This window comes from Aethalodelphis obliquidens, unplaced genomic scaffold (genome assembly GCF_003676395.1).
Source record: "Aethalodelphis obliquidens isolate GAN/ISIS:26980383/991018 unplaced genomic scaffold, ASM367639v1 scaffold1, whole genome shotgun sequence".
NCBI lineage: Eukaryota > Metazoa > Chordata > Mammalia > Artiodactyla > Delphinidae > Aethalodelphis > Aethalodelphis obliquidens.
In genome coordinates, this window is record NW_020837945.1 from 11,770,389 (window position 1) to 11,841,491 (window position 71,103).

The 71,103-nt window shown below is 45.5% G+C and overlaps 2 protein-coding genes and 1 pseudogene across 4 annotated transcripts; 1 reads left to right on the forward strand and 2 right to left on the reverse strand.

The window, feature by feature from the left end:
* Positions 1-2,564: 2,564 nt before the first annotated feature.
* Positions 2,565-24,879, reverse strand: IL10RB (interleukin 10 receptor subunit beta). 2 transcript variants are annotated; one of them, XM_027101249.1, is made up of 7 exons: positions 24,747-24,879; positions 23,357-23,480; positions 20,051-20,208; positions 18,640-18,740; positions 14,695-14,842; positions 9,914-10,071; positions 2,565-3,395 (listed from the first exon to the last, which is right to left on the reverse strand). In XM_027101249.1, the coding sequence occupies exons 1-7, from the start codon at positions 24,793-24,795 to the stop codon at positions 3,114-3,116; spliced, it is 1,020 nt and encodes a 339-aa protein (XP_026957050.1). In that variant the 5' UTR covers positions 24,796-24,879; the 3' UTR covers positions 2,565-3,113. The 2 variants fall into 2 exon arrangements, with proteins under 2 accessions (XP_026957050.1, XP_026957048.1); XM_027101247.1 differs by having other exon boundaries at positions 18,640-18,806.
* Positions 24,880-25,696: 817 nt separating this feature from the next.
* Positions 25,697-51,682, reverse strand: IFNAR2 (interferon alpha and beta receptor subunit 2). Of its 2 annotated transcripts, XM_027101240.1 has the most exons (9): positions 51,457-51,682; positions 45,355-45,446; positions 43,794-43,835; positions 42,270-42,393; positions 40,743-40,915; positions 38,575-38,735; positions 37,007-37,175; positions 31,506-31,636; positions 25,697-27,136 (listed from the first exon to the last, which is right to left on the reverse strand). In XM_027101240.1, exons 2-9 carry the CDS (start codon positions 45,407-45,409, stop codon positions 26,429-26,431), a joined length of 1,563 nt encoding a protein of 520 aa, XP_026957041.1. In that variant the 5' UTR covers positions 45,410-45,446; positions 51,457-51,682; the 3' UTR covers positions 25,697-26,428. The 2 variants fall into 2 exon arrangements, with proteins under 2 accessions (XP_026957041.1, XP_026957043.1); XM_027101242.1 differs by lacking the exon at positions 31,506-31,636 and having other exon boundaries at positions 27,020-27,136; positions 51,457-51,562.
* Positions 51,683-53,996: 2,314 nt separating this feature from the next.
* Positions 53,997-55,322, forward strand: LOC113617661 (mortality factor 4-like protein 1 pseudogene; annotated as a pseudogene).
* Positions 55,323-71,103: the final 15,781 nt, after the last annotated feature.

Genomic DNA, 71,103 nt, shown 5'->3' on the forward strand with positions numbered 1-71,103 from the left:
AGGAACAGGTTGTCCCCTAGAAACTCTGAAGACTTTTTCGACACATTAAATTCAGCCTAATGATACTGATTTTGGACTTCTGAAGTCCAGAACTGTGAGAGAATAAGTTTCTGTTGCTTTAAGTCACAAATTTTGTGACACGTTATTATGGCAGCCACAGGAAACTGATATAAGGGTGGGATGGGATTCACTTATTCCTGGTTCACCTTCTACAGGGTAGCGGACGCTCGTTGGGATTTCAGATTTATGGGGAGGCCTCCTTTACGCCCCACCTTGAGTGAGCCCAGAGCTTCGTCTTCCGTCTCCTGAGTCCTTGTGAGGGGCTGACATCTACAGGGTTTGTCAAATGCCCTCAAGGTGAAAGGTGGTACTTGACAAACTTCTCTAGGTTTCGGCCTCTGAATATTCCTTCCTTCCTTGCTAGGAAACATCTGAAGTGTTGTTTTTTTAAACATAACATCCAGCATTTTAGTTGACTTCATCTGAGGGTCAGGGAAATTGCCATCCTGCGGGACAGGGAAGTCTAGATGTAGTTCCCTAAGACTGCTGACATCGTGGGGGCCAAATGGTAGACATGTCTCCTTCTTATTCATCGTGCAGAGACATGAGCAGATTTCATCATTAAAGAGGCGATCAAGAGACACACGGAGTCATGAGGAGGATGGAATACGAGGGAGACCTCAGCAAACATCCACCAGTGGTGGGAGTTGGGGATGTATGCCGCGGGAGCAGGGGAGGCACTCAGACAGTGGACAGTGCATCTCTCAGTGTGGCTAGAGACCCTGGTGGCTGAGATGCCTCTGATTCCACTCCCACAACACAAAATATGGGGCGGGCCAGGGCAGCACCTCGGGTCAGCTCCCGGCCCTGGAGGGCCTGTGCCTTTCCTCGCCTCCGTCCTAGCCGCACCGTGTCTCCCACTCTTGGTAGGAGGTTGTTACACCTGCAGTCTCCAGCTAGTCATTCTCAGGCTTCAGCTGGTCCCCCGAAGGCCTCCAGGATCTCCCAGCCCTGGGGGACAGGTGTTGCTAAAAATCCCTCTGCTGGGGAATCATGCAGAGATGTGATGACTCACTCCTGTCTTACTCCTGTGCCCGCCTGGGTGGGCTTTTAGGACTGGGAGATCCACATCCACTCTGTTTTGCTTTTGGAGGCCTGCTCGGGGTTTTAGTTTGCAACCACTGGAAACTGACTCTGGCTGATAGAAGCAGGAAGCGAGTGTCTCAACCTGATCTTGGGGAGCTCACAGCATCTCAGGAAGGGTTGGAGGAAGAGCCTCGGGAGGACGCAGGCAGGAACAATGTCCAAATCAGACCTAGTCTGTGGCTGATGCTAGTTCCCCCTGGCTACTGGATGCTTCTACCAGAACCCCTGCCTCTACTGCTGCCCTGCACCCACCTCCCCATCTTCCAACTGAAAGCTGGGCTGGAGCCCCGGTTGCGTGCCTATAGTCCAGCAGCAAGGGGGCTGGAAAAGAGCAGGTGGCATTTTGAGCCCTTAAAAAGGGCTGGGGGGGCTTCCCGGCTGGCACAGTGGTTGGGAGTCCGCCTGCCGATGCAGGGGACGCGGGTTCGTGCCCCGGTCTGGGAGGATCCCACATGCCGTGGAGTGGCTGGGCCTGTGAGCCGTGGCCGCTGGGCCTGCGCGTCCGGAGCCTGTGCTCTGCAATGGGAGAGGTCGCAGCAGTGAGAGGCCCGCGTACCGCAAAAAAAAAAAAAAAAAGGCTGGAAATGAGCAGGTGGCATTTTGAGTCCCTTCACACTTGCCAAGATGGAGATTCCTCAAACATATGAAGAGGGGTTCAGGCAGGGACTGGATGAATAATGGGGTATCTCCTTTCCTTCTCTCCCAAGTCAAGTCCATCTACACGTGTACAACTTGACAGCCCTCCCGTCACACCTCCTTCAGGGAGGAAGAGCTGAACTGCGGAAGAGAATTAATTTCTCCCTTGTCATAAGACTAGCCCCAGATTACAATCAGGGGCGCCAAGAACCCAAAACATGGTGATCTCTCCTTCACATTATTGAAAGAAATTTAAAAATACTGAACGGGTCAACAAACTTCTGACCTTTTCCCCCATGTTGTCTCTTTTAAAAAATGTCAAATTATTTCAAATAGCGGTTTTTCTATTCTGGGGACTTTTGATGAATCTGCTTTATTTGTCTGCTAGGACATTTGTTGCTGACCGAGGTTTGTGAAGTCAGTCACACCCATGAGATTATGTAGCTGGTAAGGCCAGCTACCGTTTATTGAGTGACTGCTATGTGCTGGCACTGGGGTGGGCATTTTTCACCAAGTGTCACTAATCCTTACATCCCCAGGTACAGATGAGGAAACTGAGAGGTTACAGGCGTGTCCCAGGTAGAATTCAAAGCCCAGGGCCTTCTATTCTCTGAAGCTTCCCAGATGCTGTCGGGCCCCTGCGCCTGGCACAGTCCCTGGCTGACAGCAGGCAGGGACTGAGGAACATCCGCTGAATCAATGAACATTAAAGATGGCACACGAGAGCCTGGTTGAATCTGACAATCACACAGATGTAGTGTCATTAAACGAACGCACACGGATTAAACGGAGAATAAGACTTTAATTGAGCACGAGCATTATATACATAAAATGTGTCCGCATAGAAAAATAAATCCAGTCGAAGTGTCCCTGAGAATCCACAAAGTCTGTGCTCTGTACATGTACAGTGTTTGCTGACGGTTACTTTTGAGTCGAGGCCATTTTTCACATCAGTCTATTGGCACTCTGGTCAGGTTTTACAGCATCTTGGTTTTTATTCCTCATTTTAAATATTTTTGTTTAAAAACTTGTTTTTCGTTTTGCTTGTTGGGCCGTGTGGCTTGTGGGACCTTAGTTCCCCGACCAGGGATTGAACCCAGGCCCCAGCAGTGAGAGTATTGAATCCTAACTACTGGACCACCAGGGAATTCCCTGGAACTTTTTTATATTGAGTGAGCACATGAGGCTGAAAATCACACCTTCAGTGGCTATTTTTTCAAATCATTAAGGCCTTTATAAGGTGGCTAGTTCCCAAGATGGAGTATTTGTGCCAAGCTCCTTGGTGGTGTGGACGTTGTCCCAGCGTCTGAGGTTCTCAATCCGGGGGTTACTCAGCTGGTCTCAGCCCTTGTTTGTCGGTTGCTCTGATCACCCTCAGAGGCAGGCGTGAGAAGGAGGGGGTTGCTGTGCCCGGCTGAGTGTGTGTCCTCCTTGGAGGTCAGCTCAGAGGACCCCTGCCCAGACAAGGTCCTAAGGCTGCAGCCCGCCCCAAGGTTCGGCTTGTGGCTTTCACACACTTCTGTGATGACGCTCAGTTTGTCAAAAACTTCATTCTCATCAGACAGTGGGAAGGAGAATAAGAGAAGTGTGCTGTGATGAGGGTGGTTCAGAAACTGCAAGAGAAAAAAAAGAGTTACTTATCAAATTTCCCCATTTCTTTTTCCGGGCTCACAGTTCTATACAGAACTCCTGGCTGGAAAACGCTGTTTTAAAAAAATGGGACAATAACAGTACGACACTTCCTCAAAACACTAAAAATAGAATTACCATATGATCCAGCAATTCCACTTCTGGGTATACACCCATAAGAACTGAAAGCAGGGCCTCAGCTCTCTCTCTCTCTCTCTCTCTCTCTCTCTCTCTCTCTCTCTATATATATATATATATACCCGTCTTCAGAGCAACATTATTCACAATAGACAAAGATGGAAGCGGTCCAAGGGCCCATCCATGGAGGACTGGATAAACAGAACGTGGTCTAGCCATACAACAGAATATTTTCTGCCTCAAAATGTAATGAAGCTGATACGTTACAACATGGGTGAACCTTACGCTAAGTGAAATATGCCAGACAGAAAAGGACAAATGGTGCGTGATTCCACTTACACGCGGTACCTAGACTAGGCAAATTCACAGACAGAAAGTGATGGTGGTGGCCGGGGCCAGGGGCAGAAGGGAGATGGGGAGGTTTTTCTATCGGATACAGTTTCTGCCTTGAAGATGAAAGGAGTCCTGTGACTGGAAGGTGGTGATGGTTGCACAACAATGTTAATGTACTTAATACCACTGAACTGGACGCTTAAAAGTGGGTAAGGTGGTAAATTTTATGTTATGTGTATTTTACCACAATTTAAAAAATGCGACAGTAAACCCGCATCTCATTTGCTGAGTGATCACAGGTCCCCCTCTGAGAGTTCCTCTTGTAAACCCAGAGGGAGACAGGATGGTCCCAGAGCTGTGGGGCTGATGCCGCCTGGGCATCCTTGCCTCTAGGAAGCTGGGATGCTGTGAGCACGGGGTAGATGTGTCTTGGAATAACAGCTAGTCTCCTGTGCGTCCTCAGGCTGAGCTGGGGGCCCTCTTTGGTGCTCCCCAGCAGCCTGTGTGTCCCTCTGTTCCAGCCAGCTCCGTGGCGTCCGGTGTGGCAGCCACCAGCCACTTGAAACCTGGCCGGTCTGGATCTACGTGTGCTGGAGGTGTAAAACACATACCTGATTTTGAAGACTTCGTATGAAAAAGAGAATGTAAATATTTCAACAATTGAAAAAAATAATTGAGTGCATGCTGAAATGATATTTGGGATATATTGGGTTGCATAAAATGTATTATTAATATTAATTTCCTCTGTTCCTTTTTACTTTAAAAATAACTGTGGCTACTAGCAAATTTAAAATCTATGTGCTTTGTTTCCATCTAGCCCGTTTTACGAACGATGACTCATGGCGTGTCCCTTCCAGCAGATGGGCTAGTTACAGACGGGAACCAGAGTCTAATCGTCCTTGTCACTCCAACACTTCAACCATGAAGATGCCCATGTACGTTTCCTGAAATATCTGCCAAGTGCACATTCTCCGCTTTTCATCCTTGTAGGTTCACCGAGGCTCTTAAATCTTCAGGACGAGGTGCAGAAACGTTCCTTAAAGCGTGGCATTCATTTTTAACTTCTTCCCCTCAGTTGGTTCCACCTTTAAGGGATCAGTTAAGCCTTCTGAAAGTAACTTCCATAGCTCAGCCCTGGGAGATGACTTAACCTACATTCTACCCTCCCCCACCCCCACCAGCCAACCGAAGGGAAAGGCAGGGGTCAGGAATTTCGCCCAGGTCCGTTGTGCAAAGGCGGTAGCTGCGGAGAGGAGGGACCTCCCCAAAGGCTCGGGTCCAGTGGAGCCACGGGAACAGACCGAAAGCTACCTTGACTCTCCTGGGAGACAGGAGAGGAGAGGACAAAGCAAGACGCGCTAAATGTCAAGAAAGCGAAGAGCAGGCTGGTGGCAGGCTCAGAGTATCCGCGGTGGGTAAACCTCCCTATGGCTTTTTCAGCTAAACGTCTCCATCCCCAGCAAATCTCCCTCAACTCAAAATTAGCCTCTGGGCCAGGGTTAATGAATTCTCTGCATTTTGAGTCAAACTGGAGAATTTCATGATCTGAGGACCCTGATCTGCTCGTGGGTTCCTGGTGCCTCCTTCGCCCTCACTCCGCTGGCCCCTCTCCAGCCTCCCCCGCCCACCCATATTTCTCACTGGCCCACAGTCAAGCCTGCCAAGTCTTCTAGCCTGGGAGGCCAGAGCTCCTGCCATCTGACCCCTTAATTAAACTCGCCTCTGGCTTCGGTTTGCCTGGTCCCACACTGTCCCATCCGTCCTTTCCTGTCTGATGAGCCCCTCTGATGGTGAAGCCAGAAGCAAAAAGCAGGTACACAGTTTGGCTTCCTCTCGGCTCCCCACTTACAGAACACCTCCTACGCTGAGCGAACGGCCCGCCCGTGTGTCCTTCCTGCTGCGAACAGGCTTCTCAGAAGTGCACCTCTCGAAGACGCGCGTCTCATCCTGCTGCTGCCGCAGTCTCGCTGGCACTCTCGTTAGAAGGTTCTGGCCGCTCTGAGTCTCTTGCCTACAGTCACGCGGTCCACGTTCTATCCATGGCAGGAGCTGTGCTGCCCACACTTGTTCACTGGAGCTGAAACAGCTCCCAGCCAAGTCCCTGTCCAGGAACTGCCCTCCGCAGAAGGGAGCTGCCTTGTATGAGTCCTTCCCAGGGGCAGCCCGGACAATGGACTGGCTGGTGTGGGAACAAAGGCCCGACGTCAGCTACCACGACAACACATTAACAGGCCCAGGAAAGCAAGAAGTGGCAAGGCCTCCCTAAGAGACGCACTTCAGAGGGTGGGGGAGTCACCCTGTGAAGAGTCAGGGACCTGTCACATCAGTTTTAGGGATCCCACGGAATAGGGAATGCCAGGACATCCTCTCCAAAGGAAGGGACCATTATTGTGTCTTACCCGCCACCCCTGCCAGGGAAGCACGATGCGAGGTGGGTCTCTGGGTTCTGGGGGGGCAGCACATTCCACACCAGGAATATGGCTCCTGGTGTGAGTGATACAGAAGGCTGCCGGCTCTGAGGGGGGCCTGGAGCAGGAAAGGGCCCCCAAGAGGGTACGGGCTTTGGAGCAAGCCGTCCTAGCCACACCTCACGCCGGCTGATGCTGGGGTACGGAGGCCCGGCCTCACCTCCCAATGACATCTCAGCTGAACCCAGTGAACATGAAGAGGCCGTGAGACCCGGCAGATCCTTGGAGGGTCTGCGGTGGGAAAAGAGGCTGAGTGGAGTTTATGGCAAATCCCAAGAGGAGCGTCACTGCGTGGCCACTACAGTTCTGAGGCCAGGCTGGCCACCTGCAGCCGAGAATTATACGCTGTTTGAAAACAGCTCTGGGAGTATTGGCCATGGGGACTTGGGAGAGACAGAGCCTTGGGCCACAGGACACCAGGTGACCGTGCCACCTAGAAGTGACCCTCACGAGGCCTGTCAGACCCACCAGGTCCTGAGGTGGGGTCAGAGGGCACGCGTGCAGGCAGCCCGGCCTCCCCTGCATCTACCCCTGCTGCACCAGCACATCTGCCTCTGTTCACACCATGACCGCGCCGGGGGACGGGTCCTCATGACCAGGAGAAGCGGGAAGAGGCCAAACGTGGCTCACAGGGAGGTCAGCGTGGCACACGGGCACAAACCAAAGATGGACCACAGCTGCACTGGAGCCCCAACTGGGGGCCCTGATGGCAGTGGGGGCGAAGCTCCCAACGGGCAGAGCTCCGGGCCGTGCATCTGGTCATCCCCTTTGTGTGGAAAGAAAAGTGGTCCAAGATCAGGTACTCATGGAATCCGAGGCAGGGGCCGACGGCGAGGCTGGTGGTCAGGGGCCAGAGGAAGGGAGACTGGAAGGCCAGCACAAGGGAGTCCGGAAAGAGGCGCGTGGATGGACTGTGGGAGCAGCTCCAGGTGGGGAGGTCTCTGGACCACATATGAACTCCGAGACCCAGAGCGGGGCCCTCTGCCAGTGGAGCTCTGTCAGGCCTCAGCAGTGCCAGCCACGGCCCTGCAGGATAGGGACAGCCGATCATTCCCGAAACAGGTGTCAACTCCAGTCAGAGTACACTGGTGCCCCTTCCAGAGTCCATGCCTCAGAATGTGACTTTATTCGGAGATAGGTCTTTACAGAGGTACTCAAGTTAAAGGAGCTCATTAGGGTGGGCCCTGATCTGATCTGAGGAGATTTGGACACAGATGGGAGAACGCCACGTGACGATGAAGGTGAGATGGGGGGACGCTTCTACAAACTAAGGAACCAAAGGTTGCCAGCAGCCACCAGCAGCCTGGGGAACGACCGGGAACGGCTTTTCCCTCACAGCCCTTGAAAGGAACTGACCCTGCTGACACCTGCATCTTGGGCTTCCAGCTTCCAGGAACTTGAGACAATACGTGTCTGCGGTTTAAGCCGCCTAGCGTGTGGTAATTCTGTTATGGTGGCCCGTGCTGACTGACACAGACCTCACATTACATCATGTCAGGCCATGGGACCCCATGACAGCAGAGGAGGCCAGGAGTGCAATACCCTGATGGTAACGCATGCGGGGCCACCCACCCAGCGTCTGCCAGCCTGGAAGGACGATGGCTGGCCCGCTGAAGGTACGGGGGGAGGGGGGGACTGGGAGTGGTACCAGCTTGGAGACGGTGCCCTGTGAGGACCGGCCATCGTCCTCCAGCACTGGGCACGCACTGAGAATCAATGACAGTGTGTGATAGTGTGTCCCCAAGAAGTAGAGTACAGGGGCTCAGGGACCGAGGGGTAGAAGTAGGAGTGGCCCTGCCTGCCATCACTCCCGCTGACCCACTTGGGGAACTGGTATCCACGCAATCTTAGGCTCCGTGAGCTCAGAGCAGGGGTCAGCAGGCTATGGCCCAGGGGCCGAAACCAGGTTTCTTTGTACGGCTCAGGAGGTAGGCACGGTTTTAGAGTTGTAAGTGATGCCATTTAAGTGGTTACGTAAGTATCTACATAATAGCTCAACAGTTACTATCCCAGTGGGGGACGTTTCCACCAGGAGACACAGTAGGGATCCCATCGAACTTTAAGTGATAGCTGCCACCTCGTCATGCCAGGATCCTTGTGCCGAGAAACTAGCCAGCAAGGAAAGGAGTCGCCACACAGGTCATCAGGAGGAGAAAAGGCTGCTGCTACGCGATGGGAGCACCCAGCTGGGTGATGGGGCATCTCATGGTATTGGGACTTCCCCTGCCCAATTCTGACGGCAAGTGGATAAGCACAAGTGCCCAGATCCCTGGTGTCCTGTGACCAGGGGCTCAGTCCTCGCAGAGCGGAGGGTCTGAGTCACCCCATCAGGTCAGTAGCCTATGTCAGCAGCGGCTGGTCAGGGGAGAGGGGCCTCTAGAAGGGAGAGCCGAGCAGCGGGTGTTACTTGTGCCCGTGGGACCAGCTGCAGTGATGGGGCTGGACCCTGTTCCGTTAACCTTCCTCTTGTAACCTTGTAACCTAAGAGATCGACTTAGCTCCTCGAGAAGCTGCGCCCGCGCGTCCCGGTGGTTTATGGGGTGGGCTGGAGTGGACGCTGCAATGCGCCACCCAGATGCCCTTCAGGAAGGAGGAACTTGCTCCCCTGGCTGCTGGGAGTGGGGCTGCCTCCCCACTGAGCGTCTCCCCCAAGGTTCCCGGGGCTGAAGGAGCTGCCACATCTAGTTACACCTCCTTCCTGGGGGCACCCACACCCAGCCCAAGGGTAATGTGGGCCCGTGGGCCCTCTAGCCTCAGCCCTGGACATCTCTACCACAGCCCCTTCAGGACTGGCATCGTATCCCTCATCCCATCCTGCTGCCCTCTCTCCCGCAGAGGTGTTACTCGCAAGGCTAGCTCCACTAAGACTTCTGAATGCAAATCTCCATTTTAGAGTCTGTTTCCTGGGGAATGAGACCAAAGACAGGATCATTTGGGGCTGAGCCTGGCACATTTTCATTTCTAAGTGTGAGAGTATAGGCAGGATGATTTCATTTCTTTAGGTCACTTCCGTCCTACAGTCTCTATCCAGGTACATCCTTTCTTCTTCCCAAACCTTTTGAAAATAGCTTTCTTGAAAAAAAAAAAAATTGCTTTCCTAAAGTCTCGGACACACATCCCGTAATTTCAGTCGCTCTCAGATGTCCCACAGCTGAAATCGCACTTGCCCCTCCTCCCATCCTCTGCCCATGGCTGTTCGCTGGCACTCAGCCTACAGTTTTCCCTCTCTCATCTTTTCTGCTCCGAGCTCTGCTTTATCTCTTCCTGTCCCAGGACCATCACCTTTGCTCCCTGATGACTTGGGGCTCGGGGAAGGGAAGGTCGGAGAAGGAACAACGTCCAGGTTGGAGGACGGGATTCGGAAAACAAACCTTTACCCCCTCCCGTAGGGCTGTTCCATGAGCTCAGACTTCCCTGGAGTGGCACCAGGGATGGGACCAGCGTGCAAGGTGCGTGTCATTCTCCAGGAAACCACGCTGTGCTGAGTTAGGCGGCCCTGACTTAGAAGGACAACTTCTGGTCAGTGTTTCCGAATCCACACCTGGCTCCATCCTGCTACCTACCTCTTTCAGGTGCTGTGGAAGAGAATTCCTCGGGGGGATGGCATGCTTGGCCTTCCTGTAAACGCACCGCAGCAAGACGAAGCAGCCAGTGAGCGTCAGGAGGGCGGTGCACACCGAGGCTCCCAGGACCCCGGCCACGATCCAGGTGGGGGCGATTTCTGCAGGGACAAGGGGCTGGGTCATGTTCTTGTCAGGCACAGATTGGCTGACAGTGACCGTAACACTATTTTCACCATCACAATCCAATGGTAACCCCTGACCGTTGGGGGGACCCACACGTTTGTCTCGGAAGGCGTGAGGAGGAAACCCAGCAGCTGTTCGAGGACCCAGAGGTTTTCAAGTCTCACCCTTTCCTGTCTTCCTCCAAGTTGGGTTTCTGGCATGATTGCTGGTACACACAAAAGCAGCGGCCGCAAGAACTCTGACCCACTTTACCTACTCACAGGGTAGCAATCAGCTCCCTGGTGGGGATAAAGCTCTTCTGCCTTGAAGCAGAAAACACGACTCCCTGGGCCCCAGAGCCCCAGTGAAACACACGCGCTACAGCGTTCTGAACTGAGAACTGCACAGATGACCCCACCTGATCCCCTGCACTCAGAGACCTCCCCCAACAGTGTGGTCGCCAGCAGCCCAAGGCTGAGCTCTGGGACCGCCCAGCACCCCCTTGAGCTCCTCTCTGGAAAAACTCAAGGCTACCAAAGGAATTCACCTTTGTTCTGCCAACTCTTGACCTTCCTTTCTTAGTGCATTTTCACAAAAAGCTCGGGACTGTAAATCTTTCCTCTGTCCCTTTGGGACCTACATGTATCTCCTACAACCAAGGAGCGTCTTTCTCAAGGACCTGAAGGCCATTTCTTTGAAATGTCATCATCGGGAAGGAGCGAGCCCCCGTCTAAGAGTTCCAGTGGGACCTACCCTGGCATGGTTGGTGACACTATGATGAACCCCCGGGGGACAGTGCCTGGGTCTCCTTGGGTCTCCAACCCAGACATTTGAGCATCTTAGACAAGGACATTCCACAGGCACACCTGGTTGATGGTGACAAAATTCAAAGGATGCTTTTGTGACTCACCAAGAGGGGGAAATGGGGAAGGAGAGCAGACCCTGTTTTACACAGGCTGTGAATTGTGGGAGAATCTAGTGATCAACACCCTCTATATAAGGCTCTCTAACTTGTTTCAGTCTGTCTGATCATGCTGTCAGGTGGACTCCCTTTCTGTTTCACAGGGAAATCGTGCCTTTGCTTACCTATGGGATTAATCTGTAGGCAGTGGGCTTAGATATTACTTTCTTCCTGTCATTTACTAGCTGAGCAACTTTCGGCAAGTTACTTCACCTCTCTGGACCTTCATCTTCTGTCTCTGAAAGGGGAGAAGAGCCTTTCAATGCTCTCATTGAAAACTTGTGAGGTTTAAATGAGAGAACTATGTTTAAAAAAACCTAAAATGATGTTTGACAAAAGCAGATTTTCAGTGGGCTATACTTTTCCTTTCCTTTTTTTAAAAAAATTATTTATTTATTTATTTTTGGCTGCGTTGGGTCTTCGTTGCTGCACGAGGGTTTTCTCTAGTTGCGATGAGCGGGGGCTACTCTTCCTTGCGGTGCGCAGGCTTCTCATTGTGGTGGTTTCTCTTGCTGTGGAGCACGGGCTCTAGGCACTTGGGCTTCAGTAGTTGTGGCATGTGGGCTCAGTAGTTGTGGCACATGGGTTCAGTAGTTGTGGCACGCGGGCTCTAGACCACAGGCTCAGTAGTTGTGGCACATGGGCTTAGTTGCTCCGTGGCATGTGAGATCTTCCCGGACCAGGGACCGAACCCGTGTCCCCTGCATTGGCAGGCGGATTCTTAACCACTGAGCCACCAGGGAAGCCCTACTTTTCCTTTTCTTTTAAAAAATGTTTGGTGGCTTCCCTGGTGGCGCAGTGGTTGAGAGTCTGCCTGCCGATGCAGGGGACACAGGTTCGTGCCCTGGTCCGGGAGGATCCCACATGCCACAGAGTGGCTGGGCCCGTGAGCCATGGCCGCTGGGCCTGTGCGTCCGGAGCCTGTGCTCCGCAACGGGAGAGGCCACAACAGTGAGAGGCCCGCGTACCGAAAAGAAAAAAAAAAAAAAAAAAGTTTGGATTTTGTCAGTTAATAGGTGATCACTTAAGAGTCACGAAATATTTGAAATAGTTCTCTTTTCGGTCAAAGTGTGTGCCTCATGCCATGTTCCATGACATAAACCTTAAGGAATATTTAAATGCATGATTTTAATAATGTCCTTATTAATAACGGTAATGACATCGAACCCATATTGCGGGCTCACTCTGTGCCTGGCGCTGTCCTGGGTGACACCCTTTGATTCCCCTCATTTTGCAGACGAGGCGGCCAAGGCACCAGGCAGTTCAGGATGCGCCCCACACCACTCATTATGTTGGAGTTCACGGCAGGGAAGGACGGGACACAGGACAACCGGGCATGTACTCAGGCTTGGGGAAAGCAGTTGGCAGGTGTTTAGAGGAAAGAGGGGTGATTCCAAGGTCAGGGATTCTAGGGATTCAAGCTGGGTGAGGATCCCCAAAGCACAGAATTCTGATTCAAGCACAAATGATTCATGAAAGGAATAAAAAGATAAGCTCTTGTTATTTAACGGTGCTGTTGAGAGGCTTAGCCATGGCAGGAGGAATACAGGCAGGTCGACTCAGCCTCAGATAGAGGCGTGGCACTGGACAGGGAACTACAGAAAAAGAAAGGAGACTGACAGAGAATTCCCTCCAGAGAGACAGCAAGACTTTCCATCTTCTACATGGCTCTGCATTCCTGAAAAAATCTGCTTAATATGATTGGAGAACAGCTTCGGATGGCACTGAAAAGATCACATGCCTGGCTGAGGTGAAAGATTCCTAGATTCAGGCAAGTAATTTGTGCATTTACAAAACGAAGGAAAAAAACCCAACAACAAGATTCAGGAAACTCCAGGCTGGAAAGCTGGATGTGATATCCAGAAAAAAATACAGACATTCTGGAATGGATGGTTAAGTGGCTAATTACAAATACTTAAGAAAGATAAGGACAATCACAAAAAATAATAACACGAGGCCACCGAGAAGAAATTGGCTCCAAGTGGCTGCCTTTCCTGTTTTGGATAGGGTTACTTGTTGGTAAATTACGGCACATTATGGGCTGGTTTTTCCCAAGCTGTTTTCCTTGGAATGCTCATCCTCAAAAATCATGTTGAAAGATCAAATATGCTAAAAATGCTAATATATGGGGTGACTTTTCTGAGAGAGAAATGCGGCGTACCATCATTTCCAAGCACATCCGACTACCGGGCTCTTGTTTTGAGAAATATCCCATAACCACTCATGGGACACGGTTGTGACAGTGCGGCACTTGGCACTGGGTGTCAATTTCAGGTCATATTTGCCAAAGTTTTACATGGTGACTTTGTGGACAGTAAAACCAAACAGCTCACATAATAGTCCACTAGATTCAGATGGATTGGTGACCAGTAAGCAACTAGCTAGGCGGTCTAGAGGGAGGTACATCCTAGACACACCAACAGTTTAAACAACGAACTGGTAAGGATCCTGAACCTCCTACCAGCAAATCAGTTGATGAGACAAAGCAAAACAGGGAGAGAAATATGTTCAATGACAAAACCCAACATTCACGAAGAACCTGATAAGCTGAAATGATGAATCACTGTGACGGCAGCACTGCAGTTGCCTCAGAATGGCAGTGACACAGAAGGTGAAAAGTTTTACTCTCTCTCTGGAGGGAATTCTTCATTACGCTCCTTTGTATTTCTGTAGCCCCCAGATCAGCACCTTGCTTCCAGGAGGGCCTCCGTAAATGAAAATGGTCAGGAGCAGACCTGCGTGTATGCATCCTTTTGTGGTCTGAGCTGGCGGAACCTCTGGACATCTTTAAGTGACAAAAAGGCCCCAAAGGGCCTGACGTTTGTACACAGACATCTAGGCCACAAGTTTTTATCATTCTGTACGCCAATGCAATGCATCCGTACAAAATTACTCAGTGTCTAGGCCAACTGGTACCCTCCCCCTCCCTCTTTTCCTCCTTCCCTTCCTCCTTCCCCATGTTTTTTTCTTTAAGAAACACCAAGCGTGGAGGCACTCTGCTAGACACTGTGGTACACATCATATGTGGGGGACTGTGTTGAGGTCCTGAATTCACGAGGAACCCTAAAACCAGCTTGCTGAGGACAGTGAAGGGGTTTCCAAACTCTTCCCATCACGTGCCTGAAGGAACTGGAGATGCGCAGCCTCATAAGGAAAGGCTTCTGGCGGGGGTTGTCAGGGCTCGACCTTGGCTGGGTGGGCTTGGGAGGACTGAGACTTGCTTCAGGGAGCCCAAGAGGACAGAACGAGCACACTGGAGGCGGACGCGTGGAGGGAGACCTCAGCTCCCCGGACGGAAGGATCTCCCATCCATCCCTTTGGTCTAGGAGTGAACGAGCTGCCTCAGAAGGTTGGGGTCTCCTTCCCAGCATGAGGCGGTCAGTCGCGGCTGAACTGGGTGGGAGTTTGAGCTGGATGATGATCTCTAAGGAGCCTTCTGGCCCTCACACTCCCGGGGAGTCTCTAAAGCTACTTAAGATGCTCAGAGGAGGGACTTCCCTGGAGGTCCAGGGGTTAGGACTCCGTGCTTCCACTTTAGGGGGCGTGGGTTTGATCCCTGGTCGGGGGACTAATATCCCACAAGCTGCATGGTGCCCTCCCTTCAGGAAAAAGATGCTCAGAGGAGACAGAACTGTAGACAGTGCATCTCGAGACTCACCGTCAGCAGTTGTTTGCTCACAGACAGGCTCACTCCACTCCCCAGTTTTGTTCCGATCAGGAAGAAACCCTCGAACTTGAACACAGTAAGTTGTGTGTGACTCAAGATTTCGGAGGACCTCGAAGTCATACTGACCAGTAACTGGAAACTAGTAACAGAGACAAAAATAAGAATATGCCTCAGCAGTGAAGGGGTATCATCTATTCTCCCCCGCCTCCCCGCCCCACTTACTCGTTATAATCTTTCCTTCAGGCTCAAAATAGGAGGATGAAGGAAGCAGGCGCTCCTCCTGGGTCGTCTCAGGGGCCCCGGAGACCATTCTGAGGTCGGGGTGGGCAGGGCAAGGACTGACCACAGTCCTGCCAAACCACCTCATGCCCTGAATTCTCCAGTTTAAATGACACACAAGCCATCCCACTTCCTTTTTTTAAAAAAATAAACCAGTTGTATGGGTTGAATTTCGCCCCTCCCAAATTCGATGTTGAAGTCCTAACCCCTAGTACCTTCAAAAGTGACTTGGTTGGATAGAGGGTCTTTGCGGATGTAATCAACGTAAATGAGGTCATTAGCATGGGCCCCAATCCAATACGACTGGTGTCCTTATAAGGAGAAAATGTAGACACAGACGTGCACACAGAATGCCACGTAAGGATGAGGCAGGGATTGGGGTGATGCCTCTATATACTAAGGACCCAGAGATTGCCAGCACCCACCAGAAGCTGGGCGAGAGGCCTGGAACAGATCCTTCCTCATGGTCCTTAGAAGGAACCAATCCTGCTGACACTTTGATCTTGGACTTCCAGCCTCTAGAACCTTGAGACAATACATTTCTGTTGTTTCATCCACCCAGTTTACAGTACTTTGTTAAAGCAGCCCTGGCAAATGAACACACCAGTCATCTACAGTAAGACTCAGTGTGATTTTCTAAGTCCAGAGCATGTTCCTGACAAGGCTGCCTGGGGGTCTCCTCTGAATCACTTCTCCATTCACGAACCTGAGCTGCCCGGCCCCAAGCGGCTCGACTCCCCTCGAGGGCACACCCCTCAGCCTAACTCTGGTGGGGGCGTCCCAGACTCATCTTAGTTTAATTTAAATATATCATAATTGATGATGTATTTCTGAATTTGAGAAACCAAAATAGTTTACAGCAAAATCAAGGGAATTCAAAGAGTACATCCTGCCTGTATTTCCAGCATGGTTACAATTTCCTCACAGAAGGGCCTTATGAAAAATCTGTTACGTGAATAGGAGCTACAATAGAAAGTGAGCACAGACTCTGTTTTTACTTTAGTAATTGGTTACTTTTCTTTGGGGGCTGGGCCTGCTGACAGCTTGATTCCTTTATTGTATAAGAAGCTAAGCTCACTGAAGGCGAGAATTGGATTTTACCAATTGAAAACATGAAGAGTACAGTATAACTTCTAATCATTAAAAGCAGAAATAAAAACAAAAAACCCCTGGCTTTCATTTCCAGGAACCCAATATTTCTAAAACCTTACAATGCATTTTTTTTCAAGGCTAAACTCAGAGGTTGACACGTCAGAAGCATACATGGAAGAGGGTGGCACGGATGTGAGGGCTTTTCTAGCCTTTTTTCGCTTCTGGACAACTTCTGATATTTTCTCACTTTCCCCCATCAGGAAGAAAGAATTTCTAAAAGCTTTTAATGCTCTTAGCTTGGCGACCTAATATGGCGCTCTCTCAGAGACACCTGCATTCTAAAAGAGAACCATTTAATCTTATTTCTTTCAGGCTGCTGTAACAATACCAATGACTGGGTGGTTTATCAACATTTACTTCCCACAGTTTTGGAGGCTGGGAAGTCCAAGGTCAAGGCACTGGCAGATCTGGTGTCTGAGGAGGGCCTGCTTCCTGGTCCATAGCTGGGTCTTCTCAGGAGTCCTCACAGGGTGGAAGGGGCAAGGGAGCTCTCTGGGGCCTCCTTTATAAGGACACTAATCCCATTCACGAGGGCTCCACCTTTATGACCTAATCACCTCTCAATGGCTCCAGGTCCTACTACCATCACATTGGGGATTAGGTTTCAAAGTATTAATTTGCAGGGGAGTGTGGGTGGGGTGGGGAGAGGGGGAAGGGAACACAAACGCTGAGTCTACAGCACGTATAAACTGGTAAAGGTGACCCTGCAGGCACAGTGAGGGAGGCACTGGGGAGCAGGCAGCCTTTCCAACACTCCGTGTGTCACACCAAAGTCTTCCACACTGCAGGCAGAGTGAAGGCACAAATATGTAACCATATGCCTGTCCTGCGGGCATATTCTAGGTAAGAAGCTAAAGAGATAAACCGGGTTTTGAATTTCATGCCTGGGGCAGGAGGCACTCAGGCCTGGTAACTGTGGAATCTGATCCTTAATCACAGTAGGCTGCAACCTCCAGGAGTTACCTTCCTACCCCAGACTTTGGCAGGGACACTTGCATTTGATAAGTGACCATAAAACTTTCTGTGTTGCTTCCTAGGCACACAAATCCTGGGGCCTTGACTATAAGCAAAATCATCTATTCTGTGAAGAAGGCAGATACCCTGCGTCAGTTAACGAAGCATTTTTAAAAACTGAAGTATAGTTGATATACAATATCTTATTGGTTTCAGGTGTGCAACATAGTGATCTGACATTTATATACGTTACGAATTGATCACAATAGAGCATTTTTGGGGGAGGGAGATTAACTTGAGATTTTTGGGGGGCTACATAGTATGTAGATATAAATTTAATTACATCATTCTTCAGACAATATGCATGGGTGACCCTTTCTTCCCAAACGCTTGAGAATCAGTGATAAAATCAACATTTAATGCAGAGGAGATAACATACGCATAACTTAACTTACATAAAATATACGTAAGTTAGTTTAGGACCACAGATGGCATTCAGCTCAGAAGCACTAAGTGTAAGAGTTGAACAAAGATGAATGAAAATAGTCTTGACACGTCTACACAAGGGCACGGGAACCTCACGTATTGACCATACCCATTGTTCAGGTAATGGGACAAGCTTACTTTTTTCATTATGTCATTAAATTCCTCAACAATCCTATAAAGTAGGTTATTATCCCCACTTTATTAATGAAGTGGATTATATGCCCATTTTGCAGACCTGAGAAGCTGAGGTCAAGAATGTGACTAGAGTCACACAATGGCAGGGGCAACGTTCCAACAGGATCTTTCCACTCCCAGCCCATGTTGTGAAAGGCACTGTCCCTGGAAGAGGAGGAAAGCAATGGGGAAAAGTGGGGTCAGTCCAGTAAAATGTGACACCCACCATTCATCCAGGGCTGGGGCTGCCCTGGACACGGACTTGACTATTCTGTGGTGTACTGGGGCCTCATGCCATGCAACAGTAGACATTCACTGATCACCTGACTCCGCTGACTCCAAGTTCCACCAGCCAACAGCTGAGTCAGCTCTGCCTTCTTAGGCAACTTCCCTTTGGGGAGAGAAAGGCCTGAGCTCCTGCACCAGCACCCAGGAAGTCTGCTCTGTGCATTGCCCTTGTGGAATGGGAAGCATGACCTGACATACCGGCCATCCCCCACAATGGGAAGCTTCTGGAGCTCAAAGGACCAGGCCTGAGATCCTCTGGACCAGTGGTCCCCAACCTTTTTGGTACCAGGCACCGGTTTCGTGGAAGACAATTTTTCCAAGGACCAGGGGCAGGGGGGTGGTTTCGGGATGATTTATTTATTGTGCAGTTTATTTATTTATTTATTTATTGTGCAGTTCATTTCTATTATTGTGCAGTTTATTTCTATTATTATTACATCAGCTCCACCTCAGATCATCAGGCATTAGATCCTGGGGCTGGTCCCCAACAGACCTCTGCTCTGGACCATAAGGTGCTGCCACCTGGCAAAGCCTCCCTCCGACCAACATTGAGCAAAGGAGAGGGAGCTTACATCTGCAATGCATGTGATTCGCCGTGCTTACCTTTTCGTCTGAGCCATTTTTCCAATATTGCACATGATAAGTCCATGAGTTATAAATATTCCTCATGCTCCATGTTTCAGGTTCATTCTTAATTTTCGGGGCTAAGAAACGCATATGTAAAGAATTAGCAAGTGCTTCTACTTGGATTCTGGGAGGTCCGATAATGGCTAAGTATGAGAACAAAGCAAAATGACAATCAAAATTCACATGTTAAAAACATCAACATTTACTTTTCGTAACTGGGCAGACCAGCTGGGCTACTGAAGTACTCTGCCCTGTGATACACTGCTGAGGTGATGCTGACAGACGTGGCTAAGGAGGATTCTTGGATTTTGTTTCTTAAAAAAAAAAAAATCTATTAATCTTTGCCTTCATTAATCAGGTTTAGTCCATTTATGTTTACTGTGATTTGATATATTTGGAATCATTCCAACTACATTACTTTGTGTTTTCTGTAAAGAGTCCCATTTTTTATTTTTTAATTCCTCTCCTCTTTTTTTCTTTCTGTTGGGTTGAATCTTCTTTATTTCCATTGTTGGGTTGGAAGCAACAGATGGTATTTCTATTTTTAGTGTTGAACCTATATAATTAAACCACTTTCCAGCAAATACATTTTCCAACAAAGTCTGAAACTAGATCTTCCCAGACCAGGGCTTGAACCCATGTCCCCTGCATTGGCAGGCGGATTCTTAACCACTGCGCCACCAGGGAAGTCCTGGGCAATCCTTCTAATGCATCTCTCGATCTGCTCTTTGGAGGGCTGCACTTGAGTTCTGTTCATGAGATTCTTCTCCTTCTTATTCTCTCAATTGCTATCTGGTGGTTTAATTAGTTTTCAATTCCTGATGTTCTAATGATGTTCATTTTATGACCTCTGGTGGGTCCCCATGACCTTCCGGCTCTAACCTGGGAATATTTTTTTCAATGCCGACCAGCCAGCCTGACCCAACCCATCTGCCATCAGCTGTATCCGTCCCTCTGTCCTTCATCCCGGGCCAGCTGGTCTTTCTGTCTCTACACCCGCCTAAAATCAGTCTTTATTTTTCTGCTGATTGCATCACATTTCTTTAAGTCATGATTCCAAACTGACTTCCTCCTCCAAAATTCAACACACAAATCCTTCTAGTTTTTCTCATTAACAGCGCTGGCTCCAACTCGTTTTTACCCTCGAGGCATTAAAGTCATCAAATTTATATTTAATTATCTTATTGCTTTATGCCTACCCTGTCCTATCTCTCCCACAAACTTCTTTAAGGCCACAGCCCTCTTTATTACATTCCCTAAGCTCCTTGTGCAAGGCCATCCACTTGGTGGGCACTCAAAGAACTCTTGCTGACGGGCCAACCAAGGGGGAAATGAAATCAAGGCAAGATGATGACATAACAACAAAATCAAAACCAAGATGGCTTACTGTCATCCACAGGACAGAAGGTGATGTTTATCCAGTCTGAATGCTCGTCTTCAAATTGAGCCCTGACCCTCAAGGTGTGGTCACCGTACTTGGAAAGACTTGAGAAATCACATTCCGTCAAGACAGTACTTGTGCATATATCTTGGAATTTCCTGTAACTACAAAATCAGAAGAAATCATGAGAGTTCTACCCTCAGTCGCTCTGAGGCTGACTGATGCTTTATTCTTCTGCTACCAAAGGATAATGGAGGATAATGTGAGGAGAATAAAGCAAATTCCTTACTGTCAATTTCAAAGAATACTATGTATCGTTCACACGAGCATTTTCCAAACTGTGCTCCATGGAACCTTAATGATCCTTGAGGTATCATAAGACATTTCAAAAACAGTCCATCCCACAGTCAAACAATTTGGGGCAAAAACTGGGTGAGACATGAACAGGTGTCTGTCTTCACAACAGAACTGCTCAGAGACTTTCATATCCTAGTAAAATGTGTCTTTCCAAAAAGGGGTTGAGTATTCAACATATTTGACCCAGAAAGCTGCCTTCTTTAGCTATGTATTTCTGAAACTTGTGGGGCATGGTTTGTGAAATGTTGATATTCACAGATTAGCCAAAATAAGTGTATCATAATGATTTCAAATAATGTCTTGTAAGTGACTATTGTTCAGTTACGCTGGAAAAATTATAAAATTCGTTGACCTCAGATCTCCAGCCCTGGCACCAACCCCTGAAGGGAGGGTGGCAGAAACATGAAGTGGAAGGAAAGGAATGTTTGAGAATACCTACCAGGTACGTGTAACTTAACCTCACAACAGCCAAAGGAGCTATAATTAGCTCCGCCTGAGGTAAGGAAATCCAGGCTCTGGTCTTGCAAAAAGTATGAATCTTGTCTGACTGGCACCTTCCTGTCTTTGTGCCAAAACCAATCTGGCTACTCTAAGAGGTAATAATGAAGATGACGGTGATAACAATAATAACAGCCAACACTTGTCAAGCACGTAGGTGTCAGGTGGGGCACTGATTTTGCAGTATTATCTCATTGAATTTTCACAACCCCAGGAGGGCGGAAGTGACATCACTCCTATTTTATAGGTGAGGCCCAGGTGTAGAGAGCCTAAGACACTCCCCCATGGGGCTTGGGTCTGCTTGACTTCAGAGCCCATTGCCTCAGGCACCACTCCACAGTCCACGGCACTCTTAGGAGGCAGAGATAATTGGGCTTATGCTATTTCACTGTCTGCTTTTTTCACTTAATAGACCACAAACATTTCTCTAATCAATCAAGTCTCCGTGGCTGCCTAACATCCCATCGTTGGGGAAATCCAAGGGTCATTTCATGAAGGGGGTTTTCTCACATGCGGCCATTTCTTTCCATGCATTTAAACTAATGCATGAATTGGCTGGAACACAGGAGTATTGCAAGAGTTGTTCTGCAATAACTTCCGTTTCACTAGGTCATTTTTATTGCACCTACAGATATTTTTCTTCCCATGAAGTAGCTAATAGGATCTATTCCCCATATTTACATCTAATTGTTTTAGATGTTTCCATATTCAAATCAGCAAGCCATCCTCTGAAGTTCCCTCCACCACCGGCCAGCCCTACCCAATGTACACATACAACAAGAATTTGTACTGTGCAACTGCTCAGGTTAGATTCTAATCAAACCTCTTCCAGAGCCACAGAAGGGTAATCAGATTTTTCAGGATCAAATTTCTTCCACACCCAGCACGTGTTTTGTTTTCCCCAGCACAGGCCATGCTTGGTCTGCAAGTCTATGCTGAGGAGACCTGGAACCCAGGTATCCATTCTTGGTTACTGGGAGCTCTCATCTAAAAGACAAACACCTAAAACCAAACACCTCTACTCCAATGGCAAAGAAGCAAAGAACAGAACAACAAGAAATAAGCCACAGGGGAGAGGGACAGACAGAGAGGGAAGCTCATTTTCCACAGTGAAATCCCTAGAGCTATCAAGACAGAGTGGAGAAAACACAGACGAAATTATAAAACCAGTCAGTGCTAGAAAATACACCGCAGGAGAAAAATAAATCTCAGAATCATGCTTATTAATTAAGTCCTTGGGGAAACTGACAAAACTGGAATATGGACTTAAAGGACTGTATCACTGGTGAAGCTACCATATCTTGATAACTGTACCACAGCGATGTGAAAGGTTATCCTTGCTCTCATGAAGTACACAATGAAATATTAAGGGGCAAAAGCAAGAAAATGTGGCGAACCTTAAAAATTGGTGAATATAGGCTCTTTGGAAGTTCTTTGTATTATACTTGAAATTTTGAAATGTTTCGTTACCTGGGAATTATTTCGAACTAAAAAGTTTAAAAAAAAAAAATGTAAACGAGGATTATCTTATTCATCTTTCTCCTTCTTCTCTGACTTAGCAGGCCTTGGATGTGTTTGTAAAATAAAGGCCGGGTGGGAGGAGTATGGGATCCACGGCATCTGAGACCCCCAATTCCTCCCTCCTCACTGAAGGAGCTGTCTGCCTTTGACGAAGTTTCTGAGTTACACGGGAAGCAGGTGTGCGGCTCACTGGCCTTTGGCTTCCTGTTGCTGTCTGCACCTGGCACAAAGGTGCGTCATCTGCACTCCAGCCTGTGGTGTACAGTGGCAGGCTGCCAACGGAGGGCTGGCGACAGGCTGGGCAGGTCCTGGGAGGTCAGAACACCACTGAGGCAACCGTGGTTGGTGATACCCTTCCTTCATAAGCGTCTGCCCAGCAGCTGTCTTACATTCAATTTCAGAGTAACTGAGTGCTCACTATGCAAATGACCTGCACCCCCCCAGTACTGGGGTGTGCAGTTTATAACCTACTGGAGGGGGTCGGCGGTAAGCGAGCAAGGGGCTTCCTGCCTGCTTTGAATACCTCAGTTTTCTTGGATGGCTTCCACTGTTGACTTCTAGCAATACTACTCTAATAACTGGAAGATGGTCACCACTGGCATTTGTCTCTTAGAAAACATTCATAGTGACAAGCCCGATATGTTCGCATTGCGGTAGGCTGCCACTGTGGCCGATGACACTCACCATCTACATGATAAAATGTCTGTCACACCATGAACCATCACAGGAAAAAGGAAAAAGGAGTTTACTTGTCTGTTTTCAGAGAACAGCGCTTTCACAAGAATTTCTGGGACAGAAAGAAGAAGGCCAGGAGAGAGGCTCCCCCTGGGCTGTCAAGGTCACTGGGGTGACAGCAGTCAGACTCTCTCCTTGGTCTGGCCCAGTGACCAGCCCAGCCAAAGCCACCATCCTCTGACAAGAGCACCCCAGACTTACCTTTGGTACTGAGCTGTGAAAGTCAGGTTCCCCTTGGGAAAAGCAGGCGACTCCCACTGTAGAATGTTCCTGAAATTAACTGAATTCATTCTGACATTTTCAGGAGGTGGCACCATTCCTAATGCTGTAAAAATAAAGGGGGAAAAGTTGGCAACTCTCTTCCTCTAAAAGGCTGTCCAAGAAAATAACCATATCCCATACTCAGGTCTTCCCTATGGCTCCAAGTCTTCAAATGCGCATGTGGGTGAAGGAGAGACATGCTTCAGCTGTGCTGAGGAGTCTAGATTGTATCTGAAGAGAAGAAATTGCTAAGGGGAGGAGGATAGTAAGAGTGAAGTGGGGATGGCTGAGGGTGACCTGGATTTGGGTGGTGGTAGAAAGGTGTGAAGGGGTGGGTAGATGGATTTTAGGTATATTTCCAGAGGTATAAAATCTAGGTTTCCTAATACATTTGGTGTGAAGAAGTAGATGTTAATATCCACTCCTGGCTTAAGTACCTGATGGCCTGACTGGAGCTGGGGACAGGGAAATCAGGAGTCCCAGTTGAGAATTTGCATTAGGTTTGAGATGTGAAGGATACGTAAGTCGGTATATCAGAGACAGCTGGATGAATGAGCCTGGGGCACAGAATATAGATCTGGGCTAGAGACAGAAATCGTTGTTAAACTTTTTAATAGAAAACGCCAAACATACAGAAAAGTACAGAGAAGAGTATGTTAAACCGCCACCGGCCCATCACCCAACTAACACCAACAGATATAAATTTGAGAGTCGTGAGCCCATAGCTGGTATTTAATGCTAGAGTTCTGCTGATACCCCCCAAAAGGGATAGTGTAGGGGAAGGAGAGAAGAGGGCTCGGGCATGAACTTGGCTGTATGGAGATTTGGTAGAGGGGGAGGATCCCAAATAGAAACAGGCTGGTAGGTAGGAGGGAAACCGGAGAGCAAGGTACCCTGGAAGGCCAGGGATGAGTTCATCAGAAAGGAAGGAGGGATCCATAGTGCTGTTTGAACCTGGGCTAGCAATTTAGAGCGGGACAGGAAGGGTTTCAGTGGATTTAGAACTCAGAAACAATAGAGCTGCAGAGTTGAGGGGCAGAATTCAGATCTTGGGGTGCTGGGGACTTAGTGGGAGGCCCTGACGGCCCGCCCAGGCACTTAGTCACTTTGAGTGCGCCTCTGGGGTCCGCTCAGGGGTCGTCTTTGGGGCCATCGCTGCCCGACGTCGTAGCCGAGCTTCCTGGTTCCCGAGCGCACCTCGGGTCGGGACGCAGCGCCAAGGCGGGGCCGGGTCTCCGCGCAGGCAGCCCGGCTTGGGAAGCGCGCTGGGCGCGCGATTGAGCCGACACTCCGGAGAATGCCCGGCGTCCCCTCCCCGCAGACCCCTCACCTGACACCAGGAGGCAGCCGCCCAGCCAGCTCCGGAGGCTCTGCGCCATGGTCGCGCATGGAGCCCGGGAGGGCGCTCGGGGGGCCGCGGGCAGCCACCGGGCACCGGGGTACGCGCCCCTACGCCCGCTTCCGCGCCAGCGTAGGGAGCTCCGGTGACCCCGCCCCGAGGCTGCTTCCGGGAACCGGCGGGGCGGGGCGACACGAAGCCCCGCCCCTGCCTCGGACCCCGCCCCCGCGCGCCGGTCTCTAGAGACCGCTGTCACCCGATTGGCAGATTGGCAGGGGCAGGTGCAGAGGTGGAAGGGCACTATCCTCCTCCAGGTGAGTGGAAAACGGATTGTAAAACAGATTGCAAAACTGTGAGTGCCGTGTCCCTATTACCTTAAATGCATGCTTTGAAAGGAGTCGCAAGTTAAATAAATACACTCCAACGCCAACCCAGAGGTGATATCTGGATGGTGGTGGTTTACACCGTGCAGTATTCCCCAAGTTTTCTCCAGAAAACAGGCATGGCCTCTGTAACCCCTCTCCCCGCAAATAAACTGATTTTAAAGCACTCCATTAGCCAATCCAGTTTGAGAGGGTCTTCTTTACCGTTAACTCCCCCCTCCCCCCAGGGATAAGCAACAACACAAAGCCAAGTCATTTCTTTGTCAATAATCGTTTCTCATACAACACTGCTGAGAAAGGCCTAATTTCCTCTTTTTCAGCTCTGCAGTGGTGAGGTTGGAAAACCCAGAGCAGGGTAAGTACCAGGGGGTGTAAGACACTGCCTGACGTCTGTCGCTAACACACCTCACATGAACTTGAACGCAGGGAGGAAGAATGTGCCTTTGGCCCCCATAGGCCACTGCACAGAGTTGGAGGGAGTTTTGTGCAACCTAGAGATGCCAGCAGAACCACACATCCGCTGCACATATATCCTGTCTAATAAGAAACAACTCTGAAGACATTCCAAAATTTATATTAAAAAGCGTGTTTTCTTTTTTACCAACCTCCAACCATTGTACAAAATTAAATCTTAAAATATGACACAGAGATTCTGTCCCTCTCCCTTATGCAAATGTTTCTGTATTAGTCACCCGGCCCGCACTTGGTGTGTCTGTCTTCCTCACTCAGATTGAGGAGGGTTGTGCAAGGGGCTGAGAGTTGAATTTTCAAGAGTGTAGGCGACAGAATATCATCAGGGAGGTGCCCAAGACTTGGCTGGACCTTCCCTACTTCTAACCCAACCCGAAGCCTGTGCTTCTGTTTCCTGGTGTGTGCCCCTCCTTTCTCTCCGGCAGCCCAGCCTCCCTCCTCTTTTTCTGCTGCTTTCCAGCTCTTCCCTGGAGACTTTGGTAAACAATGCTGACTGCCCCTGCTATAAACCCTGCTCTTTACTCTGGGAAACATGATGCAGAAACATTAGACATCCATGAGAATAAAGGGAATGGGCAGGGCCTTTTCCCTTCAAAGCAAATCACTTTGAACTGGTAAACAACACACTGAATGATACCAGAATACTCTGTTTCCCACCTCCCCTTCCCCAGACTGGGAATTTGCACAGATGATGTCACCAGTCTCCTAATCCTTCTGTCGGAGAACACTTGGAGACCCCAAAGGAGCAAGTGCGGGTGCTGGGAGGGACAGCACCGGAGGTAGCAGGTGTCCAAGTTAATTAAATATTTCTTGATTCATTCATCTCATTACATAACCATCCCCCATGTCAACATCCGATTCGGAAGTGTCACTTTCATCAGAAGGAGAATCTTCAGGCCACGGATACTCCGCAGAGGGGCCGGGGAAAGGCAGCTGTGTCCCTTCTCCACTGGCCACCAGAAGAAGGTTCGATTCTGTCTCGTCGGGGTCCTCTAGCACAACTGTCTCTTCTGGACCAGATGGTAACATTGGAGTGACTTCTGAGTCGTCGTTGTCCTCAAGGGCCCTCACGCACACAGAGTTCAAATCCACATTGAAGACAATTCTGTCCCCAGACCCCTCCGTGGGGCTGCTGTCCTCCTCGGAAAAGGGGTCCTGCAGCAGGTTCCCTCTCCCCTGGTAGCCCCTACTTGTGCATTCCGACTGCCAGGGGCTGGGCCCTGGTGCCATCAGGGCCTCAGCATCAGCCTCGGGCTCCGGCAGGTCACGCTCCTCAGTAGCCGGGTCACTGCAGTCCTCCAAGGTGGCCGAGGACACAGAGGCGGGCCACAGCCTGCCCGTTAGTCCGTGCGTGGTGTAACCACCTGCGCTTATTCGGGGGGCTGCTTCATCCTCGCTGTCACTTTCATCATCATAATTATAATTCCACACTTTCTTCTTTCTGTTGATGTGAATAAGCTCCACGGTAGCCACTTTTTCCAACGGAGGCAGCTCGGGAAATACCCAGACTGACAATTTATTAAAATTCTTTAAAAAAAAACAACAACAGAGGGGATCAATTCTGAGTGTTTGTTCTTTACTTTTTGACATCATAAAACTTAATGAGGTTAACTACACAGTGATGGGGAAGGTGGTAATGAGGACGATGACAAAAGCAACGACAACAATGGCTAATGGTTACATAGTGTTTACTATTTGCAGGGCACTGCTTTTAGTAATCTACACACGTTATCATTCATTTTACCCTCACAACCGCTCTATGAAGTAGGCTTACTATTCTTATCCCCACTTTACAGATGAGAAAATGAGGCAGAGAGGTTAAGAAACTTACCCAAGTTTCACAAGTTTCAGGAATACTAAGTGGTGGAGGCTGGGTTTCAAACTAGGAGGTTGCCTGCAGCAGAGACTGGCCCACGCCTTCCTACTGCCATTTCCTCGCTGCTTCTTGCTTATCAGGGGAATCTATCCATTTAGTCTGGATAGATTTCAGCCCTGGATTGCTGACATTCTTAAGGGTATCAAGGAACTGTGAGTAAGGAGAGATTCTAGGGAGCCGATTCCACTGGGGTCAAAGCCCTCTGCACTGGAGGACCTTAAAGAGGCAGGTGACCCCTAAAGGGTCAGAGATGAGAAGAGCAGGGAGACTGCAGCTTGCTCTGAACCAGCACCTCCAGGACACAGAAGGTGAGGTGGGCTAAGGAGACTGGCTACAGTGGGGTCATGCTGAGGAGGGTGGTCACGAGATTCCTTTCACAGACCTGGAATCATCAATGACATCCTCCTCCTCTCTATTCTCTTGCTCAGGCTGCCCAATTTGACAAGCCTACTCTTCCCTGACTCTCTCCAGACCTAGCCTTGGGATGAATTGTTCCATTGGGTTGCTCATCATTTTTCTTATTGATTTATGGGGGTTCTATATATAATCTATAATCTAGATGCCAATTATTTGTCGATTATCTATGCTATATGTAATTTCCCCCAGTCTCTGGTTTAACATTCTACTCTCTTTATGATAACATTTGATGGAAAGAAGTTCTCAATTTTAATGTAAGAAGATGTATCACTTTTCTTTCTTCGTGGTTTCTGCTGAATCTTCCTTGCCCCAAAGTGAAAATCTCCTTTACTGCCTTCTAAAACTTTTAACAGTTTTGCCTTTCACATTACAGTCTTTAATAAGCCTGAAATTGATGTTTGTGTATGGTGTGAGGTAGGGATCCAATTTCATTTCCCCCCATATAGGTAACATTTACTGACCTGTCAATCCTTTCCCCATTGCAATTCCTACTTGTCATTAGTCATGTTTCCACATAGGTGGGTCTGTCTCTGGGATCTCCATTTGACTAGATCTTTGATAATGCTTTTCAATAAGGTTAGATAATTTTCTCCACAATGGGCTTATGACATCTTCTGTTAGATATCTTCCTTGTTTTTAAAATATTTTTATTACCATTGTAATGGTATTATAAAAACGGTATGTTTTCATTTAAATCGCATTATTCCATTTAACTGTGTGATTCCAAGTTCAAAACCAGGTAAAACTAATCTATGCTGTTAGTAATCAGGAAAGTGGTTATCCTGGAAATGGGCAGTGACTAATAGGTAGGAGAGACTACTGGGGAAGCTGGTCATGTTTTCTTTCTTGATCTGGGTGTGAGTTATGTGGGTACATTGAGTCTGTGAAAATTCACAGAGCTTTTTGCTATGGTTTGTGTACTTAATTTCTTGGATGTTGAAAAGCAACTTATAAAAAAATATATTTGTTTTCTAAGTGATTGTTGCTAATGTATAAAAATGCAAGCATTTTTATATTGATTATTTTGTGTGTAACACATTGCTAAACTTATTAGTCCTAATACTTCGTCTCTAGATTCTGAATTTCTTACTTAGCCAGTCATATCATCTATAAATTATCATTGTCTCTTCCCCCATTTTTCAGACTTTAAGCTCCATAAGGGCACATTGTTTGTTTTCTTTATTCACATCTAAATCCCCAGCACCTATAACATGTGGACACACAGTAAATACACAACACGTATTTGTTAAATGCAAAAGAGGAGAAGGAGGGGGAGGGGAGGGGGAGGGGAGAGAGAGAAAAGACCATGTTTAAAATTTTTAATATCTGTTCTTGATTAAACGTACATACACAAACATACTAGACCTAGGGTGTTCTGTTTTACTATTCCTAGAGTTTTTACTTAAACACAGAGTAACAATTTTTAATGGAGAAATACCAGGCGGACACAAGATAACAATACCTCCTGTCATTCCTTGGGGTTAACACAATAACAGGTATAAATATAATTGGCATATAATTTGGGTGCATTTTAAGGATGGGAAGAGCCCCAGGGAGACCTGGGAGGAGGGTTAGTAATGAGTTTAGGTAATTCAGGCAGATTACCTAGGAGGTGATGGGTGTGGTGCTAGGGGCCTTTAAATCTCAAGGCTGCATGAGAAATGTGAATGGGAGTGGGATTTACCTAAGACCTCAAGGCCAAAGCAGTACTTGGCCAACGGAAGAGTTGGAGTAAAGGCTGAGAGTAAACTTGCAACTGAACACTAACATAAAAGATTCAAAATATACATTGTTAAAGATACAAAGATAAAAGTTACACTGATAGATAAAAACCAACCATTCTTGCAATACAGGGATCACAGTATGGATGAAATCCAACACAGAGCAATTTCCTTCTCATAAGCTACAACCAAATGCCACCTAGGTTCAAATACTAATTGTAAGTAAAACCTCCCAAAGCACCCCTCCCCCCAAACAATCCCTCCCCCAACCCAACCTGAATAAGAACAAGAGAAAGAAGCGTACATCATCCATAACAAAGAATGAAATAATGCCATTTGCAAAAACTTGAATGGACCTAGAGTTTATCATATTAGGTGAAGAAAGAGAGAAAGACAAATATCATATGCTATCACTTATTTGTGGAATCTAAAAAAAAGGATTCAAATGCACTTATTTACAAAACAGAAATAGATTCATAGACATAGAAAACAAACTTATGTTTACCAAAAGGGAAAAGGGACAGGGGTGGGAAGAGATAAATTAGGAATTTGGGATTAACATAAACATACTACTATGTATAATGTAGGTAAACAACCAGGACCTACTGTATAACACAGGGAACTATAGTCAATATCTTGTAATAACCTATAATGGAAAAGAATTTGAAAAAGAATATATACATATTCTTCCTGTACACTTGAATCACTTTCTGTATACTTGAAACTAACACAACGTTGTAAATAAACTATACTTCAATTAAAAAAATTTTAAAGAAACAAAAGAATTAGAAAATAAAAAGCCTACACTTTTATCACCTGTGGAGGGATATTTATCTGTGGCTGTTAAAAAAATTAGAAGAAGAGGGCTTCCTTGGTGGCGCAGTGGTTGAGAGTCCGCCTGCTGATGCAGGGGACACGGGTTCGTGCCCCGGTCCGGGAAGATCCCACATGCTGCGGAGCGGCTGGGCCCGTGAGCCATGGCCACTGAGCCTGTGCTCCGCAACGGGAGAGGCTGCAACAGTGAGAGGCCCGCGTACCGCAAAAAAAAAAAAAAAAAAAAAAAAGAAGAAGAAGAAGGTGAATGAGTTCAAACGTAGAAAAATAAGATATTTCTGATAATTTTCTAATGTAGAAGGAAAGTGACACGATAGGGAAAATGAAAAATGATGGGCAAAGCGCTTGAGTCAAAGCACATGAGGAGGCTTTAGAAATATGTAAGATCAATACCCAGACCTGGCTGAGTGCTAAAGGCTCTGAGCAGGAAGAATATGCCTCGGGAAGCAGAGAGAAAATACGAAGACAGAATGGCTGGTTTCACTAACAATGAACACAAATGAGAGCAACTCTGGGGGACAGTTATACTGCGATAAATGAACAAAAGTAGAAAAAATGATTAATGCCAGCAGAGCTTTGGAGAAAGGTGTCCATCTCTATGTTGACACTAGCATTATAAATTAATCCTTTATATTTTTATATAAGATAAATTCACTTTGTGTATCTATTCCATGGAAGTAATCCAAACTAAAAAGACAACCTGTATAAAAATGTTCATTGCATTGTTCATAATGGCCAAAGACAGACATTGAAAGGAAAAGAAATCAATCCAAATGCCCTACAGTTGAGAAATGATTAAGGGAAAAGGGAGACATTAATAACAATGGAAAACTATGTTGATTATTGAAAATCATATGTGGACAAAGTATAAAAAGAAAGCAGAAAATTCAAACTAGAGGTTTATAGGGATGGAAAGGAATCCAGAGTGATAAAACACCTTGATGTTTTGAGACAACGGGGTTTTCTTCTGTGGAAATATTTAAGCGTATAATGAAAATTCTTAAGTTAAAATGAAAAATAAAGACAGGAATTAAAAAAAAATACCTACCAAAACTTTGGGGAAATTATTTCTTACGCATATGTAACCGATCCGTTTCAGCATCATTACAGTGCTTACGAAGACAGCAGCCACTAAAAACAGAGTAATTATTCCTCCTATTGTGGCAGATTCTGATGACTCTGTTGATGAAAATTAAATGGTTTTATTTCAAAATAAATCCAATGAACAATTGCAGTTGGGAATAAATGTACATTGATCTGGCGGTGGAGGGGTTTATCAAGGGGGCAAAAGTTGGAAAAACTATTGTTAAATACCAAAGAATGGAAAGTAATCCAAGTATACATTTTTAAAAATTGATAAAAATTCAGTTTCTAAAAGTACAATTTCTTCCAGTAGATAATTATGCTCTATAACTGCACTGTCCAATATGGCAGCCACTAGCCACATGTGACCATTCAAGTGTAAATTATCAAAATTAAAAAAAAAAGCTTTCTGAGTCATACTAGTCAGGTCTCCAATGCTCAACAGGCACAGTCAGCAGGCACGGCAGGCGGGGAGGAGTGGAAAAGGGGAGTTTTTCTGAAGAGAACAACTGCGTCACCCTGAAGCTGGACTTTGGCCACGCCAGGAGCCTAGAACTTGCTTTGTCCTGTTAGGAGTTCTCCTTTAGTTTCCTGTCAACATTACTTTTGGAAAATCTCAATTTTCTGAATGAAAATACCTTTCTTCCGTGAGTCCAACTGGACTGAGAAGAAATCAATAGTTACATAACTAAGGCTCTCTTAAATTTCCAGAAAGACTTTTCTTAATATTAATCCTAGAGCCACAGCCTCAGGCAAAACAAATACAGGAGAGGAAAAAGTAAAGATGGCTCATATATTTTTAAAGTCTTTCAAAAGGTTAAAGAATGAACAGAAAGAAACTCGGGGAAGGTCTGCTCCCTCAGATGGCAGAAGATTCACAAACCCTTTTCATTCCCATCAAGAATGAATGGGTCATCTTCAAAAAGTCTACAAACAAGACATGCTGGAGAGGGTGTGGAGAAAAGGGAACCCTCATTTACTGTTGATGGGAATGTAAATTGGTAAGACCATTATGGAGAACACTATGGTGGTTCCTTACAAAACTAAAAACAGAGTTACCATATGATCCAGCAATCCCACTCCTGGGCATTTATCCAGAGAAAACCATGATTAGAAAAGACACATGCACCCAATGTCCATTGCAGCATTATGTACAATAGCCAGGACATGGAAGTAACCTAAATGTCCATCAACAGACAAATGGATAAAGAAGATGTGGTACATATATACAATGGGATATTACTCAACCAAAAAAAAAAAAAAGAACAAAATAATGCCATTTGCAGCAACATGGATGGATCTAGAGCTTGTCATACTGAGTGAAGTAAGTCAGGGAGAGGAAGACAAATACCATATGCCTTTATGTAGAATCTAAAAAAATGGTACAAATGAACTTATTTACGAAACAGAAACAGAGTCACAGATGTAAGAAAGAAACTCATGGTTACTGGAGGGAAAGGGGGGGAATAAACTGGGAAATTGGGATTGACATATACACACTACTGTATATAAAACAGATAACTAGTGAGGACCTACTGTATAGCACAGTGAACTCTACTCAATACTCTGTAATGACCTATATTGGAAATGAATCTAAAAAAGGGTGCATATGTGGATATGTATAACTGATTCACCTTGCTGTACACCCGAAACTAACACAACATTGTAAATCAACTATATTCCAATAAAAAAGAAGAATGAATGAAGGCATGTCATATCAATGGCAGTTCTACAATCAGATCTAGCCATAAAGGCACACCTTTATAATACAAAATTCTTACACGTATAGAGCTTACATTCCTGAAGAGGATTCTGTGAACCAAAGTGATTTCTTTGGAGAAGCAATGATGTCATGGAATTCTGACCCATGGGTCCACCCCTGCTCCTGCCTCCACCCTCTACCTGAAATTGCCCCCCTCTCTGCACCCTTTCTGCCTAATTTTTCTCCGTAGTACTTACCATCACTTGACACACACTATATTTTATTTTTTAATCTTGTTTCTCTGTCTCCCAATATAAGATCTATAAGCTCAGGAATTTTTGTCTGTTTTGTTCACTGCTGTATCCCCAGTATCTAGAAAAGAATCTGGCACCTAGTAGACCCCTGATAAATATTTGCCAAATGGGGAATTCCTGGTGGTCCAGTGGTTGGAACTCCGCGCTTGTAATGCAGGGGGCACGGGTTCTATCTCTGGTCGGGGAACAGAGATCCCGCAAGCTGTGCAGGCATGTGGCATGGCCAAAAAAATTTTTTTTTTGTCAAATGGATAAGCACAGCTTTCCCTCAGGACCTTACTGAAAAAACCCAACCAATTAGTTTAATATTTGACAAAGGGGAGACATTCCTCCAGCTCTCTGGACTAAATTCCCCCATATCAATACTGCCTTAAGATACCAGTGTTCACCACTGAGTCCCAGTAAGTTAACTCTGATCCCAGGTCATCCTTCAAGAATTCCCCACCTGAGTTTGGCTAGTTGAGGGTGGCTCACACGGCCAGTTTGGATAGTGAGAGGGGCCACGTTATATGAACCTACTTGGTTCCTGAAGTTTCAGACGAGAATTGGGACATGAAATATTTGGATAGTGAGGCATACCTGTACGTTAACTGTCTCACGTAATGATAAAAATAATGGAGGTTGACAATATGCAAGATGATGTGTTCACACCAAGGAAACATGAAGTGATGGGACTGCATGCTGCTGCATGACCATTTCTTAGTGGGTGAAACAGAGAAAAGTCGGGGAGAAACTGAACCATCACAGAACAAGGATATCAACTTCCAAAGAAGCAGTGCCTTTAGTCAGGCTTGGATTCACCTAAGTGCAGACTGAGTTTCAGCAAACCACTGTCTGTCACGCCATATTACTGGGTTTTTTATTGCTGTGATATTGTGATTTATAATAAGAAGTACATATTTAGTCTTTGTCCCCAGTTCTGAAACCCTTAGAATTTCCTAAGTGATTAGAGCAAAGAAAGTGAAAGGAGCATTTTTTGTTATTCATAACAAGCCCCTCTCAACCTCACTTGGTTTACATTAAGGAGATGATTTTTGGAAAGTCCCAGAGGATGGGCACTGGTTGCCAGGGGAACCGACCCTGTGATTTAGAGAGTTGGAACTTTCAGCCCCACCCCTTGACCTCTGGGGAGGGGAGAAGTGGGAGGTTGAAGTAATTGCCAATGGCCAAGGATTTAATCTGTCATGTCTACATAAGCCTCCTTCAAAACCCTAAATGATGGGGTTTGGAGAACTTCCAAACCTTGCCCTATGCATCTCTTCCTTCTGGCTCTTCCTGAGTTGCAACCTTTTATAATAAACAGGAATCTAGTAAGTAAACTGTTTTCCTGACTTATGTGAGCCATTCTAGCAAATTATCAAAGCCAAGGAGAGGATTGTGGGAATCTCCGATTTATAGCTTGTTGGTCAGAGTCCACGTGACAACGTGAACCTGCGACTGGCGTTTAAGTGGGGGAGGGGCAGTCTTGTGGGACTGAGCCCTTAACTTGTGGGATCTGACGCTTTCTCCAAGCAGATGGTGTTAGAATTGAGTTAAATTGTATGACGATGAGCTGATGTGGAAGAAGTGTTTGGTGTGGGAAAAAGCCCCCCACAGATTTGTAGTACAGAAGTATTCTGTTGAGCAGAGGAGAAATAATTTCTTCATTCAATTGGTTTCACAGTTCTGTTTGTTTATAAGATCATGGTATAGTAATAATAATAATAATAATAATAATACCTGGCCTTTGTCCCTGGTTCTTGGCACAGAATTGCAAAAACCCCTGGAATTTCCTCAGTGATAGAGTGCCTTTTAGGGACCATATCTGAGTTTATGTTAATGAGCTGAACTTCTGGAAATTCTGGTCCCACCCCTGACCTCTAGGGAGGGGAGAGGGGCTGGAGATTGAGTTAACCACAAATGGCTGATGATTTAATTAACCATGCCTACGTAATGAACCCAATAAAAACTCTGGACAGTGAGGCTTGGGGAAATTCTGGTTGGTGAACATATCAAAGTATAGAGAGGGTGGTGTATCCCGTCTCTGCAAGAACAGAAGCTCCTGCCCTTGCAGTCTTCCAGACTATGTACCTCTTCATCTGGCTGTGCATTTGTATTTTCTATAATAAAATGGTAAGAGTAAGCATAGTGTTTTCCTGAGTTCCATGAGTCATTCTAGCGAACTATTAAATCTGGGAAACTCTGAATCTGTCGCCAGGTTGGACAGAAGTGTGGGTAGCCTGGGGACCTAGGACTTGTATGGCAAGTTGTAGGACTTGTAGGACTTGCTGGCATCTGTAGCGAAGGCAGCCTTGTGGGACTGAGCCCCTTAACCTGTGGGGCATGCGCTAACTCCCTGTAGTATCAGAAATGAATCGAATCTCTGGACACTTGGTTGATGTTGAGAATTGGTGTTAGAACATAGATATGTTCATTTGTTTGGGGTTTACATTTTTGTAGGCATGAAGAATCTATATGCAGTTTTAGGTGTGCCCATAGGTAACTGACGTTATATAAATTATTGAAACTAAAGTCATGAAATAAAATTGGCCTGTGTATCATTCCTTTAAAATTAGCCTGTGTAACACTTGATTCTGAGGAATACTAGAGAACAAAATCACACGGCCTGGAGTTACAGCAAACACCTTGCACCCTGATGTGTCAGGCACTGGTTAGTGAAGCTCACTTCAGACACAAGCCATAGCACTTACAGTCACTTCCTTATAAATCTCGTCTTATTTTATGTTTACTCTGGTAGATCAGAGCATTAAAGAAACGCTCACTGCGGTTGGGAAACCAGAAAGGCTTCTTTGCGGGGGAGATTTTCACTTTTGGCAAAACAGTTGGAGACCTAGTGACTTCCCGAGAAAATAATCAGCAGTGGATGTTCCTAAGCCTGAAGGACTGTTCTCCCTGCAAATTCCTCCATTCGAAGGAAGGTTCGGGGAGCATGCTGTCTACTGTTCTGATGCTTTGGTCACAGAAGGGCTTTCAGCATTCAGCAGTGACTATCTCATCCACACTGGCAGGTTTCTCTTTCATCTATGAGCTACAGCCAACCTTCCTGAGAGCCAGGCCACATATATGAACCTGACCACATCCATCATTCTACCCTTTGATACCTCTGCAGGCAGTTGCTTCGGCAACCCAGCCCCCTCCAGCACTTGGCTTGAATAACGGCCGGGCTAAGGGCACACAGAACTGAACTTGATCCTGACTCCCTGAAATAAAAGCATTTCCACTTCAGGAGGATTTCTGATGTTACAAAGGAAGATACCTGATGGTCCCCATGGTATGGCAACATAAAAGTGACTTCACCACATGGTAGAGCCTGACTGACAGAAAACATCTCTGTGATGTGCCCTGGTTGGAAGAAATGCCTGTGCTGCTCCACGACTTTCAGATTCTTTTCTTGAAACAGGTTTTCCCTCAGAGTAAAAGCAAAACATGAATTTTCAAAAACTGTCGTACCTGATTCCCATCCAGGTTGGAAGAGGGTACATTTTAAGGGAGATCTATTTATTTTTCTCGGATGTTTAGGCTCGAAATAAACAGATACACAGTAGTTTGTTTTTGGAATTAACTTGTTGATGACATAAATGAAATTTTCAGTGACGTTTCCATTTATTGGGGGTTTATGCTATAAAAATAAACAAAAACATCAGTAAGACTTTAAGTGAGAATTTCATTTAGACGCAAGCCTTAAGAGAGTCTTTAGAGATTTGTCTTCAAATCTTAAACAGGGATAGAAATATCATAGGCTTGGCAAGAAAAAGTATTTTATAAGTTACTTGGGGCAAGCAATTTATCACAAAACTACATGTACGTGTATACACACACATACATGCACACGCACACACACAGGCACACATACATTTTTAAACGATGAAATCTAGTCTAGCAACTTCCTTTTACAAATGAGGAGGAAAAAGTCCCAATGAGGAATAAAGGTCTCCATGATGTCATGTTTGCAGTAAGATAATCTTGCAAAAATAAGAAAATAAGATTATCCTATTTCATTAATGATACGTGTCTATACTTCAGAAACTGCGTTTATACATATTAACTCATTTGATTATCAAAAGAGTCTGCAAAGCAGGCATTATTCCCATTCTCCAGGTGAGGAAACTGCAGCTCAGAGTGGTTAAGTAACCTCCTCAAGGCCACACAGCTTATCTGTGGCAGAACTGAGGCTGATGTCTAGTTTCCCTGTCTTCTCCTTAAAAACACTTTGCCTCTTCTTCCCCAGCTACTTCTGTTCCATTTTGGAATTAAAGAGATGATCTGAAGGTTCTTTCCTGAAGAATAACTTTTGTATAATGTTTTATAGTTTTCAAAGTACATCCTTACCAGTAGTTTTATAAATGAGGATTTCCACCAGCTCAAATACAGCCTTCTATAATAATATTTTTCTGCAAGTTTATATTTGAAAGGAGGAGGAATTATTTTTGAACACCCCGCCCCCGTAGCAAACTAAAAGCTCATGCCTGGAAAACAAGCAATGAGGAAGAAAAAGGACAGAAACCACAAGTGTCATCGTGAGAGGGCTGTCCTCAAAGGGAAACTGCAAACCGACAGTGGAGAGTCAGAACCTCTGGGTTGCATACCTGGCATGGTCGTTGTGGTCATCGTGTGATCTTAAGTCGGCAACGTTTGCTGCCTGTTTCACCGGAAGCTCCCTCCCACTGTGACGCGTAGGCGTAGTCCCTGCTCCTCTCGTGCTCATGAGATTCCGTCCACTCTCATCTCCTCCCCCAGACATTGCTCCCTGCCCTGCATGCCCCGGAACATGCCTTCTTCACATGAACATGCTGTCATTTCTTCCATCTTAAAGAGTCCCTCCCTCGACCTCACTTTTTCCTCCAGCTACCACAGCATCTCTCTCCTTCCCTTTATAGAGAAACTACGGAGACCTCTTTCCTGAAGTCAGACCACACAGAAGCCTAGACCCTTCAGTTTTAATTGTTCAAATCATTACAGATTTTTTTTTTTTTTGGCAATGTATTCATTGCCAACTCAGTACTGTTTTGACCACTTACCTTCTTAACGGTCCCCCCTGATTGTTCTTCAATTAATGCTAAGTAAAACTGTAATTCTTCCTCATTTAGTATCTTGGGAGCGACAGACTGAAATTTCACATTGACACTGATGTGGTCTGTAAAACCAACAATCTCAAACTCTGGTGGGTCCAAAGGCAGTGCTTAGAAAACAAAACAAACCCCAAGGTCAGTCAATAAACAGCATAACCGTAATGACACCATTGTCATGATACAACCATACCTCTTTACAACTGTCTTTTAATTCCCCATGGCCCTCGTTGAGGTGTGGGTTATATATTCTTTTTATTGGTGAAAAACTGAGAACAATAAAAGTGAAGTGATTTGTTCACTATTACCACAAGAAATGGAACACAGATTTGGGGATGAAAGTCAGTATTTCCCCAATGTTCAGGTTGTATTCTAAACACAAGAGTGAAAATGACTTCTTCTCATATAATAATAACACATAAACATTGCAGAAATATCAGAAAATACAGATAGGATTGTCTCTGAATGTGGTTAATCCTCTTTTGTCCATGCTGTACGTGTGTAAATATAGCTACACATATAAAAACTGAACGAGTGTACACACACACACACACATCTAAACTAAAATTAAGTCCTTCTTACACTGTTTTGCATGGTATATGTTTTCACTTAATTTATTTCATAAACATATTAATGTATGTTTATCTACATCATTACCTGGCAAACTAGGGCCCGTGGGTTAGATTCTGCACAGCCTGCAGGTTTGGAATGGTTGTTATTTTTGAAAGGGTTGTGAACAAATGAAGGATATGTGACAGAGACCATACATGGCCCACAAAGCCCAAAGTGTTTCTTCTCTGGCCCTTTATAGAAAGTCACTGACCCTGATTCTTCATCATAGTTTTTCACAGCTAATTCTATTCCACTAAGCGGCTGTCCCATGATTTAACTAATTCACTCTTTTGAACATTTAGATTGGCTCTAAGTTTTCTGAATAGAATCTATACATCAATGAGTATAGATTATAGCTCTAATTCTTAGAGCTCAATCTTTGCATTTGGCTGTAATCATTTCTTTAGGACAAATTATTAGAGGAATTCTGGATTAGAGCAGGCACATGTTAAGCTTTTCAATACGTACTGCCAAATACCTTCAGAAAGGCTGTCAAAGCACGCTCCCTGCATTTCCTCTAAATCTGGGTATTTACATACTTTTAATATTTACCATTTTGAGTCTTGAAAAATGAGATCTCATTACTCTTTTAATATACATTCTTTAATGGTCTGAGTACCATGTTCTATAAGTTGGGCTATTTCTTTTCTCTGTGGACACATACACAAACAGGCAAGTCCACAATTCCAGAGAATCTCATAAGTATCTAAGTTTGCCACAGCAGGATTCAGTTGTCATCTGAATACGTGCTTTGCTAAGCACATATATGAGAGTATACACCTACACAGCCTTTAACAGGACCCTGAAGTCGAATCTTTCTCTTGGAAACAGGCTGCAGATCAGGACACTGAAGAAGTGATGGAGTCTGGCTGAGAGCCACTGCCAGCTGCTCTGTAGCTGTTAACACAAGTGCCAATGGGAGCTGACTCCAGTTGTAGGGAAAGAAAGAGAGGGCAGACCCGCTCTTGGGATCCAGTCTTCTCTGAGTCTGGGCCCCGCGTGTGCACACACCTGGGCGTTCACACGTGCAAGAGCTACTGGGCTCTGATCTGGGGCAGGGGCTGAAGTATTAGGAAAACATTGACCCAAGGAGTTGTGACAGCTCTTACAGGCCATCCGAACTCCGTTCCCCGCTTCCTGTCGGGCTGTGAAACAATGCAAAACGTAGCAGCTTCTATACACCAGAAATGAACACAACATTGTAAATCAACTCTACTTCAATAAAAAATAAATTCAAAAGAAAAACTGCAGCTACTACTGCCTGAATGCCTGCCTCGTACAGGCATGGATGCAAAGGACAGGTTAGCATTCCACTTTTTGGAGAAGAAAACGGAGGCTCAGAGAAGAAAAGTCACCACTCCACGGTTACAGAGTTGGAAGTAGCAGGGCCAGGAGGTGAACCTTAGCCCTGCATCTAAAACACCTCTGTAGAACTTCCAACTTCATGGCAAAGCACAAAACGATGATCTTGGTGATGATGATGAAGATAATAAACAAGATTGACTCACTGTCCATTGCCAGGAAGAAAGAGCCCACACAACTGACCAGCTCTGCGTTCCCTCTGAATCCAACCACTTTGGGGATGTACATCTCTGTCATGTTTACCCACACATCTGTTAGGTCACAGAATGATCTTGTGATATTTGTACAGTCCCCAACGATCTTCATATCTTCCTGTTTACTTTGAAAGGCAAAGGAATGGTAAAAGAAAACTTTAGCATTTATGTGACAAGAAACCATTAACTGCAAGCCCCACTTCCACATTCTCGTCTAGCTCTGCTCAAATATCTGCCCTCACCACCTTATTCTGCCCTCACCACCTTATTCCAAATGGCACACCTTACCCTGTGCCCCCCACCCCTCTCTCTTGATTCCTCTTTCCTGTCTCTACTTTTCTTCATACCATTTGCCACCGCCTGCCCCATTATATCTTTGTTTACTGATATCTCTGCCTACTTTCAGAATGTCTGCTCCAAGAGAGCAGGGATTTTGGTTCATGGTTTGACCCCTGGCATGTAGTAGGTGCTCAGTAAATATTTGCTGTATGAAAGAAGGAGCAAATGTTGGGCGTTCATGGCAGAGGCCCCAGATTTCCTGGCCCCTACAGGACAATCATGAATGCCCCTCGCTGAGAACCCCTCTCTCTCTGGCTGAGGACCACATGGTCCAGTCCTAAGTCAGCCTGTGCTATATGGGGACAACACAGACATCTGCTCACTTAAGCTTCAGAAAGGTAGGTGGGTGATACATGTGACTGCCTAACGCAGGGAGAAACTTAACGACTTTAGCAGGTACCAAAGAGAAACCCACAAGAGGCCCTCCAGTGGGTCAGTCAGCAGCAGCAAAGAGCTATAAGCCAAATAAACAGCCAACAAAAGGACACCCTGAAGGGCTACTGGATCAAAGTAATGGCTTAGGAGGGTGACTGTTAGACGTGGGAAGAAGAGAGCCAAAGAGGGCTCCATCCATTAGGTCATGAGTCCCTCAGCAACCCCTAAGTAGGAAGATTAGCACAGAGAGGCTGCACTCTGCGTGGGTTAGTGACCAAGCCAGACTTTGGACCTGGGCCTGTCTTAGTCTGGACCAGGCAGCTTTCTGATGTGCCACATGCCTCCCTGAGTAAAGGAAAGTAAACACAACCCATCAATATGGTCACCAGATCTTTGGACTTCTGTCCTCAGAAAATGCGGCACTTTCAACACCCAGACTTACTGAGTTAGAGAAATAATTGTGACAAACAGACACAATAATTATTTTGCTTCTGAGCCTTTGACATGTAGAAATCAGCTTTGGTTCTAAATGCAAGCTTTGTCAAAAATAACTTTGGGTTGTTCAAGTATTCAGTGTAATTAAAAATGGATGGGTCTTTTGTCTTTAGACTTTTAAAGCTCTGATTAAAAAACCGAAATTGAGAAGGGGCGAAAGAGGGGGAGAGAGAGAAAAGCTCTATCACAAGTAAGATCACCTCTTCCCCACTCCCCACATTATAGAAAGATAATATATTTAGCAAGAGAAAAATGAAATGTCAAACCAACCTCATGATGGTGTACCATAATGTATAGTGAGTTGGTACAATTGAATGGTTTTTTAATTCCCATGATAAGACTGACTGCAAATTTCGTAATGTCATCTTTAAAGTGCAAGATTCATCTGAAAAATCTAAAGGGAACAAGAGGAGAAAAAAAAAAGAAACAGATTGAAATTTGGAGCCCAGCGTTGTACCTCGGCCACTGTTCAAACTGTCCCTTGGGATCTGGAGCCCGACGCTTCTAGCAGAGAAGCCCTCCCAAGAGCCCTGGGATCTTGGAAACACAGAAGGAACTGGTTTGGCTGGACACGATAATCTATTAATACGATTAATAGATAAGCAACACGTTGTCAGGGTGGACAAGCTTAGGAAACAGGAACTCAGCACTTGTAAACAGAATTTGGGCTCACCCAATTATCACTGACTCTCAGTGGCTGTTTGGATCAAAACAACCTATGTCATCCTGGGCCACCCCATCCTCTCAAGTCAACCCTCAACCCCTGCTCCAGTCCCCCTAAGTAGCTTGGCCCATGGCAAGCTTGGCCTCCTCTGAATTCCCCATCACAGAGAGGAGAGGGAGAATGTGTGTCCAGATTGAATCTTCCATTTCATCCCCAAGCCTATGCTGAAGTATTGATAGGTGCTATGAACACACCCATTTTACAGACTGTGAAATTGAGAAGTCGAGTTATGTAATGTTAGGTAGCTGGGAAGTGGCAGCAGCAAAGGAGACTTCACAGCTACATTTGTCAAACCCTGCCTTATACGGTTAAAGTTTCCTGTGGTTAGGACCTGGGCCTTGGCTTTTTGGTTTCTAAATCTTCATCCCCCAGGACTCATCACAAGGCTGGATACATATTTAATGCATAGTGATGTTCTGTGGACAGGTTTATATGTAGGTAAGAAATTTAGTTTAAAAAAGTGTGTTTTCCCTTATCTGGTACCAGGTACCAGGTAACAGGTGGAAGAATGCAAATTAATGGGAAATTATTTCTGGATGATTTTTTGTTTGGTACAGTCTGTGTCTCCTCATTCTTCCATTAGTGAGAATATTAAGAGGTGAATATTCTTTTAAGGGGTTTAAAGATTAACTCTAGTGTTAATTTCTTATAATTGTTTTATGAGACAAATGTGAAAACCAGTATTGGCTAAATTCTCCTTTAACAGGGAAAGCTTTTTTTTTTTTTTGTGGTACGCGGGCCTCTCACTGCCGTGGCCTCTCCCGCTGCGGAGCACAGGCTCCGGACGCGCAGGCTCAGCGGCCATGGCTCACGGGCCCAGCCGCTCCGCGGCATGTGGGATCCTCCCGGACCGGGGCACGAACCCGTGTACCCTGCATCGGCAGGCGGACTCTCAACCACTGCGCCACCAGGGAAGCCCAGGGGGAAAGTATTTGAGGAAAAAGATTCAAACAAAATGGCAACAGATCTGGGATCAGGAATCATATTTCCCACACTTTTGACTTCTAAATGGTCACTCCAACACTCTGACCCTTACACAAAATTTTGTCAAGCCAAGAAAAATCTCTTACCAGGCAAAACATACGAAATACCAAACATGAGGCTGATGTGCACTGGGAAGAAGAAAAACATGTTAGACAAGCAACAACACTTTCACCAGGTTCAATTTACGATTGCTACTCTGAGTCTGGGATTCTTCCTCACAGATGTATTTATATTGGATTGAGACTTTTCTTGCGCTAAAGAAAAAAAGCTCAAGTAAACGGTTCTTTTTTTGCGGTACGCGGGCCTCTCACTGTTGTGGCCTCTCCCGTTGCGGAGCACAGGCTCCGGATGCGCAGGCTCAGCGGCCATGGCTCACGGGCCCAGCCGCTCTGTGGCATGTGAGATCTTCCCGGACCGAGGCACGAACCCGTGTCCCTTACATCGGCAGGCGGACTCTCAACCACTGCGCCACCAGGGAAGCCCAAGTAAACGGTTCTTAGAGAGCTGACTTTGGTATCAGCAGCTGATACCTAAGCTGATGTCTAAGGATGTTTCGTCCTCACCGGATCCAAAGTAAGATGTTTGGGAGCTGATCCTAGTCATGAGGGTTGGCTGGTTGAGGGACTGTCCTGAGAAGCAGTCATCTGTCTGGAACAATTCTCAGAATATGAATAAGCATGTTGCTAATTAAAGGATTTCTAAGGTAAAGATATTTACCAGGGTTGGTGGAAGAAGAAAGGTCTTGGCGATGGGAAGCGGGGATTCTCATTTGTTTCCTGGATGTCACCACAACTTGGCGAGTCGGGGAGTGGGTTAGGGGCATTTTTAGTAGGTGGGGGAACAAGGCTGTCATATACTCTCCAATGCATGGCACTTGTCTGGGGAGAAGTGACCAACTCATGGCTACCTTACTGATAAACTATGGAACAGATGACACAGTGATACTGAAATAGAATCAAAAGAATGGTAAAGAAAAGGCACACATGAATAGGGCTATGGAAAAAGAAATCAATAATAAATGAAGTGTGGAAACCAAAGTTCAGGGATGACTTTTTGATTTTGTGTTGAGGAGGGAGATAAGGCGTCTGGCCTCTTTCCAAAGTAGGAATAGAGTGATAAACTCCACCCTGGATTAGAATGAGGGTATTAAGGGAAATTACTCTTCAAATTACAGTGAGGCTAACCCCGTTCATTATTGAGCCTTAAGTTAATTATTATTTGTTTGTTTTCCTAAAACAACAGTAGGGCAGAAACCCATTGTGAATCAAACCATTAACGTTTGTTTCCTATCTACGTTCCAATTGGCTCTTTTTTTTTTTAACATCTTTATTGGGGTATAATTGCTTTACAGTGGTGTGTTAGTTTCTGCTTTATAACAAAGTGAATCAGTTATACATACACATATGTTCCCATATCTCTTCCCTCTTGCATCTCCCTCCCTCCCACCCTCCCTATCCCACCCCTCCAGGCGGTCACAAAGCACCGAGCTGATATCCCTGTGCTATGCGGCTGGTCACAAAGCACCGAGCTGATATCCCTGTGCTATGCGGCTGCGCAGCTGATACTGGATCCTCAAGGCAGGGAAATCAATTGGCTACTCCCTAACAGGGTCCCTGGCAATGGAGCTATGAGAAAAGTAACACTTACCCATGGGATACAAATTAAGTGGTCCAACCGCTGAGACATTCTGGCTCAAAACCATCTTTGTTATTTTATATGTCCTTTCTTTACTTTCACATCTGAAAAGCAATCAATATTAGGTGATCAAAATTCTGAAGTGTCTCATTAAACTGCAAAGATAACGGGCAAAGACAAGACAATGAAAGATCAGCAGGAGATTCCTGATTCCAGGCCCTTCTGGGAGCTGGACCATTTACCCCATTACAGGAGCAGCTTTACCTCAGCTTCTGGGACCAATTCCCTACCTAGGCAGGTAGAAATTTTAAATTTAACTTTTGAACAGATAACATAGTCATTTGGTTCCAAAATTTTAAATATACAAAAAAGTAAATAGTGAAAAGTCTTGCTTCCTTCAGAAAACTATTTTTATTTGTTTTTTTGGTGAGTTCTTCAGAATATCTTCATGCATAAGCAAAAACAAACATGTACTCTTATCCCCCCCCAGCCCTTTTTTTTTTTACACAGAGATAGCATATACATTCCCTGTCCAATTCCTGCTTTTTCTACTTAAAAATATATTGGGGAGATCTTTCTACATCAGCACCAAAGAGAATTTCCTTGTGTTTTTAAATAGTTGCATAGTCTGCTCTATGGACATACCATGATTTATATAATCAGTCCCCACGACGAACATCTGAGTGGCTGCCAACTGTTTCTGCAATGGATAATCTTGGAAATGCCTTATTCTGCACATGTCAAGTCTAAGTGTGAGAAAGATTCCAGAAGTAGGATTGCTAGGCCAGAGGGTGTATCAGTCAGGGTCCCAGCAGGAAACAGCACATTCAAGTTAGGATAATTTGAGGAAGATTTTAATCAAGGGACTATTTACAAATGTGTGAGCCAGATGCAGGCCAACCATAAGGAGGAGTGTAGTATCTGAAACTAACAACAGCAGGGGTTCTTATCATCCTGGGCTTGAGGCGCAGGGGGAAGATATCAACACTGGAATTTGGAAGGAGAGAATCCTGTGTGAGGAGCTAGGATGTAAGCCGACCCTAGGTGACTGTGCAGCGAGGGGGCTGAGGGATAAACATTCCTCACTGTCTTCTCTTACCTGGGGCTCCCCATTGGCTGAACCCAATCAGAAGTCACAGGACAAGGCTGCGGGCAGCTGTACCCATACAAGACAGGATCCCAGGGCACAGGAAAGGGTGGGCAAGGTGGAGGCTGGGTTTGCAGGGGCAGACAGAAGAGACCTGGCACAAAGGGGCCGTTTGTAATTTTTCCTGCTTTTTTTTGGCCGCACGGCGTGTGGCTTGTGGGATCTTAGTTCCCCGACCAGGAATCGAACCCGTGCCCTCTGCAATGAAAGCGCAGAGTCCTAACCACTGGACCACCAGGGAAGTCCCTGCATTTGTAATTTTGATCTAAACAGTCACACTCTCGCCACTTGTGGCTGTAACAATGTATACAACTGCCTGCGACGTGCGAGAATTTCTGCTTCCCCACAAAGGAAGTGCTTGTGGGGATGGGTAGTGATTATGATCGTGATAACCATCAAGCTCTTGGATTTCTAAAAATTAAATTCATAAATGCAAAGTTGTTTTCGGACTAATATTCATTTTGTATTTCTTATTCTGGGTAAGATTGAGCATGTTTTCATAGATGGAAGAGCTATTTCCTTTCTTGTTATCTGTCTGTATCTTTGCCCATTTTTCTATTGAGCTGTTGCTTTTGTTTCTTATTGGTTCGAAGGAGCTTTTAAAGTATGAGGGAAACTGGCCCTTTGTGATATGAATCATGTCTTTTTTAATTTTTCTCTGCCGTTGTCACTTTTCTCTGTCACTTGTCCTTTGATTTGCCTGTGCTATCTGTGTTTTTTTAATTATTTTTTTTATTTTTTATTTTTATCTGTGTTTTTTAAACCATGCAGAAACTTCTGGGTTCTATGCTTTCAGATTTAAAGGTAGTTTCTTTCTTAGCACCTGCATTTTGAGTTACAGCTAGAAAGTCTTCCTCCCTCCAAGGTGAGAAAGGAATTCTTCAAACATTTTAAGGAACCCCCAATCGGTCTCATTCCTTCTCTCCCTCGGAGCTTTTGTCTCCCTCCATCCAAACAACTGGGTGTTCTTCAGTCCCCCAAAACACGGAGGCAGCATCAAGCCCCGAGTCAAAATGAAAACGGGAGCATGCCTTGAAGTAGCAAACTCAAGAAGCAAACCAGACTCAGGAAGGTAGCAAGGAGGAAGAGAGGGTCCCCCCAGGCACACAGCCAGCTCAAGAAGCACTCTCTCATGCACAGGATACTCAGGGCCAGTGCCACTCCCCACAGGTGCACACATGCACTTGCACCTGAAGGATGCTGGGAACCCTCTCCTGTTGCCACCCAGCACACCAGCCTGGGATGGGCTTGGGAAAATCAAACCCTGAGTCTCCCCTTTCCAAGGATCTGCTATCCCAATCCACGGCGTGCTGGTGACGCTGAAGTGTCTTTAAACCTCTGCTCCTTGCCACGCTATGTACCTGAATCAAGGCTGACCTAGAAACTTCACCCGCGATGGACCAGCTAGCCACGCCCTGGGTGAGGCGGGCCGGGGGCAGCTTCCAGTCTGCCTGGCCTACCCTCCCTGTACACATGCCAGGTGGGCATCAGTGCAACATGGGAGTCTCCCACTGGATGCAACCCAGCTGCTGCCCCCATGAAGAGTGTCAACAGTCAAGGGGTGTAGAGAGAGAGGCCAGGCAGGGTCCCCATCCTGCAGAGAAGGGGCGAGTAAGACCCAAGTGTGAACTGAGACTCCAAGCCTGCCGTGTGTTCCATTGTCCCACCAGATTTCACTAACAAAACACAAGTTCAAAGATAAAATGATTAAGAATTTCAAGACAACCACAGGAGAGCAACCAACCAAGTGTGGGACTCTTCTGCATGCAGGGTCCCTGGGGACTGAAGCCGGCCCCGGCTACAGTGATGAGAGTAACGAGAGCTTCAGGAAGCCTGATCTGGTTGGAGTCCGGGAGAGTTTTAAGGAGCTTCATGAACAAATCCAGGCAGGATGCCAAGATGGGAAATTAGATTTTCCAAGCAAGCAAGCATCTAGTACCAGAAGCCTAACTGGAAGTGGAGTATGAGTCACCAGGAACAAAGAGAGGGAAGAAGCGTCCCCTGGCCCAGCACAGGAGAGCGGGACTTCTAATTGTGTAGTAGTGTGTGTGTACTTCTCAGCTGCTGAAGACAGGGAAGGTTTTGCAGATGCAGAACAAAGGCAAAGATGTGATACCATCAGAACAAAACAGAGGAACCAGAGGCCACAAGACAGATGACCAGATAACAAGGGAGTCACACGCAAAGTGGCATTCTACAACCCTGGTGCGCCCATCACCTAGGGAACGTCCACAACCGTGCAGGCCCTCTGCTGAGGAGTAATGATGGGAGATGACATCACATCTCACAAAGATATCTCTGTGGATGTTCTGAATGGATACAATATTATGGGATAAGTTGAGGTGCCTGGATAGCTCATGGGTGGTAGGTGGCAATTTTGACTTGGAATCTTTTGGATTTCTCTAGAAAACCCTGGGTGAGCCCTGATAGCGTGATAGTCAGGAGGACTTTTTAATGTGTTTCTAGCTTGAATTCAAGTCTGCTGTTTTGTGTGCTATGAAATGCCAGTTGTAATTCGGTGATTCTTCACTTGGATTAAATGCTCACGTTCGCACTTAGATCTGGCTTTTGCACAATATAAAGGAGAATGGTAAGATTCATGCTAGTAATTAAATTTATGTTTTTTTACTTAGAATGATCTTCAATAGAAAAAAAAAAGGGCAAGTTGAGAGACACCATTGAAGAAAAGAAAAGGCTTTATATTTTAGTACCTTTGGTGGTACTTTTTCCTACTTTTTAATCCAATGGGGCCCTGCATTTTAATTTTGCTCTGGGCCTTGCAAATTCTGCCACCAGCCCAGCCTGTAGTTCACTGCTGCCTGACAAGAAACCAAAGGCTTAGGTTGAATTCAAGGCTGCCACCAGCCTTTCCAGTGTTCCCACTACTGTCCCACACAAGTGCGGAGCTCTGGGCAACACATCACATCCTGCTCTGACACTCCCATCACCACCCACCCTGCCCCCTCCCCGACTCCCCACCCAGCAATCCTTGCCATTGCTACCCAAACAAAAAACTATCCATTTTTAAGGCCCAGCTCAAAGAGATGCAACCTGGGCAAAGTGATTCTTCTCTGAATTTCAACTCCTCCTAAACAGACAGACTGACAGACAGACAACCCTCACGGAACTTGCTGCCCCCTATTCTCCTGGTAGAGAGCAGAATGCTGTCTTTTCTCCTACCCAGCACAGCCTGACACCTTGCGCATCTTTGCTAATCAACGAATGAATGGATTCAGAAAGACTCTACAAATAAAACTACATACTTTTTCTCCTGGAAATTAAAAAAATATATACAAAAAAAAGCACAAAGAAGAAAGTAACAATCATCTTTATTTTTACCACCAAGCACCAACCACTGTTTACATCTTGGCATATTTGTTTCTAGTTTATGTCTTGTTTTGGTAAAAATACTTCTACACGCTCATTAAAAAAATTAAAAATAATGTATAAAAGTAAAATCCCAGCATCCTGATATTTCCGTCATTAACATTAGGTGAACAGAATCCCAGAGATCTTTCTGTGCATAGACACACACAACACACACACTCACACAGATGTTTCTGTCTAAATTTAATTTTACTTGGAAAAAAAACTGAAGCAAAGGCTGAAGAAATTGTTGACATTTAAATGATTTCCATAAGAAAGAATAGCTCCCTAAAATATCCCTCTAAAGTTAAAGAAAATTACAAGACATCAGGAAGTTGGAATATGATCTGTTCACAGCATTCTAACTGTTCGACCCTGTTTACCGATCCATGCTTTCAAACAAGAGAACTAGGACTTCCTTGGTGGTGCAGTGGTTGGGAATCAAGTCATTTCCTGCGACAAACTGGTCAAACCTTATCACAGATGCGCATATTACTAGGAAACATTTTCTTTAGAGCAAATTTTGCTATGGCCTCGCTTCCACCCCTTTCGTCTCCAAGCCAGAACGGTAGGGTGGAGGATACTTTGAAACCTGTCCAAGATGCGGGACAAGCGACGGAAGGCCTGTTGGTCTCAGCTGCCGGGGTCAGTTAGTGTGACACCTGGGGGAGGGGGGGACTCCAGCCCTCTCGCTGGCTGCACCTGCCTCTGCACCTCCCACCTCGTTCTGCTCAGTTTCTAAGACTTTTTGCCAAACAAAAGCAAGGAAATCAAACAAACATTAAAAGAGAGAGACAGACAGACAGACGGGACATCTAGAGTTTCTCAAAGCCATCGCTAGCCACACAAGTGGGTTGATGGATCCACTTAACTGGGTTTAACTGGTTTCTTTGGTCAGGGTTGAAACGCGAGCGTCGACTCGCACCCGGTTCCTCATTCCTTCCCGACCCTGGAGGGGGACCCACTCCTGTCCCCGCGACGCTGTCCCATCGCCCCGTCCTCCCTCCAGCTTCCAAGCGATGGGTCTGAAAGGACATAGGACACTCCAGCTCCGGTGGCCCCTCCGTGACCCTCTTTCGCCCGGGAACAAGGGATGGCTAAAGTCAGTTTGCTCTCTTGGAGGGCGGGCGGAAAACCCCGGACCGGAGACCCGAGCCGGTAACCCAGTTTTGCAAGGCGCTGTGGATCGAGAGGCGTTTTACTTTTGAACTTGACAGTGGCTCTCATCTCGCAGCGGCCCGCACCCTCGGTGTGGCAGGTGGTGGAGCCGCAGGGCTGGGCGCGTGAAGACGGCTCCCAGGAGGGGCGATGAGCGCGGGACGGCCGGCCAGGGCCGAGGGCAGCGCGGCCGCGGGGGCCCGTCAGTGGACCCACTCCAACGACCCGCCGGGTCGCGGGGGGCGTGGGCAGGGGGCGGCCCCCGGGAGAAGGGCGGCGGCAAACCCCCCCCACCCCGGCCCGGAGCGTCCGCGGGAGCCCGTGGAGTCCGGGTCGCGGGAGAGACAGGAATCTGGAGAGGGATTCCGGGAAGCGGCTGCGGGGAGGCGGCGTTCGCCCGGTCCCCGCCCCCTGTCCCCGCAACCCCAGTAGCCCCACGTTACCTCGGCTGTTTGGCCTCGCCGTTGTCCTCGGGGTGCCAGCCTCGGGCGCACCCTCCGCAGCCGGGTTCCGCCGCCACCCCTCCGCACCCCTGGTCGGCGCTCGCGACCAGGATGCGCGCGGCTGGCGGCCCCTTCGGCAGTGACGGCTGTCTTAGGGCAAAGGCGAGAGAAGTGGCGGGGTGGTGGCCCTCAACCTCCGCTCCGAGGATGCCCCGGATAGGTCCTCGGGGTCTCCTCCCCGAGAGGTGGAGCAAGTCTTTAGTGCGGGTGCGCGCGCCGAGCGCCGGCCCTCAGCGGAGAGCTCGGGCCTGGGCGGGGCGGGGACACCAGATCTTGGTAATTTACCCAGATTTATTAAGACGGCGCCTTCCGCCGCCACCCCTCTTCCATGTAAGCTCCACTGGGGAAGAGAGAAAGGATTTTGGCTGTTGTGTTTACAGCAGGGCTGGAACAGTGCCTGTCACTTAGAACAATACCTAGCACATTTAATCTACTCAATAAAAATGTGTTGAATGAATGAATGAACGAAAGACCGAACGGGCTCTCTCCTGCACCACCCCCTCTTTACTAGTTCCACAAATTGCTCAGATCATAATTCTCCAATCAATAAAACAGGGATAAAAATAGCTATCATTGAGTCGTAAAAGCTTGGTATAGTTCCAGGCTCAAGCAGAACTTTGTAAACATGGTAAATATTGGCTCCCTCCCCCTTCTCTGTGGGTCTTTCCTCTGTGCTCCTGGTTGCCCAGTCCTCCACCGATCAACGTCTTTGGGGGTAGGTAGAGAGGAAAGACAGTCCCTCATTATTTTGTTTACCTATCATTTATATCCCATCAATTTCCAAAATAGAACATGAGGTAGCTTTCAGTAAAATGTATGTAAATTAAAAAAAATTATTTCTATTTATGTTTTGGCCGTGCCCAGGGGCATGCCAGATGCAGGATGCTAGTACCCCAACCATGGTTGGAACCGTGCCCCCAGAAATGGAAGGGCGGATTCGTAACCACTGGACCACCAGGGAAGTCCCAAATGTATGTATATTTTAAACATTAAAGCTACTGAAATATACATGTTAAAATCCTTTTGAAGGAGGAGAAGAAAAAGAAAAAACAACTAACCATCTAGGTAATTCTAATTGAGAATTCAGTTTCACTTTCAGTTTTCTGACAAGGAAGGAGTACGATGTTTCACACTTTTTGTAGATGTTAAAAAAGAACATTTTCATCCATCAAATTAACTAACATTGGCTGTTGCCCCTCTGTACGAAAGGCACAGAGACGATCATAAGAGGATGTCAGACTGCTTCACATGTTACTCTTACTCTTCATTCAAGAGGAACAGAGTTCCCACCAGTCCCATAAAACTCGACGGGAACTCATCATGGGGCCTTGGTCCTCACAAAAGACATTCAACATTGAAAATATTTTCAGCAGCAGTTTAAGAGAAGATGCAGAAATAGTCTCTGAAAGTGGAGGAAAGCCAATTCAAAATTGCATGTACCTTTTTATAAAGACATATGCATATATTACAACTAAAAATATATCAAAATGTTAACTATGACTAATTGAAGATTGGGTGATTATATATGATTTTTTTTTCTTTTTACTTTCTAAATTTTCTAGGTAAAAATTTTTACTTATACAATCAGGGAAAAGATTCGCTTAAAAACAAATGCTGGACTTCCCTGGTGGCACAGAGGTTAAGAATCCACCTGCCAATGCAGGGGACATGGGTTCGAGCCCTGGTCCAGGAAGATCCCACATGCCGTGGAGCAACTAAGCCCGTGTGCCACAACTACTGAGCCTGTGCTCTAGAGCCTGTGTGCCACGACTACTGAGCCCACGTGCCACAACTACTGAAGCCCACGCGCCTAGAGCCCATGCTCCGCAGCAAGAGAAACCACCGCAATGAGAAGCCTGTGCACCTCAACAAAGAGTAGTCCCCGCTCTCTGCAACTAGAGAAAACCCACGTGCAGCAACAAAGACCCAACAGCCGAAAGTTAAAAAACAAAAAACAAATGCTGTCCACCCCAAGATGTAAAGAGTTTAGTATTTGTCACTCCACTCTTCACAAGAGAAAAGCTGAACCAATGGTAAAATCAACTCTTCTTAGATTCATTAGTGAATGGAGGTCACAGGGCAAACTGCAGCCCCCAAAACTGGAGAGACGGGCAAATGCAGAGAATCAGTAGACAAGGAGCAGAAGCCTCAGAAAAGAGGAAAACAAACCGTGCTTGACTTACTGCTGGAGGCTGAGCATGGACTAGCTTGAGAGTTAAAAACTCCTGGGGCGGAGCGGGGGGGGCCTTCCCTGATGGCGCAGTGGTTGAGAGTCTGCCTGCCGATGCAGGACACAAGGGTTCGTGCCCCGGTCCGATTAGATGCCGCGGAGCGGCTGGGCCCGTGAACCATGGCCGCTGAGCCTGCCGCGTCCGGAGCCTGTGCTCCGCAACAAACTCCTGGGGAAAAATCGGCCCGGATGTAGAGCTGGAGGTGCCTGAAGGCGTGTCTGACGCGGAGCTGGGCGGGGTAGAGAGTAGGGGACAGTAGTCGTGGGGATGGTGGGAGAAGGAGGAGGGGTCGGCAATCACTTAAAATTGGTGCCGAAGCAGGACCAGAAGTCTAAATTCCAGGAGGATGAGAGAGTGCTGTGCTTCCGTGGACCTCTTCTTTATGAAGCAAAGTGTGTATAGGTGGCCATAAAGGATAAACAGGTGAAATACTTTATACATTACAGTGGTTGGAATAAAAATCGAGATGAATGGGTTCTAGAAAGCGGAGTACTCAAATACGCGGACACCAATTTGCAGAAACAACAAGAACTTCAAAAAGCCAGCCAGGAGCAGTATGCAGAGGGGAAGATGAGAGGGGCTGCCCCTGGAAAGGAGACTTCTGGTCTGCAACAGAAAAGTGTTGACGTGAAAACAAAAAAGAACCAACAGAAAACACCTGGAAATGGAGATGGTGGTAGCACCAGTGAGACACCTCAGCCTCCTACAAGAAAAGGGCCCGAGGAGACCCGATTGTTGAAAATGAGGAAATATTCATGAACAGAGTTGAAGTTAAAGATTCCTGAAGAACTAAAACCATGGCTTGTTGATGACTAGGACTTAATTACCCGGCAAAAACAGCTCTTTTATCTTCCTGCCAAGAAGAATGTGGATTCCATTCTAGAGGATTTTGCAAATTATGAGAAATCTCGAGGAAACACAGATAATGAGTATGCTGTTAATGAAACTGTGGCAGGGATAAAGGAATACTTCAGTGCAATGTTGGGCACCCAGCTACTCTACAAATTTGAGAGACCACAGTATGCTGAAGTTCTCGCAGATCACCCCGATATGCCTACGTCCCCGGTGTACAGAGTGCCACAACGACTGAGATTATTTGTACGTATCGGAGCAATGTTGGCCTATACACCTCTGGATGAGAAGAGCCTTGCTTTATTACTGAATTATCTTCATGATTTCCTAAAATACCTGGCAAAGAACTCTGCAACTTTGTTTAGTGCCAGTGATTATGAAGTGGCTTCTGAATACCATCGGAAAGCTGTGTGAGGTGCTTATACTCACTCATGTTTGGATCTCTGTAAACACATCTTTGTTTCTTAGTGCTTCTCTTGTACAAATGATGCACTTTGGAAATGTTAGTGTATAACAGAAGTGATGTTTGTTTTCTGTTTGATTTTAAACAGCAAATAAAAGGGGTTACAGCTCCTTTTTTCTTTTCTTTTCTTTTCTTTTTTTTCATTTCAAAGTTGCTACCAGTGTATTCAATGATGGACAACAGAGAGACGTACTGTAGAGTGTTTTATTGCTTAGTTGACAAAGCTGCTTTTGAATGCTGGTGGTTTTATTCCTTTGACACTACACACTTTATAATATGTTAATACTATATGACAAAATGCTAGTTCCTAGTGCCTAAGGTTCCATTCAGTGTGTATAACTGAACACACTCACCCGTTTGTGCTCCCCCTTTTTTTTATGGTGCTGACAGTAAAGACCCCGTCCTTTGCAAGTCCTCTATGTTGTTCCTTAGGCATTTTATCTTTGCTCAGATTGTCAGAGAATGGTGGCTTGTTTCATGGTTTTCGTATTTGTGTCTAATGCATATTTTAACATGATAGACGCCATACATTGTGTAGCTACCGTTTTCTGGAAAAGTCAATCTTTTAGAAATTGTTTTTCAGAACTTCAATAAATTTTTTCTCTAAATTTCAACAAAACAAAACAAAACAAACCTCCAAAACTCCTGGGGACCCAGTCTTAGCGGGGTCCTCCTACTTTCTTGAGCTTTTCACACAGGTGCCCCACCAGAAGGAAGAGAAAGTTTCCTTCCCGTTTAGACACAGGGAGGTGAAAAGTAACCATCTGAAATACACTGAGAGTGTTCTGTTTAAAAAAAAAAAAAGCCTGCTTTCAAGGGGAATTATTTTAGCCAAGTCTACTGTGACCAGCTCAAAGGCGATTAGACAACTCAGCCCCCTCAAACCTTCCTGTCATAAGGGGAGGAAAAACAGAGGGACAGAGGCTAAGAAACTCCTCTGAGGGTCACAGTCCAGAGGTTCAGGCTCAATAAAAAGAAAAAACAAACCCTGAAATTTAATTTTAAGATTATTGAATGTTTCCCCTCCACAAAGCCTTCCACCACACCCATACGACTCCAGTGGATTACAACTCTATTTAAGAGAGAGTTTCTAGGGAAACCCAGAGACAACAAGGAAGACAAAAAATGAAGATACTGGAAGAAATCAAAGCCTCTGACACCTACAGGGGCAGCAAGCATTAAACACAGACTAACTCTTAACCAGATAAACATGACACTTCATAGTAAAAGATTATTTATCTCAGCTCCTGTTATCTGATACATCATGTCCAACTTTCTACAAAAAGTATAAGGGAAAAAAAAAGCAGGAAAAACACAATCTGAAGAGACAGAGTAAGCTTGAGAACAAGATTAAGATGTGACAGAGAATCTGGAATTATCAGACTAGGTGAATACATGACATCATGACTTCATCAAAACCCATAGAACTGCATAACATAAACAGTGAATTCTATTCTACAAACTATTACAGCATTTGGTTAATATTAACGTATCAATATTGGCTCATCAATTGTTACAGAGGTACCACACTAGCCTAAGATGTTGAAGATAGGGGAAACTGTGTGGAGGAGAAGAGGCCTGTGGGAAATCTCTGTACTATATGCTCTATTTTCCCATAACTAAAGTCTACTATATTTTTAAAAATACACATTTGTTCATTCATTCAGAAATATTCATTGAGTACCCACCCATGCCAAGCACTCTTGTAGGTTTTGGAGTGAGTAGAGTATATGACACAAGCCAAGTTCCTGCTGTCCTCTGGAGCTTGTGTTCCAGTGGGTGGGGAGGTTGGGGTGATAGTGGTACGAACTATAACTAAACAAGATAACTGCAGAGTGACATGAAGACAAAACAACAGGTGGTGAGCTGGAGGCTTCCTGGCTGGTCTGGGAGGAACTTTCTCAGCTGAGGACATCTGGGCTGAGATCTGAGCTATGAGAAGTCTGAGGCCAAGAGTTCCTAGAGGGTGGGGATACAAAAATAGTTATTAATTACGAAGGGAACCAGAGTAGCTTTACAGTGACAAATACTGGCAGAGGTCGTCTTAACCAAGCAATGCAATCAAACACCATCAACGATGGAACAAAGTCAAATTCCACACCACTCAACAGGGAGCAATACCATATCTGTGACACTTCTGTCAAATGTGTGTAACCAGAGAGAGGGACATTCTCCAAAATCTCTGGCCCTAGTCTCCCAAAGTCACGGAGGTTAAGTTGTGACGGTCAAAGTCTGAGGAATCATTCAAGACTAAAGGAAACTAAAGAGACATGACAACTAAATGCAATCTGTGACTTTGAGATAGATCCTTTTTTTTTTGCCCTGTTTAATCTATTTTATACTCATTAGCTTGCATCGGCCAATCCCAAACTCCTAGTTTATCCCTAGCTCCAAGCCCCCTCCAACTTTCTCCTTTAGTAACCATAAGCTATGTCTTTAAGCACTTTAAATTTAGTTTCACTATTTGAAAAATATTGTATTATTTTTAAGAACTATCCGTTGATTATATTCTACTTTAAATGTATTAGTTTTTAACCCTTTTATTCCTATTTGCAGTACTTTATTTTTTCTAATTTTTTTAACATCTTTATTGGAGTATAATTGCTTTACAATGGTGTGTTAGTTTCTGCTTTATAACAAAGTGAATCAGTTATACATATACATATGTTCCCATATCTCTTCCCTCTTGCGTCTCCCTCCCTCCCACCCTCCCTATCCCACCCCTCCAGGTGGTCACAAAGCACCAAGCCGATCTCCCTGTGCTATGCGGCTGCTTCCCACTAGCTATCTACCTTACATTTAGTAGTGTATATATGTCCATGCCTCTCTCGCACTTTGTCACAGCTTACCCTTTCCCCTCCCCATAGACCTAGAGTCTGTCATACAGAGTGAAGTAAGTCAGAAAGAGAAAGACAAATACCGTACGGTAACACATATATATGGAATTTAAGGAAAAAAAAATGTCATGAAGAACCTAGGGGTAAGACAGGAATAAAGACACAGACCTTCCAGAGAGATGGATCCTTTTAATCAGAGAGGGCATGACCAGTGACACTTGAAGAGGGTCAGAGGATTAGACGGTATTCACGTATCAAAGTTGAGTTCCTGATTGTGAGGCTGTATTGTAGTTTATATAGAAGTGTGTTCTTGTTTGTAGGAAATAAACACAAAAGTATTTAGGGGTGACGGAGGCACCAGAAAATGGTTCAGAGATAAAGGGCTCTGTACTGTAGTTCAACTTTTCTGTAAGTTTGTGATTGTTTAAGAATAAAATTTTATTGAAGATGTACCAAGAAGGAAGCAGCGAGGTAATACAATTTTGGGTCTTTGTGGAAAGGTATGAGCTGGAATTATACATTTGCGTATCATCAGCATAGAGCTGAAATGTTAAATAATCAATTGTGTGGGGTCACCTAAAGAACAGATGGAGAAGACAGATGAGCACCGGGCCCCTGGGTCTCACCAATGTTTAGATGGCCAGGAGGGAAGCAAGGCAAAAAAAAAACAAGCAAAAAAAAGTCATACGTGGTCAGTGTGGTTGGGAGGAAACCAAGAGACTAGATGTCATGGAAGCTGAGAGAAGAGAATTTCTTGATCACTTCTGTTGAATGTGTTGAGGGATTAAGTAAGACTAACTAGTGACCAGGGCTTTGCCACTCAGAGGCTGCCGGTAATCTTTTTTTTTTTTTTTTTTTTTTTTGCTGTACGCGGGCCTCTCACTGTTGTGGCCTCTCCTGTTGCAGAGCACAGGCTCCGGACGCGCAGGCTCAGCGGCCATGGCTCGCGGGCCCAGCCGCTCCGCGGCATGTGGGATCTTCCTGGACAGGGGCACGAACCCGTGTCCCCTGCATCGGCAGGCGGACTCTCAAACTCTGCGCCACCAGGGAAGCCCTATCGGTAATCTCTTGATAAGAGCTGTCTCAGTGGAGCCCAGTTAGAGAAGAGGCTGAATAATGGCTCCCAAAGATGTCTACATCATGACCCCCAGAATCTGTGACTATGTTTACTTATGTGGTAAAAGGGACTTTGCAGATGTGATTAAAGATCTTGAGAAGGGCAGATTATCTTGGATTATTTGGGTGGGCTCAGGGTAATAATGAGGCCTATTTAAAAGGGAGGCAGGAGGATCAGAGTCAGAGAAAGAAGATGTGAGAACAGAAGGAGAGGCCAGACATTGGAAGATGCTGTCCTTGAAGACGGAGGATAGGAGCCGTGAGCCAGTGGCTGCTGGTGGCCTGCGGAAGCTAGAAAAGGCAAGGACATGGACCTTCCCCTATAGTCTCCAGAAGACACAGCCCTGCTGTCATCTTGATTTCAGGGCTGACCTCAAAAACTGTAAGATAATAAATTTGTTTTAAGCGGCTGAGATTGTACTAATTTCTTATAGCAGCAGTAGGAAAGCAACACAAGGAGAGAGGGTTAGGAACAAAGATGGGAGGTGAGAAAGGAGAGGAAACAACTTTGAAGAAGTTTTGTTGTGACAGTGAGCAGAGGAAAGGGGTGGGAGCCAGGGTGGGCCATGGGTATTCATGGGTCATTGAGTATTTTTAATTTTTAATTAATAGACTTAATTTTCTTTTTCTTTTTTTGCGGTACGCGGGCCTCTCACCATTGTGGCCTCTCCCGTTGCGGAGCACAGGCTCCGGACGCGCAGGCTCAGTGGTCATGGCTCACGGGCCAAGCCACTCTGCGGCATGTGGGATCTTCCCGGACCGGGGCACGAACCCATGTCCCCTGCACCGGCAGGCGAACTCTCAACCACCGCGCCACCAGGGAAGCCCTAATAGACTTAATTTTTAAAGGCAGTTTTAGATTTATAGAAAAATTGCGTGGAAAGTACAGAGAGTTCCCATCTTACCCCTCCCTCCAGTTTCCTCTATTAATATCTTGTAATAGTGTGGTACATTTGTTACAATTGCTGAGCCATTTGCTCATCACTGGTCCAATTGCTGAGTGGATATATTGTTATTAACTAAAGTGCCTGGTTTACATTAGGGTTCACTCTTCATGCTGTACATTCTATGAGTTTTAACAAATGTATAATGTCATGTACTCACCATCACAGTATCACACAGAGTTAGTTTCTACAAATGCCCTGTGCTGCATCTGTTTGTTCCTCATTTTCTCCTCCTTAGCCCCTGGCAACCACTGATCTTTTTACTATTTCCATACTTCTGCTTTTTCTAGCATGACATACAGTTGGAATAATACAGTACATAGACATTTCAGACGGGCTTCTTTCCCTTAGCAATATTCATTTAAGGTTTCTCCATGTCTTTTTGTAACTTGATAGTACCTTTCTTCTTAGTGCTGAGTAATATTCCATTGTACGGATGTACGACAATTCGTTTATCCATTCATCTATTGAAAGACATTTTGGTTGCTTCCAGGTTTGGACCATTATGAATAAAGCTGCTATAAACATCCATGTTGGACTTCCCTGGTAGCGCAGTGATTAAGAATCCGCCTGCCAATGCAGGGGACACGGGTTCAATCACTGGTCCGGGAAGATCCCACATGCCACGGAGCAACTAAGCTGGTGCACCACAACTACTGAGCCTGCGAGCCACAACTAGTGAGCCCACGTGCCACAACTACTGAAGCCTGCACACCCAGAGCCCGTGCTCCGCGACAAGAGAAGCCACCACAATGAGAAACCCGCACACCGTAACGAAGAGTAGCCCCCGCTCGCCGCAACTAGAGAAAGACCGCGCGCAGCAACGAAGACCCAACACGGCCAAACATAAATAAATAAATTAATTTAAAAAAATCCACGTGCAGGTTTTTGTGTGAACGTTTTCAACTCATGGGTAAATGCCAAAGAGTGCAATTGCTGGATTGTATTTTAAGAGTTATATTTAGTTTTGTAAGAAACTACCGAATGGTCTTCCAAAGTGGCCGCACCATTTTGCATTTCCATCAGCAAGGAATGAGAGTTCTCGCTTCTTCATGTCCTCACCAGCATTTGGTGCTGTCAGTGCTTTGCATTTTAGCCATTCTAATAGGTGTGTAGTGGTATCTCGTTGTTTTAAGGGATGGGTATTTTTAAGATGGGAGATTACTATGCATGTTCACAGTCTATTGAGAATGGTCCTATAGAGAGTGGTAAATTGATAATGGGGAAGAGAGGAGATAAAGGCAAGAGTGAAATTGTTGACATAAGAGGGGGGAATCCAGGAACACTGGAGGGGCTGGTCTTAGGTAGAGGCGATGTTTTGCCTTTTGTAACAGGAGAAAGGAAGGCAGAGAGAGGGTAGATTTGGAGGCAAAAGGTAAGAGAATGCCTGACAACTTTTGCTTTTTGCAGGAAGTATGTGGCAATGTCATCTGCTGAAAATAAGTGTGTGGACAATACTCTCGTATATCAAAGACTTCACAATGGGAGGGGACCTGTGAAGGAATTCCTCTGGACTGAAGAGAGTACTCATAGGGGTTTGACCCTTCCCTTCATAAAATCCACGCCCCTACACCTCTCTACTCTCTTGGGGGTGGGGGGAGTTCAGTGGAAAGAACGCCAAATTAGGAGTCCAAGACCTGCCTCTGGTCTCAACCCTGGCATGAACAGCCCATTGGTCAAGTTTACTTCTGAGGTCAGAGGCTTAGCTCTAACTTGCACTTGGTGGCTCCAGGCTAAGGTTCTAGGTGCTATGCTCATGATAAGCTATGAGTTCTCCCTCAAACTTGCATGTGTGACAATGCTGGAGTCAGCTCCTCCCCTGAGTCTCTGACTGAGAAACCCCCAACTGTAGTTTGACCACATTTAGCCTCTCTCTGTGCAGCTGCCCTACTTAGCCCAGGCAAGTGGAGTAAAGGAGCAGCGAGGAGCTGCTTCTTTCAACTCAGCTGCAAGCTGTCTCTACTAATAGCAGTTCAGGGCATTGCAGCCTTGGCACCTCGTGCCCCTGTGAGTGATGAGGAGTGGATGCCCCCAACCTCAACTAAGGGACTAAGCCACAGGCACATGACTCTCTTTCCCCACTTCTGATTCTCAGCATGACTCATTTCCTTCCTCTTCCCCACGCTTTTTAAGCCAGAATTGCCCTCTACCTTGGCTCTAACCATACCCTCACCTTGTGGGGTATGTACCAGGGCCTTGTGGCCACTGCAGTTGAATGCAGTTGAGATCATCCCCCACGCTTGCTTGAGAGATGGGTGCCCCCAGGGCTTGAAAGGAAAGAAAAAAAGAAATGAGGGGATTTGAGACAACTTTCTCATCTGGAACATGCCTGATAGACCATGTGATTCCTGAGGTCTCTTGAAACTTTGTATTGTGGCAATGGATTAATTTTGCACATACATTGATAAACATCATCTAGCGAGTGACTACATAAATGTAGGTTGATTTAAAAAAAAAAACCCTAAACCTCATTGTTTTCTCTCGTACCCCAAGTCTCCCAATGGCCCATGACCATCTGTTGGGAGAACTCTGTGCATAGAAAGCTGTTGGATTCCCAGGAGACCCCGCTTTTCTACGGGAGTAGCCCCAAAAGGCAGGTAGCCCATATGAGGCTGGCAAGGGCAGATCAAGGTCCTTGGACTCAAACCTAGGCCCCCGTGTGTCCCTGGGAAGCAACAACCCAGGGAGAATTCAGTCCGTGTCTACAGAGGGAAAACTGTAAGAAACTCCAAGACAAATGCTGTGAGCCCTCTTGATGGGATTAGTGCCCTCTTAAGAAGAGGGAGAGATGACAGTTTGGGGCAGAGAGAGTTGGAAGTATGGGGGTCATTGAAGAAGTTTCCAGGAGGGAATTGGTTCTATGCACCCAGAGTGAAGAAGACTTCGGCTGCAAGGAAGGATTTGGAGACCAGCAGTGTGCCAATGGCCACTGATGCTGTGAGAGCAGATGAGCTGCTCCAGAGAGATTAGGGAGTAGGGCCCAGGGATGTGAGGACAGAGCAGCAAGCAACCTCAACATGTACAGAACAGCGGAGGAAGATGAGCCTGTGGATGAGACAGGAAAGGAGGGTCAGGGAGATGACAGAGAAAGCAGGGAGCTGTTGCAGCTGCCAAGGGAAAAGGATGCATGGAGGAAGTGGTCCAGAGTCAAAGGGCACCGCAATGTCAGGAGAGTTAAGGGCTGAGCAGTTGCCTGTGACCTGGTGGAGTACACGTGTTGTCCAGTTGGGAGGGCGAAAGCATGGGCTGGGGACTGAGACCAAGAATGTAGGGGGCTTGTTTGCAGGAAGTTTTGCTGGGAAAGCGTGGGAGGGAGCTAGTGTTGCACGTGTGGGGTGTAGGGAGGAGAGAGGTCCTGCTTCATTCTCACCCTTTTTCTTCCGCAAGTGGGAGAGCCCTGAGTGTGTTTAAAGGCTGGTGCAAAGGACCTAGCAGCACTTGGGAGGGGCAGGCAACAGAAAACCAGGAAGCCTGAGGTCTGAGTGGGTGGAAGTGCCAGGCGATCTCCCCAGATATGTTCAGACGAGGCGTTTCTGAGAACAAATGGTAATTTCTACTTACATTTTGGAAGGTTTCCGGGGTGACGAGTTTGTCCTGAAGAAATCAGTCACTGCCTCTTTGGTGCTATCTGGAAGCCAAGGGCTTCGCCTACCCTAGAGGGAATACACTTTTCAATTCCATAATATGTTCTTTCATTTAAGAAGTACTTTTTTCTTCTTCATTTGTAATTAGACCTCAGGTACACAGAATAGAAATTATTAATCATAATCCTCAGTACATGACATTCGCTCATCACTGGTCCATATTTGTCCTGCCTCAGATTAGTTATTTTATTTTATTTTTAGTATTTATTTATTTATCCAGTTTTATTAAGTTCTAATTGACATACAGCACAGTATAAGTTAGTTACTTAAAATAATATAATAACATCTATGAACCCACTTACCCTCTTCCCTCCCCAATCTAGACCCCCTAACAATAACCTACATCTAACTCTTCAGCTTCGTGACCCTCTGCCTCCCCACAGCTGGGGTATCCAGAATCCAGTCCACCAGCTTGTTCTTTTCTTTTTCTGTATCACTCTGTTGCATCTATATGTAATCCTTTAAAAGCACTTTTAAAATTTGAGTTGTTTTTAATTTAGAGTCTCTTGGGACTATATGTTTTTCATATGATGTTAAATTTCTAAGGCGCGTGCACATTGCTGCAGGTGACCGCATTCATTCCATTCAAAGCTATATAATGTTCATCACATGAATAGAGCATTGTGGAAGGCAGAATTCTAAGAGGGCCATGAAGCTTCCTAGGCCCTGGTGTGCACACACATCATTTCATCAAACACTAGGTGCTGCTGTGATGGGATTTTACAGATATAATTGGCGTCCCAAATCAGATCTTAAGAAAGGGCACTGGACCACTCACATGAGCCCTTGAAATCTGGGTCTGGAATCAGAGATAGAAAGCTGCAGTGGAATTTGCAGAAGAAGACTGTCATGTTGTGGAGAGGGCCCTGTGACAGGTGGCTTCTAGAGGCTGAGAACAGCGCCTGCTGACAGCCAGCAAGAAAGTGGGGCCTCTGCACTACAACCACTAGGACCTGAATTTTGCCAACAACCAGTGAGCTTGGAAGTGGACACCAGCCTCGGATAAGATGGCTGCCCTGTCCAACACCTTGATCCAGCCTGGTGAGACCCTGAGCAGAGAACCAAGCCACGGTATGTCCTGACTACTGACCTACAGAACTTTGAGACAGTAAATGGGTATTGTTTTAAGCCACTAAGTTTTTGGTAATTTGTTACGCAGCAGGAGAAAATAAACCCAACCATAATCTATTTCCCCATTTTTCCTTGAGTATTTGTGTTGTTTCCAGGTTTTTATTATTGAGAGAAGTCCTGCTCGAAACACTCTTGTATACTTTTGCTGGTTTTACTGGTGAAAGAGTTTCAAGTATGTTTCTAAAACAGAAACTGTTGATGTGAATTTCTAACTTTAGGAGGACATGCCAAACTTTCCTCCAATGCTCTTACATCAGTTTATACTCCTACCAGCAAATATGCAACTATTTTTGTTTACGTTACCTTCTATCTCAGTTGCATGTGGTTAGAAGATCTGGTTTGCATGATATCTATTCTTTGCAATTTGTTTAGGGTTTCTCTGTGGCCTAGTATATGATCAGTTTTTGTAAATGTTTCATGTGTGCTTAACAAAATGTTTTCTTTAAGTTTTGGGTGCGTAGCTCTCTCTATTTTTTTTTTTTTTTTTTAGATGATTAAATCTTTTACCTTCTTGCAGATTTTTTTGTTGTTGGTTGTTTACTTGACCTATCATTGATTGAGAATGTTGTATTGAAACCTTCCACTGTGAAGGTGGGTATGATCAGTTTCTCCCTATATTTCTATCACTTTTTGCTTCACATATTCTTGGAGAATTATCATTTTTAGAGATCTTCCTCATCCTTAGTAATACTTTTTGATTTATTTTGTAATGTATGACTGACCATAAATCCTGATTTGCCTAAGAAGTCTTGGTTTATTTCTCTTTCCCTGTTGTAATTCTTAATAGTATCTTTTATTCTCAAAGGTATGCTGGTTTATACAATAAATTATATATAGTTACCCTAATTTTAGATGATATTAATATTGCTACAAGAGCTATCTTTTGGCTAGCATTTGCCTGAGATGTCTTTTTCCATGCTTTTGCTTTCAACCTTTGTGTGCTCTTATGTTGTATGTATATCTCTTCATCTCTATTTCAGTTATTTCTGCGCTGATCTTTATTTTTTCCTTCCTTCTGCTAACTTTGGGCTTTATTTGTTCTTCTTTTTCTAGTTCCTTTAGGTATAAAGTTAGATTGTGTATTTGAGATTTTTCTTGTTTCTTGAAGTAGGCCTGTATTGTTATGAACTTCCCTTTTAGAACTGTTTTGCTGCATCCCATAGATTTTGGTATGTTGGGTTTCCATTTTTGTTTGTCTCAAGGCATTTTTTGATTTTTCCTTCAATTTCTTCGTTGACCCACTTGTTGTTCAGGAGCATGTTGTTTAATCTCCACATATTTGTGATTTTTCCAGTTTTTTTCTTATAATTGATTTCTCATTTCATACCATTGTCATTGGAAAAAATGCTTCATATAATTTCAGTCTTCTTAAATTTATTGAGACTTGTTTTGTGGACTAGCATATGATCTATCCTGGAGAATGTTCCATGTGCATTTGAGAATAACGTGTATTCTGCTGCTTTTGGATGGAATGCTCTATATCTATATCTGTATCTATATCTATATATACATAAGTCCATCTGGTCTAAAGTATCATTTAAGGCCAATGCTTTCTTATTGATTTTCTGTCTGGATGATCTATCCATTGATGTAAGTAGGCTATTAAAGTCTGTTACTATTATTGTATTGTTGTCAATTTCTCCCTTTAGGACTGTTAATATTGTCCATATATATTTAGGTGATCCTATGTTGGGTGCATAAATATTTACAAATGTTATATCTTCTTGTTGAATTGGCCCCTTTATTGTTATGTAATGCCCATCTTTGTCTTTTACTATATTCTTTTTTTTTTAAGTCTATTTTTCTGATATAAGGATAGCTATCCCAGGTATCTTTTGGTAACCATTTGCATGAAACACATCTTCCCTTCACTTTCTGTCCCTTCACTTTCAATCTGTTTGGGTACTTACATCTGAAGTGAGTTTCTTGTAGGCAGAATATAGATGGTCTTGTTTTTTTATCCACTTAGCCACTCTATGTCCTTTGATCGGAGAATATAGTCCATTTATATTTAAAGTAATTGTTGATAGGTAAGTAGTTATTGCCATTGTTTTACTTGTTTTCTGGCTGTTTTGGTAGTTCATTTTTGTTTTTCCTTTTTCTCTTGCTTCTTCCCTTGTGGTCTGATGACTTTCTATGGTGTTATGCTTAGATTCCTTTCCCATTATCTTTTGTGTGCCTACTATAGGTTTTTGCTTTGGGGTTACCATAAGTCTCACATATAGCAGCCTATACATATACAAAAGTCTGTTTTAAGTTGATAGCAAGTTAAGTTTGAATGAATTATAAAACTCTACATTTTTACTCCTACCATCCCAATTTTTATGTTTTTGATGTCACATTGTACACCCTTTTATTTTGTGTATCCCTTAACTAGTTATTGTAGTTAGAGTTATTTTTACTACTTTTGACTTTTAACCTTCACACTAGTTTTATAAGTGATTAATCCATTACCTTTACTATATATTTACCTTTACCAGTGTGAGTTTTAATTTCATGTTTTCTCATTACTAATTAGTGCCCTTTCTTTTCAATTGCTGGTTTAGTGGGATGAACTCCTTTAGCTTTTGTTTGTCTGGAAAACTCTTTGTCTCTCTTTCAATTTTGAATGATAGCCTTGCTGGGTAGAGTATTCTTGGTTGAGAGTTGTTTTACTTTTATTATTTCAAAAATATCATGCTGCTTCCTCCTGGCCTGCAAAGTTTTTGCTGAGAAATCTGCTGATAGTCTTAGAGGGGTTCCCTTGTATGTAACAAGTTGTTTTTATCTTGTTGCTTTTAAGATTCTCTTTAACCTTTACCTTTTTTTTTTTTAACATCTTTATTGGAGTATAATTGCTTTACAATGGTGTGTTAGTTTCTGCTTTATAACAAAGTGAATCAGTTATACATATACATATATCCCCATATCTCTTCCCTCTTGCGTCTCCCTCCCTCCCACCTTCCCTATCCCACCCCTCTAGGTGGTCACAAAGCACCGAGCTGACCTACCTGTGCTATGCAGCTGCTTCCCACTAGCTATTGGTTTTACATTTGGTAGTGTATATATGCCCATGCCACTCTCTCACTTTGTCCCAGCTTACCCTTCCCACTCCCCGTATCCTCCAGTCCATTCTCTAGTAGGTCTGATCTTTACCTTTTGACATTTTAATTATAGTATGTTTTGGTGTGAGTCTCTTTAGATTTATATTTTTTTGGAACTCTCTGGGTTTCCTGGATCTGGATGTCTGTTTTATTTCCCAGGTTGGGGAAGTTTTTCAATCATTATTTTTTCAAATAAATTCTCTGCCCCCCTTTTCTTTCTCTCCTGCTTCTGGACCCCTATAATGCAAATGTTATTGGGTCCCATATGTTTCTTAAGCTATCTTCACTTTTTAAAATTCTTTTTTCTTTTTGCTTCTCTATTTTGGTGAGTTCCTCTGCCCTGTCTTCCAGCTCACTGATTCTTTCTTTACTTCATCTAGTCTGCTGTTCAATGCTTCTTTTGTATTTTTCAGCTCAGTCATTGTATTCTTCATTGCTGTGACTTCTGTTCATTATTTTCTTATATTTTCTCTCTCTTTGTTGAAGTTCTCACTGCGTTTATCTATTTTTCTCCTGGGTTTGATGTACATCCTTATGACCATGACTTTGAACTTTTTATTAGGTAAATTACTTATCTCCATTTCATTAAGGTTTTTTTCTGGGGTTTTATGTTACTCTCTCATTGGGAACATATTCCTCTGTCTCCTCATTTTGCTGGACTCTCTGTGTTTATTTCAATGTATTAGGGAAACAGCTATCTCTCCCAGTCTTGGAGGAGTGGCCTGTGTAGGAGATTAGTGTTATTATTTAAACTTGCCCTAGCTTTGGTTGTCACTTGAACATTTGTGATCGTCTAGGCAGCCTGATTTATTCTTGATAGGTTCAGTCATTGAGGGTGTGCCAAGACCTTTGAGTGTTCCAGAGGGAGGGATCTCTGTCCACACCTGGTATTAGGCTGATTAGAAGCTAGACGCTCAGGCAGCAGCTTTTTAGGTATGCAAATATATACCATCCTGTGAGACTGCCATTGTAAAGGCTACTGACCTCCAGACCAGATGATCTGGAGGTGTTTCCTTGGCAAAAGTTGCCAAAATTGTGGCTCCAGTTGAGTGTGTGAGCTCCTTTCTGGAAGATACTGGTGAGCTGTAGTGAGGCCAAGGGAGAGCGCAGAGATGGTGTCTCCTGGCCTAGGTTCCCTACAGAGAGCACTTCTGTAGCCTGTAGATGTGTGGTAAACCTGAAGCGTACTTCTTAGGCTGGCTGAAGCTCCAGGACAAGTATTTAGGCCTTTTTTCACAAGGGCACTGGGGTTGTGTGTTTCAGTCTGCTGTCTGTGCATTGCCCTGAGGATGGTAGCCTGCCAAGAACCGTCCCTCTGATTGTTTCAGACCAGTAGGTCCCAGAAATGCAATCTCCCCTGGCCCATCAAGGGGCATCTCCTATGTGAGCTGTGAGTGCCTTCCTGGCTTTGGTGGGGCCATGGGAGCACCTCTATCCCTAGAGAGAGTCCAGACAGGGTTCTACCCTTCCAGCAGGTGCCTTAGGATTAGCAAATGAGTTTCCTTCCCATATGGTCTTGGTGTGGTTCAAACTGTGGCTTTTGTTCAAGGTCCCAGGACAAGTGAGTACTCCTGTGAGCCCTTTAAGAGGGGAATCTCTGTCAGCTTGGTGCTTTACAACCACCTAGGGGGTGGGGTAAGGAGGGTGGGAGGGAGACGCAAGAGGGAGGGGATATGGGGATATATGTATGCATATAGCTGATTCACTTTGTTATACAGCAGAAACTAACACAACATTGTAAAGCAGTTATACTCCAATAAAGATGTTTAAAAAAAAAAAAAAAGAGTGGAATCTCTGTTCCCTACAGCCCTATCGCTGCAGGAAAGAAAATAGGGCGGGAGAGAATGGTCATGTCCCAGGTCTCAGGTGAGTCCCTGGGACAGCCGCCAAGTGTGTGTTCTTGGCTTTGCACAGGAAAGAATTCAAGTGCAAGCCATAATAAAGAGAAAGCAGGTTTATTCAGGGAGATATGCACTCCACAGACAGAGTGTGGGCTATCTCAGAAGGCGAGAGGCCCCAGGGTATGGGTTTGTCAGTTTTTATAGGGGTGGGTAATTTCATATGCTAATGAATGGGAGGAGTATTCCAGCTATTTTGGGGAAGACGTGGGGATTTCCAGGAATTGGGCCACGGCCCACTTTTTGACCTTTTATGGTCAGCTTTGGCACCTGTGGGTGTGTCATTTAGCTTGCCGATTTATTACAATGAGTGTATAATGAGGCTTAAAGTCTAGTGGAAGTCGACTCATCCACCATCTTGGACCTGGATGGTTCTAACCAGTTTATGTCATGTCTTCAATGGCTATCATTCTTTTAAAGGTTGTGCCTTGCCCCCTTCCTGTCTCACTATGGTTTTCCTGGACATAAGCTCCATTGGTTTTCAAAACAAGACATCTTGGGGGCTTCGGTTCAGGTCCCAGGGATTGGGGCGCCTCATGTGGGTACAGACCCTTCCCTCTTCAGGGAGAGGCTCTGTATTTGTGAGATCCCTCCTGATGGTGGGTCTCTGTGCCAGGGGTGGGGTTTTTGGTGAGACTGCATCTCTGCCTCTCCTATCTGTCCTGATGATGACTCCCTTACCCTTTGTTGCGGAGGAGCTGTTCAGCCAGTTTTCAGACCTTTATCAGAGGGAATTGAACCATATTTATCTGTAAATTTGTTGTGTCTACAGGACGTGGTAAGTTCAGTATCTTTTTATCTTTTTATCCCTCCATTTTTAACTACCCCCTACACCCTTATTTCTTGATAGTTTATTAGACTCATTTTAACTTCTTGGACTTTAACAACATTTCTGTTTCTGATGGAATCTGTATTCCAGTATTTGTTTTTGTTTGTTTCGGAAATGGTTATTCTTACCAAATGTCTTTTGCTCTTTTGACCTGTGAGCTCATTTTTCCATGGTGAGGCTGGGGGGGTGGGGATTGATGTCTCTGTTAGGCATTATCTATGGAAGAAAGCTGGACTCTAGCCCACCCTTCCCCCCGAGGGTGATGAGTGAGACGGGTCAGTGCCAGACACCACCGTCAAAGCTTCAATTCAGTCCTCAGAGTACGAGGAATTTTCTAGGAAAGGCAGCACTGAGGAAAATTCCAGAAGCAGAATTCCCACTGTGGAATTTCCCGTGAGCTGTGTGAGCAGTGGCCGGTTGCCAGCACAGACATCTAAGAGGAAGAGCAAAGAATGATCCTGGCCTGCGGGCTTTTGAGATGTCTCTGAGGAGATCAAGTTATCCCATCACTGGAAGCCCAGTTCTACTTAGGTCTGTTGGAAACAAGAGGAATCATCAG

Coding starts and splice junctions, on each gene's coding strand:
- IFNAR2 (XM_027101240.1), bottom strand. CDS start 45,409: ATGGTTTTGAGCCAGAATGTCTCAGCGGTTGGACCACTTAATTTGTAT. Junction 43,836..45,354: donor ACTTAATTTGTATCCCATGG/GTAAGTGTTACT, acceptor TCTTCTTCCCAG/TGCACATCAGCCTCATGTTT. Junction 27,137..31,505: donor ATAATTTCCCCAAAGTTTTG/GTAGGTATTTTT, acceptor TTTTTTTTAAAG/AATTTTAATAAATTGTCAGT.
- IL10RB (XM_027101247.1), bottom strand. CDS start 24,795: ATGGCGCAGAGCCTCCGGAGCTGGCTGGGCGGCTGCCTCCTGGTGTCA. Junction 23,481..24,746: donor CGGCTGCCTCCTGGTGTCAG/GTGAGGGGTCTG, acceptor TTATTTTTACAG/CATTAGGAATGGTGCCACCT. Junction 20,209..23,356: donor TTCACAGCTCAGTACCAAAG/GTAAGTCTGGGG, acceptor CTGATTTTGTAG/TTACAGGAAATTCCAAGATA.